Genomic DNA, 71866 nt, shown 5'->3' with positions numbered 1-71866 from the left:
GAGGATGGATTGGAATTATATTTCTTCCAAAAATGGTCCACTTAAATGGAAAAATGGAGAGTGCATTGAAGATGCCCTTAGCAGGGGTTTCGTTCCGCGTAGGAGTCCCCAATGCAGGATCCAAATTAAGAACAGAAAATACCATTTGCATGTAAGCCTCTGAAATCCAGACTTCAGATTAGTTGACTGCATATACATAAATAGTGTATACACGTCTAATGCATATATATGTAGCGATATTGTAGCATAGTAACTTTCAATATCACTATTTTGACAACAAATTAAATATTGTCACTAAATAATGTTAAAATTTTTCATTGGAATATTTTAGTGCAAATTTTTTGTTTTCACAAATATATCACTTAAAGTTAGGGTTGGTAATGGGACGGGTAGGGGTGGATACAATTGTCCCCATCCCAAATCCCCAAACCTAAATCCATCCCCATCCCCTCCCCGATCTCCAGCAGGGAATAATTTTTACCCTTCATCTCACAGGAAATCGGGGATCCAAACTGAAAAAAGAAAAAAAAACATTAATGACAAATGATACGCAAGTAACACAATCGACAAATGAGTTACTATAACACAAATTATCCTCGAATATCAGTCATTACAAGCCAAATGGAACATAATTAGTTCATTACAACTGCTCATAACAAATTTAACCATCAAAATTAAAATAAGAACAGTCAACACAACAAATTTAACTTATTTATGTATATATAATAGGCAGTAGCGTAAATAAATGAAACCTTAACTTCTTATGTATATATATATAATGGGGATTTGGGGCTGGGCGGGTAGGGGCAGGGACTGACTCATACCACCCCCAACCCGTTCTCCACTTTTTTTAAAAAACTATCCGCTGCCCTACCCGATCCCCAAATAATTCCCATCCCCTATCTATTTGGGACTGGGAACAAATCGGGTTGGGTTGGACCGGCCCATCTCTATGTAAAGTGAGTACTTTATATATTGAGGCCCCACTCCTCAGCATTTTACTGTTTCTTTTTTCTTTTTAGAAGAATTTGTTTACAATTTTTACAATAAATAAACATATTCCCCAGAGAAAGAAACAGACCCAGGTGGTGGTCACGGCTGGAGCAGTGTTGAAGTCTCCGGTCCGCCGGCGAGCACCCGTCGTCTTCTCCGTCAGCCCCTCCGAGCCCTCTCCCACTTCAGTAATTTGGTCTCTCTCGCCGCCGGTAACCTCTCCCGACTTCTCCTTCATCTCCTTCATCTCTCTCTCTCTCTGTGTAGGATTTCCTGAAAATGAAGGCGTGACTGATGGGGAAGAGCAGTGCATCAAAGTTAAGCTGAACTCCTAAAGGAATATCACGACATTTTCGCTTGGTCGTATGAGATATGCACAGATATTGTAGAACACTACCTTCCCCTCAAGCCCGAATGCAAGCCAGTTAAGTTTTTAAGAAAGTTGAAGAGCTTTGCAGGTCAAAGATGAAGTACTGAAGCAATGGGACGCAGGTTTCTTGAAAGTTGTCCCCTTTTACAGCTTACAGCAATTACAGAACCAGGACCCTGGTGAGGGGGTGAAAACTGAGACCGTCTAGGTGAATAAGCCTTAAATTTCAAGGGAGCTACCGAGTACAAGCAACAACCATAAGTGAAAAAAAAATATGCAGGGTTACATTGTTCTAGCGGATCTAGCAAGTGATGAAGGGAGGGATTTGATGAGTTGTTTTGCGAATCCACACAGATGTTTTTGCACATACATTTTTTGGGGTCCATATCGGGGTCCCACAAAATAATCCGATCCGCTCATCTTTTTTAAAATATTTTTTGGAGGGTTCTTGTAAAAAATCAGCTCCAAGCCTCCAACAGATATCGATCAAGGCTTTTTTAGAATTCGCCCTACGATTTCTGAGAAAGTCCTTACCGATATCCGTTGGAACTGATTTTTTAACCCTCCAAAAAATATTTTAAAAAAGATAAGCGGATCGGATCATTTTATGAAATGCCGATATAGGTCCCACAAAAATGTATTTGCAAAAACATCTGGTGGTCAATGTACAAATTAAAAAGAAAAAATAGAGAATATTGGGACCGGTCCACTCTCTGTCTCAAGCCTTATGTAGTAGTATCAAAACTGATACGTTCATTATGGAGACACTCAAGTTCGGAAAAAAACAGCAGAATATCTCTCTTCCCGATTTCTCAGGGTGCCTGTCTCTTTTGATCCTAGGAATTAATGTCTTTGTCTGTTGTTTTGAAGCGGAATACGTCTTGCCTCTCCATTAGTTTGCCGAAAAAGGTAAAGGGAACGAAGAGAAGCATACCGATGCGGGGTAAAGGTGGGCCCACTCCAAATCTTGCACAGATGATCGGCCAAATCGTTCAATAATTTTTTTTTTAGAAAAAACCGAGTGGATCAACGAAAAATCAGATCAATCTAATGTGCGTAAGTGCTCGATCCAATCTTTCATTTTTTCATTCAAATTTCAGGACCACCCAGAGTGGGCCCCGCGTGCCCGTCGATATGATTCTCGTCTGATTATAGACGGGTTGTTAGTTTGGGGTGACTGCAAGACCAAGATTTGAAAAAGGGGCCCGGGGGTGTTCACCAATTGAATTCATGAAAGACACTACATCCCGCTTTCTTACGGGCGGCATAAATTCAAACATGTAAGAGTGGGATCCTATGCATCCCGCTTTCTCTCTTGGTGACCAGTGTCACAAAATAAAGACAAGTAGCTCCAATATGAAGATCTGTTGCATCCCATTTTCTCTCTTGGCTGGTGACCGTAACAAAATAAAAAATTGACAAGAAGCTCTAATAGCGGGAGCTATCGCATTCCATTTTCTCCCCTAGCAAACATTACAAAAAAAGAGAGGACAAGTTTGAGGAGATTTTGGACGAGGAGATGGGGCATCCCTCTTGCGCCGTAAGAGTAGAAAAAGAGGTAATCCGTGTGGCATAAACAAAGTCGGTTCTTCTCATATTAGTAGTACTAGGTAATGGAGTAATAATAGGGCAACATTAACATGCAATACTGCGACCACGATGCTATCCACAAACATGCAGGACGACTACTTGTGAATATCACCTTTAATTTGTACTCCTTCTGTAAAAAAAAATTTGGACTTTTTCGATATTTACGTCTTTCTTTAAACTCTTATATTTATCAATTTATGATATTTTTTTATAATTTTAAAATTTTTGTATTATAAATCTAATCAATAACTATCAAACAAGATTTATATTTCATATTTTTTGATATTCATATTGAAATATATAGGAGTTCAAAAAACGACACATATCAAAAAAAATCCAAAGATTTTGAGACCGAAGAAGTAATTTTAACTATCGAAGTTAAAGGCAACCAAAAAAAAAAAAATACTATTCATACTACTCCAGTATACGAGGATAAAATAGCACTCTCATAAGTCAAAGACCAGGTGGCATGCATCTTTTCTGCCTCTTACGTACGGTTTGTAAATCACAACAGCCAAACAATTTGATGAATCAATTAATGCATGATTGTGAAGTTCAGATGTGTGAACTGTGTGTGGAGGCTTTCTACTCTACACTCTTGCCTTTGTCAAGTGAACCCACCAACCAATTAAGCATTCCCAAAATTTACTATTTTTTCTTCCCCGATCCATTTTTTAGACGTACCACTAAACTATTGAACTCATCCATTTTGGTAATTGACTTTTGCACCCCATTTTTTGATAAACACACTTTCCTACATATTTTTTTAGTGTTCAAAAGACACATGGCAAGAATAGTAGTACTAATTAAGAGACAAATATTTTAGAGTGCGGTTCCACATGATCACTACAAATGTAAAATCTACCGCTAGTAGAACAAGCCTACAGAAGCTACTCATCGGTGTCCGAACCAGCTCACGCACAGATCAAAATTCCCATTTCTAATGATAAATTAGATTTTATTACTAATTGAAAAGTGCAGATTCATTTGTCTATGCGGTAGATATGTTATGGCTTTACTTCAAAACTATTTAACGACATCACTTAATTATCAAAATTCATGGAGTTGCCACCGGGATTAATTGCATGTATTTATAACTTTTACACAAGTCCCTTTTTTTTTTTGAACGGCAAAAACATAATTTTATTAATATTTGAACTTGTTATAAAGATTAACAGGACCATAAGAAAACAATGTTACAACAAAAAGAATGCATCCCGACTATGTTGACACTAGCTAGGCACCCAAACCCTTGATAAGGACGGATCCACCTTGAACCTAAAATGATCACGTGGTTTGATTGCTTGTCTTGGTTTTGCTTATTCTAGTGCTGGAAGAGTTTCTTTGAGGGTGCAAAGCATGGTTCTAGGTTCTGAGAAATCCATTTGGTTTGATAGCTTTTGGAGCTCTGTTTTAGGTTTCTCACATCTTTCAACGATTTTCTTCTTTCGGCCTATGTTTGCCTCATGTACCAACATTATGAGGCTTGTGTTGGTACCTTTTTCTTTTATGTTTCACTCAATGTACCATTGTCGAATTATCAAAAAAAAAAAAAAATTGCCGATCAAATTATTTTTTTTTAGTCATTTCTTTCCTTCGTTTTTCCCTTTTTAGTATATTTTCCTCTTTTGTCTTATTCAAGCTAGTCTTTGATATTGTTAATTATTTTGTTTATTTCCTTCAAAAAAAAAGAGATTAGAACTTAATAAAGAAAAGGAAATTTAAATGAAATCCAGAGAAAAAATCATTTTGTTTATTTCCTTCCTTTAATTTTTTTCTCTGGATTTCATTTAAATTTCTTTTTCTTTATTAAGTTCTAATCTTTTTTTTTTGTCATTCATATTCTTCAGTATTTTGTGAAATCAACAAAATCTTTGATGCCTTTATTCCTAAATATTCTTATATTTAATAGGTTTAGAGAATGACTTCGGTCTTCGGGTATTTATTTCGAATTAACTGATTTCATACACATTATAATTGTTTTCTATTCTTGATCACTTTCCACTACGTTAAATGCGGGGGAAAAAAAGGACGAAAGAAACAATGAAACAAAAAATGAATTATTAGTTTCAAAAGATGTGAGACAGAACTTGAGTGTTACCTACGCTTAGAAAAATAACTTTTTATATAACTATTCCTTCCATATGATTTCACTATTCTATGAAAGATTATATATATATTTTAGCCTTATTTATTCACCATTATATAAAAGTATAACTTTATATATTCAAACATCCTACTTGTGCTATGCCACATAGAAGAGAGAATTATGGTGAGAGCTTGATTTTATTTTTCAAAACTAAATTTGCTTAGTATATAGTATAGATAGATAGATAGAATTATTCCTTCCATTTTGTATTTAGTTTACACTATTTTTCCTACTTTTTACGGGGCGAGATGGGTTAAACCAGTTCCTCATCTGGGCAGGAACGGACCGGGGTTTGAGGCTGGGCCATATTGTACTTTTGGGTCAGGATCGTAGTACAACAAAACCCGCGCGCCTAGCCCCATTGGAACCCCGACTTCTACCACAATGAATTACACATCCACAAATGAGGAAAAAAAAAAGGCATTTCCAAAAGTAGTATTACGTAATATTGATTCACACGTCAAAAGGACAAAAACATGTGCTGATTGTGATTGGGTAACATGGTAACACAAGATGAGTTGAACAAAGTTCAGTTATGGAATTCAGATTATTATTATTATTATTATTTTGTAAATGATTTGGAGAGTTTTTACAAAGGTTCTGAAAACGGGACTCACAGTATGAAAATTAAAGATCACTTCTGAAAAATAATAAGGGGCGGATCGACCTAAATTAATTGTGTTTAAAGAGGGGGAAATATTATTATAGTGTGTACGAATTTTTCGTAGTCGATCCGTCGCCAAAATACTTGGGATTAGCTGTCTTTTTTTAATGAAACGCTTAGAATAGACTAACAAAATGACAATAGATCAAACTGCATTTCAAAAAATATATTTCAAAATTTTGTGAGTAGATACATAAAATTGGTTAGCCCACCCAAAACTGTTCTAAATTCATAATTTAGGGAATTTCAAAAAGAAACTCTGCATTTCCGATGAATACACTCCTGATTTCCTATTCTCTTCCAATTCAACAGTTATATACGTGGAAAAAGTAATCGATAATACTTATACCAACAGTGGACGTAGTGTGGGTGTGTATTAGTATACATAGTAAATGAAAAATAATTTTTTGTTTTTTTTTTTACCATTCAAAAGATCTCAATAAAATCTATCAAATAAAATTCATATTGCTAAAAAAATTATTTACGTAAACACATTATTTTTTAGCTTGAAATTACCTTCTTAAAAAATAAGTACTTATTTTGAATTTTGGAACGGCGGTGTGTACATACATGCATATAATGGATTGGTAATAGAAAGATAAACTTATTCACAGAGACTCCGTGGTGCAATCTCAGCCATCCATTCGCGCAAGGCGGGTTTTGGTGTAGGGTTACAGCGGGTGGTTGGAGGTGGGGGGTTCGGCTGGTTTGGGTGAGGAGGGGCCGTGGGGTTTGGGTGGGGGGGTTTGGTGGCTCAGTGGTGGTGGGTTGTTTTTCGGTGGGTTTTTCTTCTCTTGTTTTCAGCTCCTGGGTTGACGCTGGTAGAATTACTAGGTGCTTCCGATTTCTGGGCCTAACGGCATAGACGATCTAGACGTGGCTCCCGCCGGTTCTACATTGTTGGGCGTATCCGGTTTCTAGCCTAACGGATAAGGTGGAGTCACGCGTCTGATCTCTGGGACTTTCCCTTTCGGCATCTCGGTCGATTCTCGGTTGTCGTTGTTGGATCCAGGATCTAGCCTAAACCTAATGGAGGCTTCTCTTGCAGGTTTTGTTGGTGCGTAGTTTCGTCCAGCGGTGTCGATTGGTGATGGTGGCGGGCGGCAGGGTGGGGTGGAGCGGTGCTTGAGGCTATTTTTTAGGCGGGCTTTCTTGATGTTAGTTACTTCCAAGTGGTTTGTGTAGGTTGTATTGCTTTGTGGTTGGCTCTTAGGATAGTTAGCGGCATAGGATTATCGGACGGATTGAGTGTCAATTGAGATACGTTTTGTTCGTTGTGATGCCTTACCTTCCTATCCTTTTAATCTCTATAACGTTACTTATTGTAAATTTTCAGTCATTAATAAAACTTTCTTTGCCTTTCAAAAAAATATATTCGTTTTCAATTATGATCGATCACAATTAATTGTTACCTGTCATAATTGATTTTCAATCCGAACCATCCAAAAACACTTTTGATATGCATGATTGACCTCCGTAAAACCTTCTTTACATAATCTTTCTGTGAATAAGATTTTTTGTGATAACAGGCTGACCCCTGGGTGGGCCAGCAAGCCCTCGATCTTGGGCAACTCCCGGGCATACGCAACCAAAAAATATATATATATTTAAGTAAGATATATATACAGTGCACGTTTCCCTTGTTTTCATTGGAAAATGATCCTGAGTTTCTCGGGCATATGAAACTTTGGTGCATCATTCACTTCTTTTTGTTTTCCTTCCAATACATAATATTGCGAAAATAAATTACTTTGTTGAAAATTTTGGATTTCACAAATACAACAGTAATTTATGAGTGATATGTTCTTATATTTAATTTAAAAAGTCGTAACTAAAACAAATCGAGCAACCTAACACGGTTTTTATTTTTACTTTCAAACTACCATTTCGCAAGAGAGATTAAAGAAATTAGTTATGATCTCAATTGAAAATGTAAAGAGTTACGCTTTTCAAAACAGGTCATTCTCTTCATACTGTATATATCAACTAAAAAGCCTAAAAATCAAAAGTTAGCGGAACGGATTCCGAGTACTTGGATAAGTAAAGTACGATAATTCAATTGAAAATTTTGCTTCAAAAAATGTAAGAAAATTTTATTTTCTTTAAATTGGATCGTGGTAATCATAAAATACTATATACAGGGTTTACATTTTGATGTTATTCAATCTAAAATAACAATCTAATTTTGATTTTTTTGGTCCTTGAAATTTTTTTTTTTGTATGACTTAATTATAATTAGGCAAAAAGCATAAAATTGGGTTAAAGACAATTGAAATACAGCTCTGCTAACAGCAGAGACAATTCGCAGAGAACCACGCAGAGACAAACGCGTTTGGCCCCATTTCGGGTCCCAAAAAAATTTAGAAAAATATCCATAAATTTTTGAATATTATTTTATGGGGCCCTGTAAAAAATCAGTTCCAGTGGATATCGGTAAGTATTATTTTTTGATTCGTAGGGGCGAAACTGCTCAGTTCGCCCTTACGAATCAAAAAGTAATACTTATCGATATCCACTGAAGCTGATTTTTTACAGGGCCCCATAAAATAATATTCAAAAATTTATGAATATTTTTTTAGATTTTTTTGAGACCCGAAATAGGGCCAAACACATTTGCCTCTGCATGATTCTCTACGAATTGTCTCTGCTCATAGTTTTTTTGATTCAAATATTAGGACCGGCACTGTGCGGTAATGGGTCCAACTTAAAAGAAAAAATTCAAGTTTCAACCAATCCCATAGTAGAGTTTTTTACGCGTGTGAAGTGGGCTCCACTATCTTGTTTCGTTCGTTGAATCCACTGGGGTCCGCAGAGGATGTTTGCTCCCAAAACGGTAGTAATCATGCTCTATCTGTACTCTCTGCGGCAGCGACTTCTCAAGCTCTCTCTGTACTCTCTGCAGCAGCTACTTCCAGCAGGAATTTTCAGATTAATAATTTCCCCTGCATGTTGTTGCTGTCAAGTTCCGTTCCACTTTTGAAAAAAGTGGCTTTTTCCAGGTCAATAAGAAGGCCTGTTCCAGATATGGAGCCTTCCCTTTTTTTAAAAAATATTCGGCCAAAACGACGTCGTTTTGGTTGAAGGTCACCACAGTCCCTGAGTGAAATGACAATACTGCCCTTGCCCCATCTTTATCCCTTAGGGCTTCCACTGTACGGCACAACACCTCCTCATCTCATCTCATCTCCGTAGCCCTCCTCCTTCTCCTTTTCCAGAAGTCGCCGTCCCTCTCCCATTTCCAGACTTCTGAACCTTTGAACCTTCCTTTTTTTTTAATAATGTGGAGTCGCCAGCGAGCAATGAGTACGGCGGGGTTCGGGCGCCGATGAGTGAGGTTCAGGCGGGGTATTTGGGGTTTCGAGACGTGGGTTGGCTATCGATTTGAACGAGCCGCCGCCATTGTCGCTGTCATGATGGAATCGCTCTAGGCGTCGTCGTTTCCCTTCGGAATGTAATCTGTTTTTCCAATGGTTTTCTCGTTTTTGTTTAGCTTTGTCTGAATATATGCTTCTTTATGTAACTGATGAAGATTGAAGAGAGAGAGACACGGTCTTCTCTGATCTGTGCGCGGAAGAAGGGGAAAGGAGAAAGCCAGGTGTCTGGGAAATTGGAATAAGTCTAAGGGGCAATATGGTCATTTTGACAATAATCCTTTTAAAAAAGAAGAAGTTTTGAAGGGAAAATGGAACGGACCTTCTGTTCTTGTACTGTTCATGACACAAAAAAGAACTTTTGCAAACAGAATGCAATCTGGAACGGCCAGTGATCACCTTTAATTGACGATCCACCCCGCCGGCCCACACCCCCCCCCCCCACAAAATAAAATAAAATAAAATAAAATAAAATTACTCCGTTCTGATCACCGTTGAGATTGCATTTGGTTCTGTTTTTTAAAGTACGAGTTCCTTTTGATTATTGAAGCTGAAGAAGGGGGAAGGGAGAGGGGGGCAGAAACAGGGTTTTTATGGATATGACTTGAATCATATTTGACCCATTCACATTTACATTGCCTTATGTTAATCCATACTGAATTCATGGCCCATTTCAATTCGTCCGTTTGCTACCTTTAATATATGTGTATGTATATGCTAATAAATATTAAAGAATGTTTGTTAAGGAATTAAGGAGCACTTTTTAACTGTATTTTTACGACTTAACCCGTGCAAAGTGCAAACCTTAATCACATAATCCTTTAAAATCTTTTAAAATGTCCTGCACTTCCTCTCTCAATCTTCGCGTTGCGCTCAAGCTTTCAATTCTCGCACTCACAAATTTTAATAATTTGGATGTGATTTAAAATCGCTTTCAAAGTCGCACATGAAAATTATATAACTTATGTGCAAACCAACACGGAAAGGAATTAATGATTCGTTAATGAATTAGGAATCCATTCTATGCTAAAGAATGGGAAATGATATTGTCACTTCCCTTTTAACCGATGGCACTCCTCTTTTTACAAAAAATAAAAAATAAAAATTCATGTATTTGGTGAAAGTTTATTGCATTAAGGGGCAAATTAGTAAATTCACCCAAATAAAAGACAAAAGGAGAGTGCCATTGATAAAAATGGGAGTGGCTCATTTTCCTAAAGAATTTTTTACAGTTGAATGCGTAAACTAAGGCCTCGTTCAGTTGCACAGAAAAAATAGGAAATGAAAAGGAAAATCAACTTTCCTGTAATTTTCTTTGTATTCAGTTACGTTACTTACGTAGGACTTATACAGTTTCAACTTTCTCATTGGGAATCATTTTCCTACAAAATCAGTCTTACCAAAATGAAGAGATTTAAGTTTTCCTGTAACATTTCTTGTCAAGAGAACACAAACATGAAAATAAATTTCATTTTTCTTTTAAACATCACTTCACCTTTTTTAGGAATCTATTTCCCATACAAGATTCCCGACACATGACTGAAGCCTAAGGAACATCTATATTACATTACAATTTACAAATATATCACAAAGGTACGTAATTGGTATTCACACCCCTTTTTTATAACTCTTTTTTTTTTTGGGTATAACAACACTATTGTGATATGAATCTATGAAATTAACCGTTTATTTGTAGTCACTCAAAAATAAAAAGTTTATTTGTATATTCTTTTACACTTTGAAGGACAATATTGTAAATTTACATCACGACAAGAAAAAAAGAGAATGTGGTTATCAAAAAAGAGAAATTGAAAATCACCACCATATTGCAAATTATACATAGCGGTTTTGCAAAATGTTTTCCTCATAATTGTCCTCCGTGGCATGCATATTGGAGGTCTGTGATTGAAGCATTTTTCTAATCCCAGTGCCAACTGAACGGTTGAATTCGTGTCAGCGATGAACGTGTTGGATTTACATTAGTCGATTAGCCTAGTTTAAAAAAAATACACATAAACTGCAGGGCATGGAATCTACTCTACTCACAGATAATCCTTTCTTATGTAACCAAAAAAAGAAAAAAGAAAAAAAAAAGTGCATGTAGAAACCAAGTTACGACTTTAAGTTGCTTATGATTGCCACCGAAACCAATGAAATAACAGAGGAACTGGGCAAATCAGAGGAGCTGGACTTTTTCATGGCTGAACACATAATACATTAACTCAAAACAATGTACACATTCTCAACGACAAAAATTTTAAAAAAAAATAGAGAGAGAGAGAGAAAAGTTTATATTGGTATTGGTATTGGTATCATGATCTGACTTCTCTTTGAATGTCAATCAACTCTATATCTTCAAAAACAAAAGCATATATACGTCCAAAAAAATCCATGTGAAGATCATGCATTCACCTTGCAATTTCCTACAAAACCTGTTAGTGTATTTATGCGCGGGTATAATTTTGCTCGGCTCAAAGTATAAAAATTCGTCTAGGAGAATTGTCACATCTAATGTATTTTTTTTTATTTTTGGTCGTATTATTTATACTAATATATAAAATTTTGTGTGTATATGACTGGTTAATAGAGCAAGTAAAGCTGAATAATTCTTAAACACTGATAAAAAAAATTCCTGAAGAGTAATCAGATTTTTTAAAAAAAAACAAAGATTCACAGTATCACATGAAGATAAAACACAATTAAAAATGAAACAAGAAATGAATCAATACACAGCGTGAATTATAATCCCCGTGATCGATGAACCTTTTGCTGCACAAATCACGAAGGGGAAAGCAATCACCACCGTGAGATTAAAATTCATCGGCTTATCTACTATTTTGATCCCTACAAAATACACCTAATTTCATTTTCGTCCCTACAAAATATTTCGTATCAATTTTATCCTTATAGTTTCTAATGAATTTCAATGTTGCCCTTCTGTCAACTTAATGACAGAAAATGCTTACGTGGCTAACGGTTCGTTGATGTGGATACTTAAGCGAGATGCTGCATACGCTACATTGTTTCACTATATAGTTACACTACATTTCATGTGGGACCCATTCCGTAAATGTAAAAATATTATTTTATGGGGCTCTGTAAATAATCAGTTTCAACGAATGTCGGTAAATATTATTTCTGAATTTGTAGGGGTGAAATTGCGTAGTTGAGTAGTTTTGCCCATACGAATCGAAAAATATTACTTCCTGAAATTCGTTGAAGTTGATTTTTTACATGGCCTCATAAAATAATATTTTAAAATTAATGGGCATTTTTTTGAATTTTTGTGGGACTCAGAGTGAACCTCACATGACTCCATGACAAATGTTATGCTAATGCAGACCTCCCCTTTGACCAAAAAAGAAAAAAAAAAAACCCTTCCGTCAAAATAGTAAATTAAGGATGCTAATGGTAACATTTAGGATAATTATAGTAATTTTTTTTTCTGTCCATAATATATTGGGGACGATTCCATGGACACAACGAATTACACGATATTTTGTTGTGGGTTTTACTATGATGATCCAAACCGTTTTACTTTGTTTAAATTGATAACTAGAAGACTTCGCAAAAATTTAGCTTAATCAGATATCGGTAAGTGCTTGATTCAAAAAGTTCTGCAGAAAGCTTGATAGGAACTCGTGTTAGCTTAATCGGATATCCTACTGTTCCTTGCTTTATAATCAGACGATTTGTTGGTCTTCTAAAGTCGAACAGTTGCCCTAAGTTCCATGCTTACACAATCGAACAAATGGCTTCGTGCGGCTCTGGACAATTGAATGACGGCGATGATGGGTATTCGAACAAAGGCGATGGGTTATTCAAACAAATGCATTTTTCAGGTTATCTTCTTCTTTTTTAAGATCTTCTCTGTATCTATCTATTTATCTATCTATATATTAAGCAAATGTGTTTTCCCTTCAAAAGCATCCAAATTTCTAATTCTAATTTTCTAGATTTTTGAATTTCTTTTGTTTATAAAAATAGAGGGGAGAGAGGTGTGGGAAGAGGATGTAATATAAAGAAAAAATTATTCTACGCACATGGAGCACCATCATGTTGTGCCATAAACTCATTCTCCACCACACATTAGTACATAAAACGGGAATACTGCTAGCATGCATCGAACCGGAATGGAAAAAAAATTAACCTATATTTTTTATCAACTAGCATTATGGGCGCTCGATTCACATGACCGAAAAACACTAATGTGATTTTTTTGTTCCGTGCATCGAACGGGCACAAACGTTTGTTGATATGAATATTTCTACAAACATATTTCACATACTTTTTGAAAACAGTTTTATTGTTTCGATTTAGCAAAATGCCGGAATTGTGTGGGTGAACAAAGAGTGAAATTAAACTTGTGATTAATTTTGTTTGTTGTTTTACACTTGATTGTTCGGCGGAGAAAATGAGTAATGAGGAGCTTCCACGGACGGTGGAGGAAATGGTTTGGGGTTGACGGCGAGGTTGGTGGGGACTTTGGTAGTGAGTGAGCAGCGTGATCAATTTGGGTTTACATATAAAAACCGTGAGGTGGTGCCATGAGAGATCCACGTCAGTCAACCGTTTGCCGTACAAAAGCATTTTCGGTCATTAAGCTGACGGAAGGCCAAAATTGAAATTCATTAGAAACCATGAGGGTATAATTGGCACGAAAATTTTTATGAGGACGAAAATGAAACTTGGTGTATTTTATAAGGACCGAAAAGCAGATAAGCCAAATTCATCCACCCATTCATCAAGCACAGGAATGCAGCCATTCAATTTGTACTGGGATTAGAAAAGTGTTTCAATCACAAACCTCCAGTCTGCCACGGAAGTCATTTATAAGATAAGACATTTTGCAAAACAGCTACGTATTATAACAAAGATTGAGGTGGTAATGAGATTTCAATTTTTAGGATTAGTTGTTAGTGTATAAAACAGCACGTGAATGAATAAAAAGGAGTCAGAATGTTTGTAGACACTAAAATTTTTGCATGATTTAATTAATTTATTTTTTCTTAATTAATTGAGAGAACAAAATAATTTCAATTAATTAAAATCAAAATTGGTCAAAGCATGCAAATAAATATTGGGCTCACCAAAGTATGCGTTCAATCATATTAGTTGATTGGGTGGGCCATGAAATTGGGTCATCCCTATTATGACTTTTATACAAAGTAAAAAAATTATAATTTTTATACAAGTGTTTTGATAATACCCAAGAATAGTTCAAAAACTGACTTTTTGAACTTTTATTTGGATATTTTCCAAAACACTTGCGTAAATCTCATAATTTTTTAGTTTTCTGATTCCCCTTATCAAAACGTACCATATCACATAAAAGTTTTGCATAAAATTAAAAAACGCAAAAAAAAAAATGAATAAGGACAAAATTAAAAAATTATTTTCCATAAGTTAATTATTAGCGTAAAAATCCGGAAAAATCACTCATCGTACATGGGTATACCAATATATTTCTGCCAACAGTTGTTGCCATCCATCAACAGCTGCCACGCATCACCGCCTTGCTGGTTTTTGTCAACGCAAAGATGGAATGATTCGTGGTAAGCGCACAACTCCTGAATCACCCAATATTCGTGAAGCTACTCAACAAATAGGCTCAAGAGTATGGGTACGAGTACGGATATGAGTGCTTCACATACCTTGCCATGTCCTCGTTTTTGAACGCTCTCCTCACTAAAACAAGATTGAAGGAAAGATTTACTTTTTTGCCTTTTTGCCCTGATTTATGTCCTCATTGATTAATTGATTAATGAAAGATTTATGAGTGTTTTAGGTGATGACATCACAGTTGAGAGATTTTGAGAGATTCATGAGCTAGTGAATCACGTTCATGATTTTGATAAGATTCACGTTCATGATTAATGATTCATGAGTGATTTTCATGATGGATGTTCATGAAATTTGACCAATGAATGTTTTATTTCGTATATTTTTCATGGAAAATTATTTGTACCGTTTACCATGAAATTTGCGTGTTCGGATTTGCCATGAACCCAACAACCTCTATAAAAACTCATTTGCGTGGTCATGATAAAACATGGTGAATTAGTCATAGAAATGGTTGTCGTCGTAGTTTGATTATCAATTGTCATGATTCATGAAAAAATAAATCATGAAAAAATGGCCAACTCGCAAACATTGAATAATTTGTATAAATTATCCACGAAAACATGGCCGGTCTAAAAAACATGGTCGATTTGTGCAAAATCAGTGTGCATATTGAATGGAAAAGGATTTTAGCTAGTTTTGGAAACAAGATAATAACGATTTGAATTTTTCTTTTTAAAATCATCAATCACGTCCACTTAATTAGGAAACTATATTTACCTAGGAGTATATCCTAATTACATGCCACCTAATTAGGCAATAATATTTATGCATATTTATATGTATCATTAAATAAGGGTAGAGAAGGTAATTTACACACTAAAATGATGAAAACATAAGTATAAAAAAAGGACGGAATGATTTCTTACATGGCATGGATAAAGAAAATGAATATTTAAATATTTCTTACTTATTTGTCTTTGTGTGCTTTGAAAATCGTAGTTAATTTTATGCACATAAAGATGAAATTTGTCTTGTCAAAAAAAAAAAGATGAAATTTGAAGTAAGTTTAAAAGGAAAGGCTGCTGATTTTACCACTCCATTTTTTGTTAACGCCACCCCCTGCAAGTTTATTTTTGGTGTCACTTCTTTTTTTGTTAACTTCACTCACATGCAAGTGTATTTTTGGTGCAAAAATACACTTGCAAGGAAGTGACGTTAACAAAAAAGGGAGTGGCAAAATCATTTTCCAAAAGAAATGATGTTTTAAAAAACAAAAATGGTGGACAAAAACCATTGGCCATATTATTTTATTTACTTGCTTATTTCTTTTCTTTTATTTGGTTATAAAAAAGAGAGAATGTAGGGGTACCGGACTTGACGACCTGCCTCTAAGAGTAACATAGGCCCTCCAAACCAACAGTGGGGAAAATTAAAACAAAAATGCTCTAAATTTTGAAGCAAAGTTGGATGATTCGTAAACACCCTTCCCGATATCGGATTGAGGTGATTTTTCTCAGGGAGCTTAAACGACGTATTTTGAACAAAATGAGCGGCTCCGATCATCTTTTCGGGACCCGAAACGAGCGCAAAAAGGATCTGTACGCAACTGCTGTACAGCAGCTGCTGCTGTACCAGTAGCACTACTCAAATTAAAAACCAAAAGTGTCCGCTGCCCCCACTTGGTGTCAAAGCGATCCGCGGGGGAGTCAATGGGTCCGAAACCCGTGTCGTGAGGCCATTGCCCCTGATTCAAGGAATCGTAGATAGCATGCCTTGAACCCGCATTGCTTTGCTGATCCCACCGAATAACATGTGGATCAAATTAGGGCTGCAAACGAACCGAGCCGCGGCTCGCAGCTCGACTCGTTAGTAGCTCGTTCAAGCTCGGCTCGGAAGTTAAACGAACGAGTTCGAGCCGATTTTTTCAGCTCGTTTCGTAAACGAGCCGAGCTCAAGCTAAGATAAGCTCGCTCGAGTTGGCTCGCGAACCGGGGTATATATACTTAAGTTTAGGATTTTTATTGTTATTTCATAATTTATTCTTTTCGTTTTCACTTTCTAGTCATCCAAGGAAAGCAAGAGCACACGCACATCAGTACATCTCCGCTCCATAGGAAAATGAAAGATATATACCTTCACAATCAAAATATTTTTGGTTGTATTAGGTCTATGCGAGGAGAGAGAGATATATATATATATATATATATACAGTCCGTCTCCCGTAAGGACCATCTCATTTTAATAAAATGCGGACCTCCCTTTCCCGATTGAATTTCGATGATCCAGCAGCTCAATGTGTTCAGAACGTGATTTGAAGGGTTCTTGAGAAAAATCAGCAAAAAAAATGACCGGGAAGGGCTTCATCCGAGCAGTTTTTGTTTGTTTTTTATCGAACGGTTCAAACAAAAATTGCTCGGATGAAGCCATTCCCGGTCATTTTTTTTGCCGATTTCTAGAGGGTACCTTTAAAATCACGTTCTGAACACATTGAGCAGCTCGGATCATCGAAATTCGATCGAAAAATGGGAGAAATGAGGAGGTCCGCATTTTAACTAAAATAAGGACTCCCTCATTTGAGACCGACTGTATATGTGTGTGTGTCTATATATATATATATATATATATATATATATATATATATATATCGTTGGTTCGTTAAGGCTCGTGAACAAGCTCGAGCTCGAGTAAAGTCAAGGTCTGCTCGACTCGAGCTCAACTCGTTAAGCTTTCACTGAGCTCGAGCTCGTATTCGTTAAAAACTTAATATACAAGCTTGAATACCGTAAGGCTTGACTCGGCTCATTTGCCGCCCTAGATCAAACGGCCATCTTCAGTTAAGGCCTACCTCATAAAGCCCAGATCCGTGACCTCACGCTGTGGCCCAAACGAAAACCCAAACCCGAGAGATCCCAACGTGGTTTTCCTATCACCGTCGACGCCCAACATATAATCAGGCGAATCTAATCGCCTTCGTATTTTTGCTTACTCTATTCGTCTTCATCTTGTGACCTTACTAGGTCAATGTCACAAGCTCGTGTTTACACCGACGTCAACGTTCACCGTCCCAGAGAATACTGGGATTACGAGTCTCTCACCGTCCAATGGGGGTAATTTAAAAGCCCTAATTCCTTGTAAACGTTCTGTTTTCCATCTTGTTATGCAATTTATCACCTAACAAGTGCCGTCGATTTGCTTTGTTTCAATTTTGATCGAATTAGATGTATAGCTTTGGCTTTCGTTAGGACTTGATTCCGTTGGATTTGGTGTTTTTGTGATGTTTTTAGAGTTTTTTTTTTTTGTGGTTTGGTGGGTGGGGAGGGGGGCGGGCATTCAGGAGTTATTGGCATATTTCTCGCTGCATGTGTGTGTGCAATGTTCAAAAAATTGCTAGGCGCTAGTCGGCTGGAAAAGGGGTGTCTAGCGACTAGGTGCCGACTAGACAGCTGCCTAATCTAGGCATTGGACCACCGCCTCGCCTCTAGTCAGGGACTTTTAGAACACTGTGTGTATGTATCATGTGTGTTTGGGCATGTAAATGAGATGTGGGTAGTCAACCTAATAGGCAAGAATTTTTGAGTGGGAGAGTCTATCTAATTGCAGCTGAAAAAACGTGAAAGCTGCGCTATTAAGTGGTTGGATCAAGTATGTGTCGGTTTTGAAATACATTTTGCATTGTATGAACAATGTTTCGGTGGTAATTTGGGAAATGATGTAATTGGGAACGGAAAAGACGTATAATTCACTGTGGTTTAAGGTTTTTACTCAAACCAATTAATAAATCCGAAGGACTAGCGCTCAACTCCAGTTTGCAACGTGTTGAATTATCTGATAAGTGTGGCTTGTGGATGGGTGGGGGTTTACCCTTTAGGATTGGGTCCTAAGGGGCTCTGACTTGTAGGCCTCATTACCGAAGGAATCGATAAATAACAGTTTAAAAAGTTTTTAACGTCGAGCTTGCAAGTTTGTTGCAAATCTGGGGCATAGGATTGGAGGTAATATATTTTAAGGGAGTTGTTAGATAATTTGTTGCAGAGGCCTGTTCCCTGACTTCTTGATGATTTTGCGCCTCTTCACTCTTTATTGAATCTGATATTTTCCTCCAGAGAGACATCTGCTTTTCTAAATCTAAGTTTCTGTTGGAATGATACTTCACCTTTTTTTAATTTGGTGTGCGATGTTTCTAATTCTTTTTTCTTGAAATTATACCAACCCAGCGATCAAGATGACTATGAAGTCGTTCGGAAAGTTGGAAGGGGAAAATACAGTGAGGTCTTTGAAGGTATAAATGTCACCAACAATGAAAGATGCATCATCAAGATCCTTAAACCTGTCAAGAAGAAGAAGGTGATTTTTACTTCTTCTTTTTTGTACATGAGGATCAATGCATTTGATCTCATTTCTTATGTGATGTCATGTTTGCTACCTACCTACCTACCACATAGCCTTCCTTAAGTTGAGCGGGTTGAGCATCTTATGTCTTAATTGGTATAAGTTTGCTTGTCCTAATTTCTATTTGGTTCTAAATTTTTAGAACCTATGGTGGACATACATCTGTGGTGTACTTCCAAGGCTGCATTGGAGTTCATTTCAGGGTGGTTCATCTATTTCGCATGTATTTGTTGCTGATACCTATACTTCAAGTCTTTGTTAGCCATGCAAATTTTCTGAAGCACATTTGGAGAAGCTATTGTCCGTTAAATCTTTAAAACCATTGTTTAAAGCTATTTTTCACATTTGTAGTACCAAAATCTAGTTTTTGAAAACATGCATGCAATATTTTTCGGACAGAAAATGGCATACTGACTATGCATTGGAAAACTACTATTGTTATATATTATTGCTAAACAAAATTATAAAGGTCTCTTTGCTTACTACTTTACCTGTCCCTTCTTTCGATCTCTAGGATATTCGATTTTGAGATTTCTTAGTTTTGTATGCTGCTTTGTGGGAGACTAAAATAGCTTTCACTGTGCAATATTTTCATTGCCTCCGTAGTGTTTTCCATGAAGTCCCTGGAGCTGGCCCTATTTAAATATATCTTATACAATGTTTCTTTCCCACTCAACCTAATAAACGACTAAGTATCTTTATCTTCTGGAATTTTGTTTCTGGGGGTATTTTTTAAACTTTCTGACCATTTTTTTTCTTCATGTGTGCAATGTACCATTTCTATTGTCGTTTGTGGTAAATCAGTGGTTATAACATATGGTCTATCCATTTTTTGTTTTAGTTTATGCTAATGAGTAATGACTCTTTACTTGTGCAGATAAAGAGGGAGATAAAGATACTTCAAAATCTCTGTGGAGGTCCAAATGTGGTAAAACTGCTTGATATTGTCAGAGACCAGCACTCGAAAACTCCTAGCTTGATTTTTGAATATGTGAACAGTACAGACTTCAAAGTTTTGTACCCAACATTGACGGATTACGACATCCGATACTACATATATGAGCTTCTCAAGGTTTTCTCCTTATCTGATGTTTTAGAGATGCTGACCTGTGGAATTTCAATTTCATTCTTAGTATTTTTGTTTGAATAAATCTTGGGTTGGGGGAGGTTGGGTATTCTCAAATCTTAAATGGAAATTGGGAAGGTAAGATAAGAAGAAAAATATTGCTTCATTCTGTGACTTCTGTCCTTGAGAAATGATATCTTGCTATATATGTGTGGGCTTCATTGATATTTGCATCCATGAACTGATTTAAAGCTTGACATATGAGCATCAAGTAGTGTTGAATTCTTTATGTAAGAGAAACTGTTACTAGTGGATAATGGATAGGCATTGTATAGATGTTCTCCTTTCATTAGATAGATATTTGATGATTCTAGATTCACAGGGCTCCCTTCTATTGTTCCAAAAATTGGCCTTTTGGGTTGACATCTTTGGTTAAGAGGGAGGCAAGGGCCATTGCTGCAATGGTTTTGAGTCTTTTGACTATTTTACCTGTGCTTTTGGTGTGTTTGTTTTTCTAAGTATCTTGTAGTAGTATGCTACCCCACCCCATAGAAAACATTTAGTGTTGAGTTTATTGATTAAGAGGAGCAATGTTTTGAAAACCAAACCAGTGAGCGAACCAAACCGGATAAGGGAGCGGGCGGATGGGTCACTGGTTTAACCGGGGTTGAACCGAAATCGAATTGTGATGTCATAAATATGTTAAAAATATATATATAAGTAATTAAAACGAGCATGTATGAATATATACGTCATAGAAAGCTTTTGCTCCAACTGAAAAGCGGAGGAATTGTGCGTAGAAAGATTTTGTTCCGATCACCCGTCGGTGGGATTTAGACCTCTCAGTACCTCCTTCGTGTATAAAAAGGTTCTTTTGCATTTATGTCTAGTGGTTGGGTAGCGTGAAGACGTCTCCCGACTGATTCACAATGCGCTGAGCTGATGCATGGGTGTAATGGCTCTAAATAGTAGTTAAAAAATTTCCGGTCTGGGTTGGCCGACCCGTGACCGGTTTTACGGTCAGGCGGTTTATGCTTTGTTTGGATTGCTTTTTGAAAAAAAATTCTCAACTAAAAAAAAACTCATTATCCCTACTTCCAATCATTACTCACCCCTATCTCCAATCATTATTCTCATTTCTCTCTCTATCTCTCTAATCATTACCTCTACTTTCATTCATTACTCTCATTTCTCTCTCCACTCATCCCAACAAAATTTATCAAAAACTCATCCAAACACAGCATTAACCGCTGGTTCGGAATGGTTCTCTCAATTGAAGCCGGTTTTCATATGAAGACAGTTTCTAGGTGTGACTGAACCGGATGAAGGACCGGTTGATGGTCCGACCGGTTGATGGTTCGACCGGTTGATGGTCCGACCGGTTGGACCGGCCAGTCCGGTCCGGTTTTTAAAACATTGAAGAGGAGGCATTTGTTTTGTATAGTTTTGCTAGGGGACGAAGTACAATCTTGTGTTTGGCCTCCTCTCTTCTTCACAATCTTCCCAACCAACTCTCCTCTCTCTGATTTGGTTGCTTTAATTGCACGGCTCCTCTGGGTAAAAGTCTGTTCAACCTTTCAAAGAAAAGGTAAAAGTCAATCACCTTGTTGGGTTTACATTTTAGAAAGTTATTTTTGAGAGTTGAGTGGTAATGAGTGGAGAGAGATAGAGAGAAAGATTTATTGAAAACTGTGCCGAGAGTTAAAAGTTACTCTCAAAAAGTTAAACCAAGTGGAGTGAATGTAGTGCTATTTGCTGGAATCTAATGGAGTTTACCTTGAACCTTGTTTTTGAATGGGGCATGATTGGATTATTAGACAGCATTAGAGATGTTCTCTTGTTCCTCAAAGTTGCTAATTTGGTTTGACTTCATTCATTGTAAGAGTGCATTGACATATTGATTTTGACTATTCTCACTTAGGGATGTGTTTTCAGTTGTCACATTTGTTTTTACAATTCTACACTAAGGGATGCATGCATTGTCACACTGATTTTTTTTTACTGTTCTCACTAAGGGATTCATTCTCAGAATGAATTATCCACAGATTGTTGGGTCAAGCATTCTACTTGTCCAACATGGAATACTGGCATATTGTAATGCATGCTTTTTCAAAATTGCAGGCATTAGACTACTGCCATTCACAAGGCATAATGCACAGGGATGTGAAGCCTCATAATGTTATGATTGACCATGAGCTACGGAAACTTCGCTTGATTGATTGGGGCCTTGCTGAATTCTACCATCCTGGAAAAGAATACAATGTCCGAGTTGCTTCAAGGTGCTTCAAAAAAACAAAGAAATGTTAACTACTTTTTCTATTTGTTTATTTCTGATCACCCCTTCTTAAAGCTCAACCTGTTTTATGGTTGTAACCATTTTTCTTAAATGCTGAGGTAGAGTAGGCCTAGCAGGGAAGTTGGAAATTCTCCAGAATTCTGCTTTCTTTGTGACTTGGGCTCTGTGTTTTTGTTCTACACTCATTTTCCACATAGTAATTTTAATTTTTTGGAATTCTATCTTTCAAATTCTTCACCTAGTTTTACATGATGTACAAAATTTCTTTTCGGATTATTTAGGTACTTTAAGGGCCCTGAACTCCTTGTGGATTTGCAAGATTATGACTATTCTTTGGACATGTGGAGCCTGGGTTGTATGTTTGCAGGAATGGTGAGTCGTGCTAGATTTTATGTCTACCTTTTTGCCATTACAGCAACACTGAAGAGTTCTAATGTTCACGTAACTTGCAGATCTTTCGCAAGGAGCCATTTTTTTATGGCCATGACAACCACGATCAGCTTGTCAAAATTGCCAAGGTAATATCTATGCTCTTTCTGACTTTGGATAATTATTTTTGATGATTGGTATTCATAGAATACAATAAAAAAACGGCTGGGTATCACTCTGGCGCATTTTTCTTTTTCTTTTTTTTTTTCGGTCGAACGGAATGGTGCTGGCACATTTTTCTGCTGTGGCCCATGGTCCCTAAAATCCAATACTCTGTTGGGCATCTGGCTCATTGCTCTAAAGTGAGCTGAATAATGAGAGGCCCTTTTTGAATCTTTCCCTGGTGATTTGGTTGTGACTTGTCCATAGTCCCTTATTCCCTTCCTACCAATCTTGGATCACCCAACGATAAGATTCCAATGAAAATAGTATTGGTTCCCTTTTTCCCTCCCTTTCTCTCTTCCTCTTCTTTTCTTTTTCTGTTGAGCTATTGGGGGTTGAGATAGGGGCCTTTTCTGATGGGTAAAATCTCTCTCTCTCTCTCTCTCTCTCTCTCTCTCTGTTGAGTGATTGGGGGTTGAGATAGGGGCCTTTTCTGATGGTAAAATCTCTCTCTCTCTCTCTCTCTCTCTCTCGCATTCATTACATTGCTATTTGGCTATTTTGTCGTGGCTAGTTGAGATTTGGGAGTTGTGTGGACTTGCTCAGTTGTGTGGAGTTTGGCCTTAAATCTATATCTTGACGTTCTCGTGGTGTTTTGCAATTTTTATATTTTAAAATGGTTTAAAGAATTGATTACTTTTTTTTCCGTCTTGGTCCATTGTTTTGAAAGCAATGGCTGTTTTGGTGATTGGTGTACCCTTCAAATTTAAGGGTGGCATGTAGCAATGTGTATCAACTCTCATGAACTTGAGCTCTATGGATTGCAAGCTCTTTTTTAATTTAATGTAATTGTTTTGTTTTATCCGTTAAAGCATCCAACTCAAAACGAATTGGCAATGAGTGGAGAGGCCGCTGTGACTCATATACTTCCGCACGTGTGACCCCCAACTCGCACATGGAGAGGTCAAGAAAGGATCCGGAACATACGGATCACAACGAAACAAAGTGCAACTATGGCACAAACGAAGGGGAAAAGCCTCTGAAAAGCTAGCTCTGATACTAGGTTAAAGCATTCAACTCAAACCAATTGGCAATGAGTGGAGAGACTGCCCAGACTCATATAGTTGTTTTCGAGGTGATAATTAACCAATGTGGGACAATTCTAACACTAGTTATTTAGCCTTCAGGTGCTAAAGAATTTGTAGGTTGTATATGATAAGCGTTGAGTGATATACTTGAAGATTGAATTTGGTTTTTACTTGTCAAAAAAAGAGGATTGAAGTTGAGTTTCCCTTTGATACGCAATTTATTTAAGGCTGGGAAGGAGTCCTTTGTATTAGGAATTCCTCATGCTTTACTCTTTTTCTCACATCCAAAAATGAAAAGAATTGAATGCAGATAGAATATAGTAAATCCACAAGAAGGATTTCATTGCAGTGTCGCATCTTTCCTTGTATATACTCTTATGTAATTTACAGTATTAGCATACCTCTTTATGATATATGTTTTTTTCCCTATCCATGTCCATTTCTTGTGTTTATATAACAAAGCAAGATGCTTAATTGCGGGATTAGATTTGCAGTGATGGCCAATAGGCTTAGCGTGAGGATCACACTTGCACCCTTTCCAGTTATGTTTGGCTTACTGGGTTCAAGGAGCTTGAATGTTGTGGTTGGGCATTCCAATCTCACAAGGCATTTATGTTTCAGGTCCTTGGCACAGACGAGTTAAATGCGTATCTGAACAAGTATCATCTAGAGCTTGATCCTCAACTCGATGCACTTGTTGGAAGGTATTTGTTTCAAATGATTATTTTCTATTAGCTTGCAAGCCAACTTGAAAGAAAAATTACTACTTGTGGCCTTTGTAGCAAGAAGATATATTATTGCAAACAGTGAGGGAGGGAGGGAGGTTGTTTTCATAAGAAACACCTCTCTTTGACGAGCAAAAAGTGAGGGAGGGAGTAGAACCCTCACAGTTCTTTGTTCGGAAAACTGTCCTGGTTTTCAAGGCAGGGGCTATCAACCACTCAGCATCTCTATGAATGACAATATCTATTTGATTGCTCCAAATAGAACCTAACATATAAGTGAATACCTCCACTACCGGTGGAAAGATGACAGGTGTGATAATTTTTCCTTTGAAAGTTAGAAAGAGGCTACTATTAGTCATGATTTCTATTCCAGCTTGCAGCTCAATTAAAAAGAAAAGCTACTATTTGTGGCCTCTGTATCATGAACTTGTGCAGCTCTTCATGCTCTTGAAAACTTGTCTTCTGTTTCACTAGCCAACATTTGAAACGTAATGGAAGAGCAGATAAGGAAAAGAAGAAGATAAATATGCAACTCCCTGAGAGCATACTTTTAGGTTTTAGTAATCACTTTCTTTAAATCTCGTGCAGGCACAGCAGGAAGCCATGGTCGAGATTTATTAATGCAGATAACCAGCATTTAGTTTCCCCCGAGGTCACGTACTGAATAACTACTTTTGAAAACACCTCGTGTTATTTTCCGCTTGACCAAAAAAAAGAAAACACCTTGTGTCACTTCTTTTTATGCATGCATATTTGCTGATTCATACTGCGCTTGTCCATTTCATATGCAGTCCATTGATTTCCTTGATAAGCTTCTTCGTTATGATCATCAAGATAGACTTACAGCAAAAGAAGCAATGGTATGACTTGATAGTCACTTGATTGCATCTATCTTTTGCGTCTCGCCATATACTTTTGTTTAGCTGCCTGTGCTAGTTCATTTTCTTCTTTGGAGGTTATCATCCATTCTAAAAAGTAAGCAGTACAGTGTCATCTGAGAATACACTTTATCCCATAAGGTGATGGAAGCCGTGAAAGATTATTCTATTTGTCTTTCAGTTTGTAACTGCTAGCAGTGCTTGGCTTTTAGATCATAATGTACCAATCTGGAGTTGCACCTTCCAATGTGTAGTCTAGCTTCGGATTTCTAACAAACCAAAGAGATTCGAATCACCGAGCTGTCCAAGATCTTTATGCTTGATGTTTGAGGATGTTGTTTCTAGTTCTACCCGTTCCGATACTTCTTAGAGCTATGTAAATGCTCAACGCATGTACTTGTGAAAAGAAACAAAAAAGAATAAAATAAAACAAATTGGTCAATGCGTGACTTAACATTTTTGTTTATCCTCTCTAAAGTTTCTCTCACCCACTTAACTTTTTGAGCTTTTTGGCCTACAAGCATATCTTTTGTTATTGTGATACTAATTTCTTAGTTAAAATTAGAACTCACCATTAAGAATTTTGTGATTTATTAATCACAACTGTATGGGTGGTCGGTCTATTTGTTTGTTAATGAGAGTTGATAACTGAGACCCAATTTTTCCATTTTCAGGCTCATCCTTACTTCCATCAGGTGAGGGCTGCCGAGAATAGTAGGATGCGGACGTAGTGATATGTTGTCGTGCCTGTTTGCAGAAGTGAACTCTTCATGTTGTTATAAAGTGTTATATTGTTCATGAATACGAGTCTACATTGCATACTCGCTTTGTGTAGGCAATTGGTTCGATTAAGAATCCTTTTTCTAATGCCATTCTTCAACTTTCGCTTGTTATCCAAAGGTTGTGAGGTCGGATTTCATCATAGCGACTCTTCAAATGGGATCAGTTCAAAGTCTTGATACTTTTGTTTATCGAAGTATTCTATATGGTAGTATCCATCATGAAGACTTTTCGCCGGGGCAGAAATTGCTCCTTGTATGCTTTGTATATTTCTGTACTAATGTATTAGAATGTCATTGCATTAAAATTGCCCAACGTATGCTGTGTTATTTATGTGCTGAATCTGCTGATTACTTCGACACCGCACTGCTTAGAATCATTTGATATCATCTGTATCGTAAGCATGGAGAGATTATGTTGCCAGCTTGGCCTTCATATGGTAATCTGCTTTCAAATAGTTTGCCTCGCCCTAGGTTTTTGCCTCCATGTCTTGCATTAGCTCATCAACCCTTAGCTCACAACCCCGTGCATTGGCTCGGAAACTTGCATCATTTTTTGGTCTTTGGTAAATTTGTATTCTGATTGCATTTTAATTGTCTAATTTTTATATTTTTTGAGAAAGCGAAACATACCAAAGATGAATAAAGCCAAGTACAGCACGCGCTCAAGTGACTCATTTTGTCGAGACAAGTAAATAACTTCAAAAAATTTGACGTAAAAGTATTAAAATCTATATAGTGTAACAACCCACTTTTTCGATAATAAAACTCCAAAATATACTGAATTTTACTCACTTCTGGGCCCTACTTTCATCAAAGTACAATTCCTCAAAATGCAACGTAGGCCTATGTTAGCTCCAAGAAGCGATGTTATTACCTTCTTTATCGAGTTGAATCTTTTTTAATATTTTCTAAGTAGAGTGAGTTTGTATAGGATTAGAGTGGAAGGAATCATAATTTGTAATTGAGAGTGAGTGTTCTTTTGAGCGGATTGATCGGCCTATCAACTCGCATCCATTGGGACCCACTAATCAAGTGTGGCAGTCGAATGAAATAAAAGCAGATGGAGTGACGGATCGATTCCCCGATCAATCGGAAGGCTATGATTATAAAAAGGGGCTTTTCTTTTTCAGCTAGGGTAACCGAGAATAAGAAGCAGCAGCAATACGAAAGAGCAAACGTAAGTCTCTGTTCAAAGGATGAAAGGATATTTCTACCTTTGATTTCTCGGAGTTCTCATTAGTTTCCGAGACCACAGTCAACCTCCAAGAGATGTTCTCGATTTTCTTTCAACAAACATAGGTTCGTTGTTCGGTGGATTTCCGAAGGGTTATTTGGAAGGCTTGAGGATTTGAGGCGGCGGCAATCAAGCACGGGGTACGGTGAACGAGGATTCGACTATCGTTCTTGAGTCAATTGTGAGGATTCTCAATTGTGTAGTAAGTTCGATTGTAACCGTACAATGTTTTTCTATAGTGCTTGACTCCTTCCCGTGGTTTTTACCCGTTTGGGGTTTTCCACGTATATCTGGTGTTCATCGTTTATTCTTCGTTCCTATTATTTCTTGATTATTGGATTGGTAGGAAAATAGGAATTTCAGCCTAAAATCCTCAAAACATATACACAGCAATAATTTCTTCAAAATATCTCTAGACCAAATAATTCTTAATTACTCCTATTCGATCTCCACTAATTCGGCTTCACACCTGAAAAATGAAATATCTGGTAAGTATACGACACAGAGAAGATTAACAATGCTAATATTGAAGTGGAATCAATAAATGATGACTAATAAGCCGAAGTGAACAATCAAAAGAGCCATCATACTCGGCTTTCCTTAGCATACATGATCAGTGACCACTCTCACCAAGCCTACCTGCCTAGTGTATTTGGCAACCTACCCTCTCCTCCATCCAAGAGGCAGAGGGTGTCTAAGTACCTTACTCCCGAATTCACAAGTACTTATTTCTTGATTCAATCAAGTGGTAACTCCAATTTCTATTTACAATTTCTTGTGGATATATACCCTAAACTACCATGTCCTAATTTGATCCCACTCAAAATTTATACTTCCAATTTAAGCGTCATATACTGGTAGTTAAGTGTGCTCCATAGGAATGTCAAGGACTAGCCGTAAAATGAAGAGAAAACAGAAGCACCGAAGGATCACAAGTTACACACCAAAAATTGTGTAGTCGATAATCACCAAAACATCTAATGCCTGTAAAATTGTAGGGCCTCAATATACAACTGAAATTAAATATAAGTTATTATGGATATTTTAATTTAAGATCATCTATCAAAACCAGTAAACACGAACATAAACTTTGTAAATGGGGTTTGCTTGTCGTACTTTACCCCGGTTATCAAATCATCAAACCCTTCAGAAATACGAAATCGTTTCCAAAGATGCATGGACATCATATAGGCTCAATCACTTGCAAAACTACAGCACAAGGAGCTCTCCCATGCTATTATATACGGGATCAATGGATTGCAATTGTTGCAGGGCAATGCTTTGCAAAGTGAAACCCCTTCGTGTCGCCTTTTTCTTTTTCCAGAAACTTTTGACCAATGGATCAGCTTTAACTGCCAGACATAAGGAAAAAAAAAAATCAATCACCTATGTCGTACCCCATTAAAATTATCAGATGCTATACTAGAGCAAATGCTAGACATGAAATTTTTTCTCTCTCAAACCCCATTAATTTGGCACAAGATAGTAAATAGCCTAGTGCCCTAGTCTCATTGAAAACGAATTTACCTACACATGATGAATGTAGCACATTTTTCATGCATGAGAGTAAACATCACACACTCGTCAGTCATCAGTAAAAGGAAAAGCCAATTAGTATCCACATTGTGAGTTCTTGAACCAGGCTTTTGTCCTGGTAAGGAGAGAGTTTATTAAAGTAGGTCCCAAGGAGGCACTAAAACTACCACCCTCAAACAACACACACACACACATATGGGTGTCTATATACACATACATTCCTGACTCAGGTCCTAGCCTATGCCCTAGCTTCAACCTCTGTAACTCCTGCTCCTTTCTCGCAAAAGTTGTCCCACGTTCCTTACAACAACTTGCCTTTTGGGCCACTGCGAGCCATCTCTTACCAATATCCGCCAAGAAGTTCTCTGCTTTAACCTTGTGCTCTCCATATGTGAGCCCCAATAGACTGCCACCGAAACATCCCTCTCCTTATTAACTGTCGATGAGATGAGCTTCGTCCTCCCGTTTCTCTGTCCTTTAACAAAAAAGGGAGGACAAATCAGAGCACCTCTCCTCAAACGCTGATACAGCTCCCAAACTAATCCAAACACGTCCCTTCACTTCCAATTCACCTTGACAAATCTCCTACACCTTGCCTCCAACCCCTGAAACCTCCCCCCGTCACAGAATCTGTGTTACAACAACAACAATAATAGCAGAACCCATCTAGTCCCCAACCATTGGGGGTATGGGCGGAGGAGGATTGGAGACAAACCAAATCTTAGGCAATATATGCACAAAGTGACTGCTTTCAGAATACCACTGAAACAGTGGCCCCCCTGTACCTCCAAGAACTGAGGAGCTAAAGGGGTGTTTTGCAACGGAAGCATGCCCCCAAATCAAAACTGAAAGACATCAGAGAGGGCAGGCCTGGAGACCCAAATCAATTTTTGCGCACATTACCATGCTTCCTTCATAGTCAGATAGTCTAGAGCATCGGAAAGCACAATACAAAATCCATGTTACATCGGGATAAATTTGAACAGGCTTTCTTTCCGTCTAGTAACTTACTTAAGGGAATAATCAGTTTAAGTAGCCACTTCACTGCTGGAAACTAGTTTTACAGACTCCAGTTCAGCATGGAGGGCTTCATTTAGACTCGTTATATTTGGTTGGATATAGTTACAGCAATGGCAAGATTACTAACGCACACAATAGATTCTGCGCTGGATTGAGAATAGCGAAATGAAGTTTTAATTCGTCTCTAGGTAGTCAAAAAAAGGCAAAGGCAGTTACACATTCTACATTAGGTGGTGTCATCTTGAGGAGGTTTCAGTTGTCAGCACCCCTAACTTCCTCCACCCCAACTGGTGCAACTAGGCACTTCTAAAACCATGTTATACCCGTAACAGGTACCAGTACTTCTGCATGCATAGCAGTACTCAAACGTGTACCTTACCTTTGGCATAAACTGCCTTTTCTATATTGCATTCAGCTAAACCATTAAACTGATACTTTGACTTAATTTTCACAATTACTCCGTATTAAATATCATTTCTTTAATAATCCACAAGAATAAAATATCCTTCTATCCTTCAAATGATAAAAACCTATTTTCTTCCAGTCTTATCTGCACCTGTATCCTACTTTTTTAGGATTGTACACGGACATGCCCATCATAGGCCCTGAAAAAACGGTAAACAAGCTACTAAGAATCCATAGGGGACAAGGATGGTAGTGTTCATGCTAGGGAGGTAGGGAAGAAGCAGTTGGTGTCAATCTTCTTTGTCTTAAATTAATGACCAGCAAGATCATTAGTTGGAACGAGAGGGGTTCAAATGCTGGAAAGAAGAAGGCGAAGCGAAGGCGTCTTAAAAAGTGGAAGGCGGATGTGATTTGTTTGCAAGATACAAGATGCCACAGTCCCAACGGAGATGGGAGGAGGGTTGGGGTAGATGGGTGGAGTAGATTCTTTTTGGATGCGCAAGGGTCGGCGAGGAGTGTTAGTTATGCAGGATACAAGGGTGGTAGGATGCGGAGAGTGAGGTTGGTGGGTATTCGGCCTCTTGTCTTTTAAGATTGGTGGAGCATGGTTTTATGTGGGCTTTCTCGGGGGTGTATGGTCCAATAAGTCATAATACAAGAGGGTATTTTTGGGAGGAGATGGAAATGGTGGCACCCCTTTAGTGTTTCCGGAGGAAAGATTGGGTTGTGTTGCTATTAGTGGGCCATGAGGAAGTTCTCTAATTTTGTGTCAGATTTCGAGTTGGAGGACTTACCTTTGATTGGCGTTTGTTTACCAGTGTGGATCTCAAGCGGAGCCTTCTATGCTGTTTTATATCTCCTGAGTGGAAGGAGAATTTCCACAATGTTGCCCAGATTCTATTGCCGACGTGTATCAGATCATGCTCTGATTCTGTTGGAGAGTGGTGGTATGAGGCGAAGCTCAGTCCTTTCAGATTCGAACACATGAGGTTATCAGATGAGGGCTTCAAGGATTGAGTTGGGGAATGTTGGAGAAGTTATACTTTCCTTGGCTCACCTAATTTTGTTCTTGTGAAGAAATTGAAGTGTTTGAAGGACGATCTCAGAAAAAGGTACAAAGAAGTTATTGGGCAGCTGGATCTTCCTAAAGCTAGGGCACTTTCAAATTCAAGGGTACATGTTTGATCTAGTTAATATGAGAGCTCTAGTATTCATCCACTCCATCTGGCATGACCTGATCCCTTTCTCATAAAGTTTAAGCAAATGTGCTTTAATTCTATACTAGAAATCATGTGCTCATTCTTTTAGATATTAAAATATCCCTTTCTCATGAAGTTTAAGCAAATGTGCCTTAATTCTATACTAGAAATCAAGCCATGGGTGCGTGTTGCCCATTTGAGACGTAATGCGTCCTTTCGTTCTTTTAGATATTAAAATATCTTGCACAGTTTCCAGAACCTTCAATACCCCATAAATTGGTGAAACACCCAAGACAGATGCGAGGTCCTGACTTTGACGTCCTTCGGCCAATGAAAATCCTATTGACTTAACCCATGGCTTGAGGCTTATATCACTAACCGACTAATTTAATACTAGAATATGTCAATTCGTTTACAAGCAAGAGCATGAGGACAACACAGACCCTTCAATTTGATATCCATTTGAAGTCGTCAGATGGGTCATCTCAAGATTCGCCACCTAATGTCATCATCCACCAGTAAGGGCTAACGACAGGAAACAACATTTTATCTGCGAATTAAAATGACAAATATCCTGTACCAATCTCACAGCTCTCCAAGGAGATAGAAAGTAAGGGCAAAACAACAGATCTGGATCGTTTGGTCAACTTTTGAGGGCGATTTGGGCGACTTGGGCGAAAGGGCTCGTTAGGGTTCTCTCGTTGATTTCTGCTACATCATTCTTCACATCTCGAACTCCTCCATCCCGATGGCTGGTAAGAATTTCGATGCTCTTTTTCCTCCGTTAGGGCTGTCTTCTTCTACCTCTGCTTCGAAGTTCGGGTTTCCTGGTCCTCATAAACCGGTTTCGTTGCTTTCAAATAATTCTTTACATTGTGGTTCTGTTCCTATTTTGGTTAATGGTTCTGGTACTAGTGTTGATAATCACGGGGTTTCTAGCTCTGTGGGTTGCGTTAATTTGCTTGATTTTCTGGAATCTGTCTCTGATCATCTTGAGATTCAAGTGGACGACACTCCTACAGTTAAACAGATTAAGGGGCTGACTAAGGGCTTTAGTGCACTAAGGGCTGAACTTGATTTGAAGAATAAGTTGGGTATTGCTTTATCTGGGGGTGTGGAGATGGGACCTTCATGGAAAGATAAAGTTGCCCCTCCTGGTGGTAGCAGTATTAGAATGAATTTTCAATATTTTCCTCCTACGATGGAGGGCGAGAGGATTACAGTATCCCCACCCTAGGGGCTGTGAAATGGAAGGATTGTCTGGTTGGGCATTTTGTGGATAAGAAGATTCCCTTCCTAGCTGTTCGATCTGTTGCTTTCAAGAAGTGGGCTGATTATGGTCTAGTTGATGTTCTTTCTAATGACAAGGGTTTCTACTTCTTTCAATTTGGGTCAGAAGGTGCTTGTCAACAAATTGTTGAATCAGGACCATAGCACTTTAGTGGTCGATTGATGGTTTTTCAGATTTGGCATTCTGATATTGAGTATGAGAAAGAGGGATTGGCAAAGTTACCTATCTGGATTCAGCTTTATAATGTTCCTCTCCAGTTTTGGACTGCAGAGGGCTTGAGCTACATTGCCAGCTCTGTTGGTAAACCCCTTTATGCAGATGAAATGACTGAAACTGCTAAGAAAATTAGCTATGCTAAGATTTGTGTTGAAGTTGATGTCACTGCTTCTCTACCTCATTCAGTGGACCTTCTTAATGCATCTGGGAAGAAGGTTTCCATTGCTATTAAGCATCCTTGGAGGCCTATAAAATGTGACTCTTGTGGGGTGTTTGGCCATTCTGAGTACAACCAAAAGGTGGTACAGCCTCCTGTGAGTGCAGTTGACATCCCTGCTAAGGGACTGAATGCTCCTAGGGGGAAAGTTTGGGTTGTGAAACCGGGAGGGGGAGACTCTGCCCCAACCCCATTGGAGGGTTTTGAGCCTGCTGTAATCATGCCAGCTTCTACTATCAGGGAGCTTCCATGTTCTAATCAATTTGAAGCTTTACAGTTGGGGGACTCTACTGTTGACACTTCTGCAGGGGTTATGGGTTTAGAGGTTGCTGAGGTGAGTTTGGGTTCCGGTGATTCAGTTATTCAGGACTCCTTGGTTGGTGCTCCTAATGGGTCTGATCCCAGTTCAAGCAAGGGTATGGAGATGGTTCAGGATGGTACTCTACCTGATGTTCTTGGGGTGGGTATGGCAGATCCTGATGCTTTGTTCCAGGCTTTGACTTCTAAGGAAATGGAGAACCTTCACAAGCCTAATGAAGGGAAGAACCCTGGGGCAGCTAAGAGGGGAAGGAAACCTAAGAAGCAATAATCAAGTTCTCTTCCTGGAATGTTAGGGGTCTAAACAACCCCACTAAACAAGGTGAGGTTAGGAAGTTTATTCATTCCAATAGATTGTCTTTGCTGGGAATTGTTGAATCGAAAATTAGACAGGAAAATATGGCAGGTGCCATGAAGAAGTGTCTGCCTGATGGATTGGATTTTGTTCACAACATTGGGACAGGTTCTGTTGCTAGGATAATTGTGGTGTGGGACACTCAGGGTCCAAAGGTCAGTGTGTTAGCTTCCTCTGATCAGATGGTGTTACTTTCTGTTCGGGTGGATACTAGAATTTTTGCTTTCTCTGTTGTGTATGGGTTTAATCAAGTTGGTCCTAGATGGTTTTGCTTTTCTATTGGTGACCAACCTTGGATTGTTATGGGGGATTTCAATGTAGTTAGATGGCAGAATGAGAAGTCTAACTCTAGCCACTTTGATGCTAATGCTACGGGGGAGTTTAATAGCTGTATAGAGGATATTGAAATGGAGGAACTTACTTCAAAAGGTCTGTGGTTTACTTGGTCAAATAAGCAAGTGGGTGTGGGGCATTGTAGTTGTAGGCTGGACAGAGCTCTTGTTAATTCACTATGGCAGTCTGAGTTCACTGAATCTGAAGTTGCAGTCCTTGCTCCTAATGTATCCGATCATTGCCCACTTCTAGTGACAGTGCTACCCTACAAGGGAGGAAGGAAACCTTTTAAGTTCTTTAACTTCTGGATGAATCATAAGCAAGTTGGGTCACCTATGTATATCCTTTATGGGAAGCTTAGAAGACTAAAGCCTCGTTTGAAGAATTTTAATGAGTTTTACAGTGATATTCAGAATAGGGTGAAGGTGGCTAGGGAGGAGCTTAGTAACATTCTGACTTCTCGTGCTCAGTTACCTGGGGACCCCATTCGGATGGAATATGAACGACTTTGCCTTCTGAATTTCAATGATCCATGTGTAGCTGAGGAGGCTTGGTGTAGGCAGAAATCTAGGGTTCGTTGGCTACAATTGGGGGATAATAATACTAGGTTTTTCCATAAAAAGGTTGCTAGTCATAGAATGAGGAACAAGATATTATCCATTTGTGATAAGAATGGTCAGCGTTTGGAAGATATTAAGGAAGTTAAAGGGGAGATTCTTAGGTTCTATCAGAAATTGTTGGGTACCAAGTTTGATCAGAAACAACCTTCAGAGGAAAGACTTTACTTTGCTAATACAGTTCCTGTCTCATTTCACGAAGGCCTTACCTCTCCTATCACTCCTGAAGAAATCAAAGGGGCTCTTTTTTCCTTTGATGATGATAAATCCCCAGGTCCAGATGGCTTTAATGCCAGTTTTTTCCAAAAGAATTGGGCAGTGGTTGGCAAAGAGGTAATAGATGCTGTCCTTTCCTTCTTTCACTCTGGTTCTTTACTCAGAGATGTTAATTCAACTGCTCTAGTATTAATTCCAAAGACCAGCTGTCCTTAATCTATGAAAGAGAATCGTCCAATTGCTTGTTGCAATGTAATCTATAAGACTATTACTAAGTTGTTGGCTCGAAGATTGCAACCAGTCCTCCCCTTTGTCATTAACAAAGCTCAGGCTGCCTTTGTTAAGGGCAGATCTATATCTGATAGTATTCCCTTCTTTGTTTATTTCTTGGGTCAGGTCATGCATCACCTCTGCTATGTTCTCTGTTGTGGTTAATGGTGCACTTGAAGGTTTCTTTAAAGGGGAGAAAGGGCTTAGGCAAGCAGACTCAATCTCTCCCTATCTCTTTCTTTTGGTCATGGAGGGGCTGTACTCTATTCTTCAAAGGAGGATCTCTCAGGGGCCTTTCACTTTCCATCCAAAGTGCAGTCTGCATTCCATTTCTTTCCTTGCTTTTACTGATGATCTCTTTCTTTTGGCTGGAGCTGACCCATCATCCATTCGTATCATTAACGATGCTTTGGAGGAATTCTTTCACTCCTCTGGTTTGAAACCTAATCTCGACAAGAGCCAATTCTTTTTTGCTGGGGTAAATTCTATGGTTAAAGAGGAAATCCTGAATATTCTTCCTATCCCAAAAGGGTCATTACCAGTTAAATACTTAGGGGTGCCCTCATTTCAACAAGGCTAAGGTATGAGGACTGTGTGCAATTAAAGGAGAGAACTCAACAACGTATTGAGAGCTGGACAAATCGGTCTCTCACTTATGCTGGTGGAGCTTTACTTATTCAATCAGTTCTTTTCAGTATGTAGACTTATTGGTGTTCTCTTTTCATTCTACCACAGAAGATTATAAAAGAGGTGGAGGCTATGCTTCGATCTTTTTTTGGGTCTGGGCTTAACCTTACAAAAGTGGGTGAAAAAGTTAGCTGGTTTGCTGTTTGCACTCCAAAAGCTGAAGGGGGTTTAGGTTTGAAATCCTTGCGCCATTTGTGGGCTTTGTGTAAAAGAGAGAACAATTTGTGGGTGAAATGGATCCACAGTTACTTCATTAAGGATCAAAATTTTTGGGTTATGAAACTGCCACAGGATTGCTCTTGGACTATGAGGAAACTGATGAAGTTGAGAGGGTTGTGTCAGAGTTGGGTAAAGCATGTTATTGGCAATGGACAGCGGACCTTTTTATGGTTTGATAATTGGCACCCTAGTGGTCCTTTATACAAGCTTTTTAGTGATCATGCCTTTGCTAACCTGGGAAGGTCAAGTTCAGCAAAAGTAAGTTCTGTCATTTGGAATGGGGAATAGAATTGGCCACGTCCAAGATCCTCTTTGATTCATCAAATTCGTAGGTTAATTCCTAACTCACTTCAGCCCTTTATGGATAGAGAAGATGAAGTTATTTGGGCTATTTCATCTACTGGTCATTATAATACCAAGCATACTTGGGAGGCTCTTAGAAATAGAGGAGAGAAAGTCCAGTGGGCTTCTCTAGTGTGGTTCTCCAGAAGTGTTTCTAAGTGGTCGTTCATATTGTGGCTTGCTTGTTTAAGGAGGTTATCTACAAAGGAGAGACTACGTCACAGGGGGCTGACCATTGATTCAGTATGCGTGTTATGCTCTCAAAGGGATGAGACATTGCAACATTTGTTTTTTGCTTGTAGTTATTTCAGAAGTATTTGGATGGTTATTCTTCAAAGATTCCTGGTTCAGAGGGATCCGGAAGAATGGGATAGTGAACTTAGGTGGGCCATCGATCATTGTAGAGGTAAAAGCTTCAGGTCATTCTTGCTCAAATTGGTTTTGGCAGCTGGAGTTTACTACATTTGGTTGGAAAGGAATTCTCGTGTTTTTGGAGGGAATCATAGAGGAGTTGCTCAGGTATTGGCGAGTATTGAAGATAATGTGCGACTTCTAGTTTGCACTCGAGAGCATTTTCCAAACTCTCTTGAAAATGAAAGACTATGCTGTAGCTGGAATATTTCAAGTAGAGTTCTTGGCACGTAAATATGTGTAGTGCTGGTAGTTTGTATGAGGCTTTCCTTTGTATAGGTTCTTGTATGCGGGTTTAACTCCCCTTGTTATTGTGTTGGTTGGTTATAAAATGAGCAAGTTACCAAAAAAAAAACAGATCTGCTAAGTTTTTTATCACGGCTTATAATAACCCTTAGAAAAGCAAAAGCAAATATGTTTCACCAATTTATGCAGAATAAATACAATTGTTAGGAATCCTTTACCTCTTGCCCGAAACTGTTTAAGCACTAGGACTGGAAGAAACATCAGTAACTTTTCCCACTGCTACTGTTTTACCTGTATAATGTGATAATCCTTAATAACGCAGTAATTTGAAACACAAGTTAACACTTGCAAAAAAACAAAATACAACAAATGTGCATCATCAAAAAGAGAGCGGCAATAACAGTTTGTCACCTTCGGTACGAAGAGTGAATCTTCCAAGCTGTGCAAAATCAGAGAACTTCTCAATGCATATCACATTATTCACCTGGAAAACAAATTTTCAACAGGAGAAAAAATCAAGAACTAGATGGGAAGAATCACAAAGCATAAGAAATTGCAATTCCAAAATGTTTTCTTTTCTCAAGAAATCAAAGAAATTATGTAGAAAGCATGGTAAAAATGTACTGAGTCTACTGACTGCATATTCCAAACAATGTGTAAACCATCCCAATAGGAAAAATGCCGTTTTTCTGTGAGTGGAAAACAGAAAAGATGCTGCTGTAATTCAAGAATGCCAAAACAAAAACAAAACTGGAGTGATTAGTCTAACACTAACAGTGAGAAAACCTGGATACTTATGAACAATTCTCATGTTCCTGAATTATACCAAAACTTCTTTAATCAAACATGCAGCAGGGGCAAACAGCACCTACAAGATTAGTAATCTCTCTTCATGTCAGGAATAGAACTAACCTGGATGCGACAAACAACTACAGCACCATTCTTCACGAAGAGAACTTTCTTCTTCATAGGTTTTTTTGTCTTTGGATCAATCTGCTGCATCAGCTCAACAATCTCGCATTCCTCGACAACAGCATGAATGTGCAAGACAGCCTTGTAGCCAGCAGTAAAAATGGCCTGAAATAGCAGCAATGTTCCCTTGAATTAAATGGGAAGTAAACACAACAAATGTTGAAATATATGGCTGACGAAGTGGAACCAAGCATCACCATACATTGTCCAGCAACTCGAGGATCTGTAACTGGGCACCAAACTCAGATACTGAAGCTATTGGCCTCACTGAATGAAAGAAAGCACATCAAAACCACAGAAAGAAAATTTATAAAAGCACAAAATGGAACAGTTAAAAAACATTTCCCAGTGTTTTGCAGCGATGCATGCAGGGTGGTATAGGATGGGATTACAGCTCATCAAGTAACACTCTAAGGAAAATACGGTGTTTGTTTCAGGAAAATACCAATGACATGGCCCCAGACTGAGAATACCTAATCACACCAACGCATTAGAATGAAAAATAATATAAAGGAAATGGGAAGGATCAAAATTGCTTTTGATGTGTTGTATCAGCAACTTTGAAAGATAAAGCATTTACTTTTCAGAAACATGCGGAAAACACAACAATTTTTGAAAAGACAAATAATGAAATAATTATAAGGGAAAAATTAGAAATTCAAAATGTCAATTAGACCACTAATGGAAGCGAGAGAAATTTCAATAACGCAAAATTTTCACAACAGCAGAATCTATAACAATAATAGTCAAAATCATTATATCTCTATATTTATATCTATGAATACACAGTTGTTCTAAGTTCTCGACAGTACTCACATACATTTCACAATTAATGCACAATAAGAATCATGCCATGCAAAATATTCTAGCCGATGATGATCCATAGAACTTACCAACACTACACAAGACAAAACCGGATAGTATATCCTCTTCTTCAATCCCAGATAATCTAATCCTTAGATTCTCACCAGGTCCAGCACACCTTACTTTATCTTCATCAATGTATATCGCTAGAACTTTCACTTGAGCCTGCAGATAAATGTGTAAAGTCCTCAAATCTCACAATGCAAAATTTACATGTTTGGAAAATATTTACAGAATAAGTACCGTAGAGGCAAATAAAAAAGGAAACAAAGGATAAAAGGAATCACCTTATTTGGCATGACTAACAAGCTATCGCCCTCAGACACACTACCGGACTCGACTTTTCCCATGACGACAGTGCCCATGTCCTTAAATTTGTCAATAATTGGCAATCTACAAAGTCAAAACTTTGACCATTAGATGAAATGAAATAAGCAATAAAATTAAACTTGTCCTGAAAGTTGTCAATGGTAGGAGCCGCGCAACCGAAAGTCCGAAGGTTTAACAATTACATATGAAATTGAAAAAGGACAATTGATTAGAGTAATTAGATAAATAACACAAAAATTAAGTCAAACAGTAGAAAGAATTTAATTCCAGAAACACCAGTTCTATTCCTAATTCTCTCTCGAGAGAGAATTCATCATCGACAAAAGGTCCCACTACGACTAACTACAGAACAAAATTATACCGTAAATACGTCTACTCTGCCGGACGAAACTGCACTGATTTTTTTTTAACAAAGTACAAAAATGCTTCCAAAGTACCATTAAGTATTCTAAAACATAGGGAATGAGGAAAAAAAATTTCAAGGCAATATAGGCAGATTTAAAGGATTTCTGTAGCATGTTCAATATCTTGTTCATAACTCAACCAAATAGAGAAGGAAAAACTATAGCGAAAAACTATCATCCCATTCATAGCAAAAGACACAAGCCAAAAATATGTCAAGCCAATTGACAAAGAGGGGGTGGGAGCATAAGAACTAATACAAAGCATGATGGGATGAAGCTTTTATCATACCTGAACGGACCTTTAGGATCACGTAGAGGTACTTCAACAGCATCAAGGGCTTCAAAAAGGCATGGACCATTCCACCATGAACAAACTCTTTTGTCCACCCTTGTTATCAAATTTGAACCAATGAGCCCAGAAATAGGAAGAAACTGAACATCTGCAAGTTGAAACAACCCCAATAACAATGAATGAGAACAATCTCATACAAATTGATGTCAGTGTCCAAGAAAACATGAACTCATAATCCTAAAGCAGAGTAATTAAAGAATTGCAAACTAGTTTTGTAAGAGAAGTGCCAAAAAATTGAAAACTTTTGCCATTAAATCTGTGAATGCAATCAACCAAGAGGGCAACTCTCAAATACAAATGTATCAAAGAAGCTCCGGATGTGTGTATGGTAGTGTTCAAGGAATAGTGTCAAAGGGGTCGGCAGACCACCACAAGTACGAAGGGCCAAGACAGTTCCTTTTATACGAACTTGACACCACACTCGGAGTATGGAGCTAACGATAAATAGAGAAATAACTGCTCAAAATGGCAAGGCATCCACGGAAATTCTTTTGAGCCATTACCAATTATGTTAATAAATTCCTAAAAGAACTTTCATACAGTAAAAAGAAGCCTGAACAGCCACAATATGCACAAGCCAGTGTATGCAGATCAAGGTCAATACTATTTTATAAACCCAAATGGCCACACAAGAAGCAACATTCTCTAAAAGACAATTTCTTAAGCATAATTATCATTTACCTTTCTTCACATTGTAACCTGATGATTTTAGGAATGGTGTCATCTTTGATTCAATTTCATCATACCTGGGAAAAAAACACACATTAACTTTTTTAACAAATGAAATATGGAGAGTCCCAGACAAATAAAAATAGGCAAGGCACCTGTCTTTTGACCAATTAACAGTAGGATCATCCATCTTATTTACGACAACAAGCAGTTTCGACACACCCAACGTCTTTGCAAGTTGAACATGTTCGCGAGTCTGTCCACCTTTTTCATATCCAGTTTCAAATTCACCTTTTCGAGCAGATATAACCTGACATAGATAAATAGAACAAGATGAATATAAGTTTATACACACACACACACATTGACAGAGATACGAAACTTGCTGCAAAGGATTAGAAAAGCATTTTACGAATAACTTACCAGTACACCGATGTCTGCTTGAGATGCCCCACTGATCATATTTGGAACATAACTTTTGTGACCCTAAAAGAAAAACAAAAATATAAGGCAACTGAAAAATGGCATGTGCCTTAAAAATTGAAAAATAATGCATTATCGTGATGAACAGCTAAGACACTGAATGTTATTTGTCCCACGCTAGGAAAATACTAAAGAACATCACAGCAGAACTATCTGGACAATCATAAATGCCTTCTGGAGATGGAGTTGGTCATATCAGAAACGTTGTTCAACACTCTCAACCATGGCAATTATTGACTTTTCCCGATGCGAAATCTCACATACGACCTAGTCACCTGGAGCGCATATCTTTCATTACAAGGAATGGAAATGCTGATGTAGTATGCCACATTCTCAAAATTATGGTACCGTAAAAATAGGCTTCTATACATTCAGTTACATTAGAAATGTCCTTATTGCAAAAGATCAACACCCAACAAAACAGAATATTTGTACATCCAAATTTTTCATATAAAACTCATTTTTAGAAGTATTATGACAAAATTTTCTTATTGTTTATCTTCTAAAGCTCTAATCTCTCTAGGTTATGCAGAAAAAACTTTGGATAACTAAATTCCCTATTTTGAAATATAGGTATACCAGATTTCGGAAAGTGAGTTCCAAAATGCAATTAGCTATGGTATTAGCATTTTATGGTAACATAGCATAAGACTAAAGAGGGAAACTGCATCATATTGATTTAACAAGGCAACAACCTTGATGTTAATTCTTAAAGCTATCAGTTCTTAATATGTGTCTACCAATATGGATATGGACACTAGACACAAATATGACACAACACGGACACACTGACATGGCATTCTCCAAAAAATTAGGCGCTAATCCATTAAAAAACTGCAAATTGTTTCACATCACTAATATTTTGGTAATGTACAATTACTATTTTGATAATATAAAATCTCGGTCAATTTTGAGGGTCATTCAAGCCTAAGGATTTAGTATGGGTGCATAGAGTAAATCAGTTCTCTGAATGGAAAGGCATGCCCGAGGACAAGAAGGTTAAGTTTATTAGCCTTAAGCTCAAAGGCCATGTCCTTGTTTGGTGGAAACAGATCCAAAGTAATAGAGCTAATGAGGGCAAAGATAAGATTATGACTTGCGATCGTATGAAAGCGAATCTTCAATGAAAGTTCTTCTGCCTGGTTACCATCAGACCCTTTTCAAGACAATTTGAGACAAAATATTAAGTCCATGGAGGAATAGATTACTTGCTCCAAACTAGAAATGATTTAAACAAAGAGGAGGAGCAAATTGCAGCCCATTATGTAGCGGGATTGGGCCATATTCAAGACTGGGTAGTTCTTGACGACTAACGACGGGTAGATGAGGCATACCATCTGACACTTAAGGTGGAGAGTCAAGATGGGAGAACCTTGTGGGTTTGTTAAGGGCGACAGCCACATATCTCTTCCCCTTCCTTATGATCGTCCACCCTTCTACTGGTTGATTCAAGCCTTCCTGGTCAATCTAGTGTTTAATTTCTCTCTCTTTCTCCTTGGTTTAAAGCCCCATAGAGACTCTTGGCCTCTAGGATGTTTCTAATTTCATCTTTTCTCTCCCCTTCAATCATCTATTGCGTGAATGTGATAGGAAATAAAGGAACTGCAGTTTGATTTATTTTTTGTTTGAATTTTCAACAAGCATCACTAACAGAGAGCAAAAGTACAACTTCCATCCTTGACATCTCTAACAGTATTGACGTAGTCTGGAGGCAGGCAACAACTCCCATAACCTTTAGTGGAGAAAGGACATGCTAGGCAATGGAGCACTAGCAGTCTAGCACCGCCACACATTTTTTGTTTGAATTTTCAACAAGCATCAGTGCATCACTAACAAAGAGCAAAAGTACAACTTCCATCCTTGACATCTCTAACAGTATTGACCCGACATTAGCTAAACGTAGTCACATATCCCTGGAAGCAACTACTTCCATAACCTTTAGTTGAGAAAGAACATGCTAGACAATGGAGCACTAGCAGTCTAGCACATTCGACAAAGCCGCATAAACAAGTCCAAAAACTTCATCCTTGTGTTGAAATAAAAAAATCCAAATCTGTAAAAGACAAATGGTTTGTGGTTCGCTTCCTTGAACTAATCCATCTTGATTCTGGGTATTTTAATTGCACTTCCATGAACAGAAGGGTAAGGTGAAACATTATGTATATGTATCATGGTAGAGGCCAGGTTACCGGTGCATCCAGAATTGTAAATCTTGTTGTCTCTGTCTCGAAATGTGCTCTTCCAACTTCAACTGTTATTCCCTAAGTCAACATCAGACAACAAAACATGGATATATAAGACATCAGAAACTTTTGTTTGAAAGTAAATTAATGGAGTACAATTTGAACCGCTGAACTAGAAATTTGATGGCATAAACTTGACAAAAGACAATTACCTTAACCCTCTCCTCCTCATTAGTGTCCATAATATATGCCATATACCTAGCACACACAAAAACCCCAGTCAAAAGGGGCAATTATATAAAGCATCAGAACTTCCCATGATATAATTATCACATATTCAAGAGCTTAGAGCGGCATTCTGAAGAACGATATCCATGCATCCAAAAATACACTAAAAAAGTAACAAGAAAAAACATTACGTATCTAGAGCTGAGTAATATTCTTAACCAGTACCAAGTGCCACTGTGCCAATCAGCAATAAACCAGATCTTGCAGATTCTTCACATTAAATTAGGGATGTAGCTGGAAAATATTAAAAGGAAATGAAAACTACAGAAATTAATCAGACAAAATCCCTTCTGCATGAACACAAAAACGGCAGTGCAAGGTTATTATAAAACTAAATTAACTGAAAACTAGACGAGTTGGCATGCCTAGTGCTTGTTAAGCATTTAGAAACTGTTAAAGCATCCAAATCAAAACCAATTGGCAATGAGTGGAGAGGCCGCCCAGGCTTATATACTAGTTTTGGAGGTTATAATTTTCCAATGTGGAACAGGGTCTAACCCTACCCTGCATGTGTAACCCCCGACCCGCACTTGGAGAGGTAAACAACAGATCCATAACATAGTGATAACAATGAACAACAAAATAAGGTGCGCTTAAGGCACAAACAACAGGGTAATAAATCAAGAGAGTCTTGTCCAAAAGCCTAGCTTGATACCATGTTAAAGCATCCAACTCAAACAATTAATTGGCAATGAGTGGAGAGGCCGCCCAGGCTCATATACTAGTTTTGAGGTTATAATTAACCAATGTGGGACAAGCTCTAACAGAAACAAAAAGGGCAGTGAATGTGAAACCACGCATCTTATCTTACTATTTCTAACTCTTTCGAAATAAAATATAGTCTTAGGTAAGTTATAGTTGACAGTTCGCCCCAGTGAAATACGGAGTAAAGTACAGGAGATAAAATCAAGGCTCACAAGTAGGCCACGTGGAATGTTACGGATCCTCAGTGACGTAAATGGACAGATGCTTACTTGACATCAGGAAACTATGTACAGCACCAAGATGAAAGTGCTCCGGATAATTAAAAACAATTAAACACAGATTGCTACTGCTCTATGGGAATTTGTTAACTATACGAGCTTCCAACTATACAAAACATAAGACTAAGATCATCCACCATGTCAGTCTTCACACACTCTTAACCAGAGAACAACATAACTCAGACAAGCCCATATGTGGCAAATGCAATGGGTTGGGTGTTTATAATGCAGTGTGTTGCACAGTTATTTTTGGTAATTGTACGAAATTTCTACTAACATTCTCCGCAAGCAAGAGGCTTGGGGAGCGAATGAATAACCAACTTTCTGCTATCAATTACAGAAAATAAAGTGAACCATCTAAATATATTAATATAAACCCCAAAAGGAACAAGGAAGAGATAGTAAACTTGGGAACCCACGTCATGAACTTAGGAAACTATGTCAAATCACAAACAATTGAGTCAATAATTATGGCCTAAGATATTCTATTTGTGCCATGAATATGTAGCAAAACTATCAAAACAACATCCAAATGCTTACAGCAAAGCTAACAATTATCAAGGTCTGGATGAACTACACATTTACAACCAAATTACTTAAGGTGCAGCAACTCAAATATCAGTTGTCAATTTTCATATGCCCTCCAATAATAGATCTATTCAAAAAGTATTAGAATTCTAACACCATGGAAAACAAAAAAAGGTCTAACCAGCTTTCTCGATTTTTATCCTTTGCTTCTTTCTCATATTTTTGAATCGTGCGATCGTCAACCTGCCCACTAAGGAAAAGTATCTGCCCACCGATAGTGGACTTCCCTGCATCTGCCGCCCAAAAGAAATACTTGTGACTTGTGAGAAGCAATTAAGTGGAGAAGCATAAGCATCAACCAAACACCCATTCAGAGTAAACTACTGAATCGCTGGTGCAAATGTACAAGACTACAAGTTCACAAAAACAAAATTACGGTGTCCAGGTCGAATGTAACCACAAATACTTACAAATAGAAAAGAAGAAGAAGAAGAAGAAGAAGGTGATACCACAAATGAAATGGGCAAAATGCAGGAAGGGAAGGGAATGAAAGCAGAAGCAAATGTTTGCAGCAGATTCAGGAAACACGCACAGCAAAAGGAGGGGGGGAAATTACAACAAATGCTGGAATTTTGCTTGGCCTTGCATATAAATCATAACAAAGATCAGTTCACATCTTAATAGCTTGACATGGTCTAAACTGGAAGCAGTGGCAAAAAAATCTCCTCAGAATGATAGCCACAGTCAAATAAGTTTCTTTTCTTTTGATAAAAACAGCTTCTCTCCAATAGTCCACTTAAGAAACTTCCAAATTGACCTTTCACTCGAATCACACGGAAACCTATTGAGTATTGGACTATTGGAAAGGGGCAGTCAGTAGTTGCTCAGATTTCTTTAGGGTAATAACTTCTATTCACTTTCCAATATGGCATCCACTCTTCAAATGTGGATATCCCTAATGTTTGATGATCCCTATTCACTCATCGGCATGTATGAAGCTTTTCTAGTTAGAATGTTACAACGGAAAAGAGAACACAAACGACTTCAAAATGACTCCCATGTAAGTTTTTCAATCCACTGTGTATGTATCAAGATTCAAGGCTTTCCAAGCGTCCAAGGATACATGATAGAATGTAATCGCCAACACCCTACCAATATTTTTCTCTCTTTTTTGTTTTTATATCTCTGTGAGAAGTATACTAAGTTCCAAGTTATTGTGTTTACTGAAGAGTTCAATTTCTCCGGAATACATATGATAGAACCCAACAAACCAAGCAGATACAGCAGAAGCAGAAGCCAAATGTATATCCATTTAGAACTCTGAAACATATCTCTTCAAGAAAATTGCTTCCAAACTTGCTTAACAGACATCAGCTGACAACACTGTCTGACAAAACCTACTTCATTTTGCAATTTGACTTTACAAAACAAAACTAACAGTTACAATTTTCCAACTCATTAGATCTCTAAAATAAAATCCCAGATTTGAACAGTTTAGCATCAAACCAGTGTCAAGATAGTTTTCAGATTGAAGGCCTAAGAAGTTCAGCATTTACTTCTACGTAGGATGTCAACAACATATCTTAAAAAAAAAAATCCTTTCGTTTTTCCTTTCTTTGTTTTAGTGAGGTTGAGCGCATAATTGCCAACCTGATTTTATGTGCCTCCAATGTTTTAACGAGAGAGGTTAAATCAAGAAAGAGAAGATTTGATATCTGATCAGCAAACAAGTGAATACTTCATGTGAAACAAAATGCCTAGGAAGATTTATTGTGGTGTACACATGACATGAAGAAGCGTCCGATTGATTCGACTTTCAATAACATGACATTCCCTAGGGATGCAATCTTCCCAACTTGTCGGACAAGCAAATGTGCTTGTGTTGTGCAAAGATCTAAGAAGCTCAAATAAACTGGGGGAATTTCTCAGATACTGCCTTCATATTGACTAAACAATGGCTACAAACACAAGCATGAGCATTAATAATCATTATCATACTGCTTATGGCTAAAAACATAAGCAAGCGCAAGCATGCACATATCCTCGCACGGGCGTAGAAGCAGAGGGAGAGGGGTTTATTAACAAAGCTGGGAAACAAAAAAAGTAAAAATTCGACCAAAAGCAATGATTTGGAAATTCAATTGACCCCTTAGGGCAACAAGTCAATGATATATAAGTACGGATAAACTCTAACAAAATCAATAGTCATTAGCTACAAAAACAGATATTGGGCAAGTAATTAACAAACAAACTAATCATTGACCAGATGTCGTGGCGAAAATTGGGCCTGTTAAAGAAGATCAACCTACCAACGTGGCCAATAAATACGGCATTCAAGTGCCGCTTTTTGACCTCCTCCTTCTCATCTTTAATATCTTTGGTAGCGGAGATATCCTGACATTTAACTGTAAATATGATAATTTAAAAAGCATAAGTAACCAGTTAAAATGAAGCCAATAGAAGCTCCCTCAAAATTTCAGACACTAGAAAAACCCCCAAAAAAAACAAAAATCTTCTCAATTCCATAGCAAGTGTAGCATCCAGAAGTGCAGTGCTTAAAGAAAGAACTTCAAATATGTGAAACATTGGAAGCCTCCAACCATCCCCATGAAAACAACACATATGCACAAACACGGACAACTATAGTAACAAACCATCCACGGTGCCTCTTGGCTCCACCTGCGCTGGTTGAGAGTTTACATTCACCTCACAGTCCTCATCCCTCCAATCTGAAACCACCCCTAGAGAAAAACTACTTTTCATCAGTTCCACAGAAAATATTAAATCTTAACCCACTCTGGCAAACACATGGGTTATATGGCCCTTGAACGCAGTAGGAAAAAAGTATTCATGTAGCCTACTGGGGTCGGCAGATAGGGTTAGTTTGGTTTGGTAGCAAACCAGTTTCACGCTTGTGAAAATGGGTCTTTGACTACAAGCTAGCATGAACATAAATCTTCAACCCACATGCATTCATCTACTACATGTAAGGCTTCCTTCCCATGAATGGCAACCGTCATTTCAGTCCTGTTTTCTATACCATTCAGAGTCTGTTGGAATAAAGTAGAAGTAATTGCAAAGCTACAGAAATAGTTCAATGAACTTTTTTATCCTGCACATGCATCTGTTCCAATTTGCTTCACTCATTGTCACACAGAACACTTCAACAACTCTGTTATCCTCACAACTCATGGGGAATCCTTAAATTAATAGTCCAGCTCGGAGGCCCACAAGCACAACCACAAGGAGGGGCAACTAAAATAGAAAAAAGCCGATAATTGGGCTGCTCTAAATCAAAGGGAATATGAAGACACTCCTCTATACATATTAGCTACTATCTTCCAAATTGCCAAAGGTAAGGCAATGCATAAGAAACACTAAAATATGAAGCTAAATTTCAAGTTTCTAACCAGTAATAAATGCAATAATTTCAAAAGGTTCAAGATGAAAGAATCAACTACGTACAGAAAACAGGATAAGATACGTAGAGCATAATGACATCAAAGTAAATAGAAAGGCATGTTTCCTTTTAAAAAGGAAATAAACAAAGCTCAATAGCAATCACGCAGCTAGAACAATTTTTTTATTCCACCCGATACCTACCTTCTTCCATCTTATCAGGTTTTCCAACTTCCTCAGGCTTCAGAACTTCTGCGCTTGCTGTAGCATCGTTGTCTTCTGCATACATTATATCCAAATACATAAATCATGAAGGAAGCAAATCCAGAAGAAGGAAAAATAGAGAAGCATACCAATGAAATAAACTAACTACACCAAAAAGCACTCATAGGAAGAATGGCAGGAACAATGGAATCATGCCAAAAACGATTCCAAGTGCATTTGGTTCTCCCTTTGCTTATTGAAATAAAAAGCAATAAGCTCATTTGGTTCCCCAGTTCTTACTTATTTCTTGTTGCTTCCGGTAAATAACCAGACAAACAGTAAGCCAAATAATAAGCAAGTGTAGGCGTAACCAAACAATTTCTCTTCTCAAGGATTTTGATTACCACTTATTTACCAACAACCAAAGGACCAAACGGCCCATCAAATGTAGACGTATAATACTTGTCTTCTTAAGTGCAACAATGGCAACTACAACCATGATGATTCTCATACCTGATGAATCAAGCTGCAGTGCTCGGATCTCCTCCTCCATATCTGGAATAAGAAACAATTTAAACATGTCATCCAAAGAATCTATACAAGTTCAACCTCAGCCTCGGCCGAAACACTAACCAACCATGCTTGGAGGAAGATATACATAATACATAAGTAAATATAAGAATTGCACAACAAGCTGTAAAACTGACAAACATATCAACGAGCTCTAAAGAGGGAAATAGATTATTCAGATAGACGTGTGAAACATATCAACAAGCTCTAAAGAGGGAAATAAATTATTCAGATAGACGTGTGAAACATATCTACAAGCTCTAAAGAGGGAAATAGATTATTCAGATAGACGTGTGAAGCTAAGTAGATAAGGAGAACACGAGAGGAAAGAGAAGGATTCGAAGCATACCCATCGATTGAGGCTCTCAGACACTGCACGGGCACTAGGATTTCTGCTGTGGAGAGAGAGAGAGAGAGATGTAAAGGGCGAATATACTGTACAAAATAAAAATGGAGCACGTGTTTGATTCGAATTGCTTCGTCGACAATAGTTAGAGACTCATAAATTTGTCAATGCCACATCTAGCAAGCATTGCTCAGTTATTTTTGCACAGTCTAACCCTAGGGAGGCGATGAAAGGAGAAAGACGAAGATGAGAAATTTTTTGCACGTTGGGGCATTTTTGTCTTTATGGATTGGGTATTTTTGTCTTGCATTTTTTGATTTTAAATGGGTTGTATGGAAAAGATTGTTGGTTGCAAATAGCGCCCACCAAATTCGTGTCCGGAAAATTTCATAAAAAGGTCCCTGAATTTGTCACAGATTCTCATAAAAATACCTGAACTTTAACTAATGATTAAAAAAGAATATATGAATTTGTTATTCCGTCAACAATTAGGTCTCCGCTGTCTCATTCCATCAATTTGTATCGGATGGAGCTAACAGAAGGCGTTAACCTTCCTTGTAAAAAATATTTTGAAACAACTTTTAAGGGTCCTTATTTTTATTAGCTCAATTGGATAACGGTTAAGGCTTGATTGATTATTTGCTCAATTTCCTATTAACGAATTGGGCGTAGAATATCGATATCCGACTAAGCTTCTTTTTTTTTCCCACAGAAATTCCTAAAAAAGTGTTTTAAACAAACAGAGCAGTTCTAATCGTTTGTGTGAGACTCCAAAATAAGTCACATAAACGTGTACATTTGGTGAGTGTACACCATTACTGGTAGTTCTATGATTTTCTTTCCTTCACACACATACACATACTTAAAGGGAATGGTTTTAACACTCCATTCTATCTATTGACACTTTTTTTTTTTTTTTCAGTTTTTAGTCACACGAAAGTTTTAGATTTCCCCTCATATAAAAAAAAATGACTCAAGAGATACAGATAATTTAGTAATTTCACATAAAGAAAAAGACAAAAACTTGCCAATAAATAAAAAAGGAGTGTTAAAATTTCCCTTTCAGAAAAATCAAAAAATAAAGTTATCGAATTTGTTTTCTTACATCTATCAGAAAGCTGTATGTGCGAAGAATTGCTCATTTATCTCCAATCCTTTAATTCAAATCGGAGATGTCAAACTTTTTTTGAATGCTTATGTGACATTTTTGCATATTTAATTTGATATCAAAACTTTCTCTCCAACCTTTATGCCAAATTATATGTATTTATCATCATGTTATCCCTCTCCAATCCTTAATGTCAACCCTCATGTCAAACTTAATGGGTGTTCGGACAAATAAGCCAAAGTGGCTTATTTTTTGTTATTATTCAAATTTTTTTCGTATCACTTGGCTTATTCTCATTTTTTTTGGAGATTATTGCATCTTCATGACGAGAGGAATCTAAAAAATATAAAATTTTGATCGAAATCCAATATTTTTTGAATAAAGACGAAAAAAATGGTTTATTCGCTTATTTTTGTTTTTATGTGGGTTTGTTTGACTTATTTTTGGCCGGAAAGCCAATGGCTTTTTTGTCCGAACAAGCCCTTAAAAGGAGAAAAAAATCAAACGACACTCTTTTGAAATTCAAATGGTTAGATTTTTGAAAATTGACATGTCACTATGTTGATGTCAAAATTGACATGCTTGAAGCTATCTTCAATTTCACATAAAATTGACATATGGAAAGACAACATGGTTGGAAGGCTTGAAGTTGTCAAAAATAGATGTTGCATTGTCCGTGTCATATTTGACGTCTCTCGTCCACTTGCCTGTTCTGCACACATTCGTCAAGTGGCAAGAACACTTTGGCGTGGCTCTGCTATTTTTGTAGTAAGATTTACTCGTACTTGGTAACATTCGGGCTTTTGATGTTCTGCACTAGAGAGATTATCCCATGATGATTGGTGGCTTGTTAACATTATCCAATCAATCTAGTCTTCAGATCAATCCCTTTCCCTTTCTCTCTCTCTCTCAGAAGACGCTTGTCTGTATAAATATCCATTTCTATGAATCGATCACCACACTGATTCCCAATGGCGGCTCTGCACGCATCTCTCAGATCCTCTTCATCATCATCATCGTCATCTTTCTTTCACTTCGAGGCTCCTGTTGCTCCTCACAGTCCTCCCGCTGGCCCTCGCCACCTTCACATTCGTCCTCCAATGGTGCGGCGCCCTCACCGACCCGACCACCCGCTGGTCGCATGAACTGATGTTTCCGGGCATGGATACGTCCGGACCGGTCCACTCCTTGGCGGTGTCCTACAGTTGCGTGGGTCTTCTGGTCGGAGCCGTTGCCCTTCGTTTCCGCACTGTGAGGACTGGAAGTTCAGTTATGGGTCTGATCTGAGACCCAAGGTAAGTTTTGTTTTCCTTGGTTTTGTTTGAATATATATAGGGGGACGACTATTCGTAGTCCCGTATTTTCTCCTTTAGTCCGTTAAAAATTTTCAATTATATTCGACAGTTAGTTACCGAAATCAAGATACATTTTCAGCATATAATTACCGAAATATAATATTTTTTTCAACAGTTATTTACCGAAAATGTATGTTCGGCAGTTGTTTATCGAAGGTTGAACATATTTTTGACCAGAAATGATAGAGGTACCGATTTTGGGGGAGGGATTTCGTACCTACGGCCACCGGCGGGCCGTCTCCGGCCACCGGACGGCCGATCCGAGCCGTCCAAAAATTCTAAAAAAAAAAACCGAGGGGACTCCCGCGGGAATCAATGGCATCCGAGGTGTGTAGGGTGCTTGATCCGAGCACCCCTTTTCGTGTGTATATGTATATACGAGTATATACATGAAAAAAGGATGCTTGGATCAAGCACCCTACACACCTCGGATGCCATTGATTCTCGCGTAAAGCCCTTCGGTTTTGTTTTTTAGAATTTTTGGACGGTTCGGATCGGCTGTCCGGTGGCCGGAGACGGCCCACCGGCGGCCGTCGGTACGAAATCCCTCCCTCCAATCGGTACATATAGCAACACTCATTTTTGACATGTAGTTACCGAAATATAATATTGTTTTTAACTGTTATTTAGCGAAATGTTATGTATGATTTTCAACAACTATTTATCGAAATGTAGTGGATTAATGGAGAAAATACGGGACTGCGAATAGTCACCTCCTAAGAGCCCTTTTGATGAGAAATCCCTATTGAAAAATGGCTCACACTTTTGAAGCCTAAAATACCCTAAAGTTTAAACTGTCAACCTGCATAAGAGCAAGTTCAATGAGGGGATGGATGATTATTTTAGTGTCAAAAAGTAGTTACAAGTTAGTTAAATGGATACAGGACTCTCTCATCCCAAATGGAGGAAGAAAAATGAAGGAATGAATAGTTTTTATGATAGAAAAATTGGTTAACTAATTTTTTTTCTCCATCTTGTTTTCTCCCAAATTAATTCAACTACTTCTTTTGTTAAAAAATAATATGAATTAAAAAATAATAGTAATTTTTTAAAACTTCCGTACAATGCATACCATCTTTACTAGTTGACTGGTATTCTGCAAATTACCCAAAGATATATTTGTGCCATTTGCCGGTTTCAGAAACCTTCCTAAAAAATAAGCAGTTTATTTCATATTTTTAAACTCAAAAACAAAGTAAATAAAAAATAATTTTTCAATTTTTTTTTGCATTGTATAAAAGATCTCGATTTTCAAATAAAATTCATATTACATATTTTTAAATTTGAATAAGCTCATAATTTTTTAATTTAAAATTGCTTTTTTAAAAACATAAATGCTTATTTTTTGTTCTGAAACGAAGCCTAATTACTCAAACTTCACTCTTTCTTTATTTTTTCCGAACCTAAAAAAAACGGTAAAAGCAAACTTTACTCTTTCTTCTCTCTCTTTACTCCAACGGGCAGAAGAAACCCTCCTCCTCCTCCATCTTCTCTCTATCTCTTACCCCCACGCCCCCCCCCCCCCGTGAACACACACACGATGAAACCCTTTCAGCAGGGGTTCAAGCTACACACGATGAAACCCAGCTTTGGTTCAAACCCAGCTGTGGTTCAAGCTACAACCTTTTCCGGATTCCAGCTGGGGTTCAAACACATGATGAAACCCAGATTTTGAGAATTCCAGACTCCGGCAACCTTTTCCAGCGTCGCAGGTATACTCCGGCTGTCCATTTTTCTGGTAAATCAGTTTCTTTGCTGAGGTGTCTCGGGATGGAAAGAGATGCATCGATGGATATATTCATCCAGAAAAGCTACGTGCACAGCACAGCAGCTGTGCACAGACCCCGTTTTCTCCTGTCTCGGGTCGCGCAAAGATGATCGGAGCCGCTCATTTTGTTCAAAATATGTCGTTTAAGGTCTTTGTAAAAAATGAGTTTCGTTCGATATCGTTAGAGGCGTTAACAAAACACCCAAAATCACTTCAGAATTTAGGTCTGAAGTGATTTTGGGTGTTTTGTTAACGCCTCTAACGATATCGAACGAAGCTCATTTTTTAGAATTTAGGTCTGAAGTGATTTTGGGTGTTTTGTTAACGCCTCTAACGATATCGAACGAAGCTCATTTTTTACAGAGACCTTAAACGACATATTTTGAACAAAATGAGCGGCTCCGATCATCTTTGCGCAACCCGAGACAGGAGAAAACGGGGTCTGTGCACAGCTGCTGTGTAGCAACTGCTGTGCACGTAGCACTGCTCATATTCATCCCCATATAACTCAAAGCTATTTTACATCCCCTTATCCATCCCCCATTGGAGACCAGATTTCTGATTTTGGCTGGAAAATGACTATGACTACCCCCATTGGACTTGCTCTAATCATTAAGAAAATGAGTAGTGTAGGTAAGGACATGATCTTCATGTTTCACTGCTTTTTAAAAACACTCAACTGCCCCTCAACGTAACTGCTTCCCACGCCTCCCTGAGTTATGGCCCCCAAGTCCAACCACAGGTGAAACAAAAGTGACTATGGAACGAGAAATAGAAAGAAAGTGATTATCGAAGGAGAATTATAGGGCAAGAGGAAACCATCCATTTTGTAAGTTAACATATTCAAAGTGATTATCACAGTAACGTATTTTATTACAATAGTGATTTTGGAGGAAATCTAAGTCCAACTCAATACTCTAAAATTCTACCTCTATTTCTTTAAAAACTCACTCCAATTTTCAAACTTCACCAATTTCCCTCCAAAATTGAAATTCTCATTTTTCTAACTTTATAAAAAACATACTCAATATTCGTCTTATTTTGAAGATATTATTGTAAATATCTTTTGATTGCTACCTCTGTATATATATATATACCATGAGGGGGGCGGAAGTAGGGACACAGAGGGAAGAACACGAGTTATCAGAGTAGTTGGGTTCTTTGACTAAGAGGTATCATTTACTTAAAGGGAAAGACAGTCAATCAAGCACAGCAGCAACAATTATTTGGAGTAGTAAGTATGAAACATAAATAGTAAAAGCTGAAATGATTTTAATCATGAACAGTAATTGATTCTAATTATAAATAGTAAGTGAATAGTAAAATTCGTGAGTGAATAGTGAATGAATAGTACTACGAATAGTAATTGAATAGTACGTTAAATAGTACTAAGAAATGAATAGTACGTAGAGTTTACTGGTAACATTACAAAGGTAAGCTGAACAAACTCAGACTTACAGTGAATACAGAAGCAGAACTTCTAACTTGACTGATTATGGGTATTCTCTTTCTGAAACCCAAACTCTCTTTCAATCTCTTACTAAAATTTTGACTAGACTTCTCACTAGAACTTATTCTCTCTTAAAACTTCTTTTTTTACTTCCTACTCTCGGATCCTTTTATAGAAGGGAAAATTACCGGCAGGTGGAGGGCCATGGCTTTATTTACCACTTTAATGGTCTCCACTCTCCAAATCACCAATACATGGTATCCCCTATTTTTATCCCCAATACATGGTAAGCATAACTTGAGAAGACTCATTTGCCCTTCCTTCCCACCCTAAAAGATCTCTCACCTGATAAGAGGAAAAGAGAACCCACACCAGAAAAAACATGGCGTTAATTCCTTAATTCCTTGCCCTCCATCAAATAATTCTCATCTCCAGAACACTCACTCCCTCTCTCTCTCTCTCTTAAAGGTTACCTGAAATTGAAGAGTTCGGAGTTGATGGCTACCTAAGTCGTAGAGTTTTTCGAAATCGAATCATGGAGTTCATTGTCTGTCCACAAATCGAATCACGATATACCTGAATCTCATGTTTTAAGGTCAAAGAACGGTAAATTCGAATCTTTCTTTGATTCTGTCAATTTATCTTTTAAGCCCTAATTGTGAGAGTTTTTTTGTTTTATTCTGTTGATTTCTCTTCTCAGCCCTAATTTTGATCGTGCTTTCGATTTTGTTGACTTCTCTTGCATGCCCTAATTTCGAGTTCTATCTCTCTTTGCTAGACAGTTAAATTTATCGTTTTGTTCTGTTCACTTTTCATAATTTAGTTTAGTAATCAAACGAAGGGTTTAGGTAATTGTGTGATGTTGTTATCAGATTAGGAAAACCAAACAGAATGATGAAACTGTCAGCAGTATACTTTGGAGAGTAAATATTCGATGTTTGGCATTGCTTCGAATTAAAATATTGACTGAAAATATTTACTCGATTTTCAGTCTTTGGTTCAACATGAAGTGAGGATTCTTTTTTCTTTTTTTTTTTTGGGTCGAAGATTCTCTTGTTTTTAATGAACATTGTTTATGACTTGTGATTAAAACTTCAATAGGGTAATTTTGGGTGAGGTTTTGTTTTAGCCATGGAGGTGAAATCCATAGGTTGTGCTGAGCATAGAATGCCCTTAAGCAATTGTGGATCTATTTTGGATGTAATATCAACATTCCTTTAGCCCAATTCTCCTCGCCAATAATTTTTGGAGTGTGTGAAAAGGTGGGGAGGAACTATATATAGGGATCAGTCCGAGGTGCACGGAAGATGGCCCGAGACACCTTAGCATTACCAAAAGAGAAAAAACATTCCTTCAACCCCATTCAACTTTTAAGTATTTTGAGGATTCAAACCAAATGCCTTGAAGTATATCAAGCAAGTACATTTTTTGGGTGAAATCTTTCACCTGAAAAATATCTTGCACCCGAAAATGTTTTGTCTCGTGATAGAACAAGCCTAAGGTTTTGTTTTTTTGTCTTACAAGTATCATAGATACACAATTACGAAAAGGTTTCATGACAAGACATAGCTATGTATGTTGTCTTTCTTTCTTTTTTCCTCTTCCAAAGTCCCAGGTTTGCTTTGAATTGTCTTCTGCAATTAATGAATCATGTTCCTTTGCTTCCGTTTTGTTGATTGGGTATGAAACTTTTGGTTGTTCAATACTATGTGGGAGTTTTATCGAGACTCGATCTTTGTAGTCGTCAAGAAACATGAAAGTCAAGGAACCCAAGGAGGAGATGTTACTCTTGGTCCTAGTGTATGAGATGGCGAGAATGTTTTCGGTGTTGCCCATATCTTTCCCTCTTTAATGGCACATTCATCCTAAGTACAGTTCCATTTTTTCCCCCTGTGTTATAAAGTTCACTTCTGTTTCATGTTATTAAGCTTCAAGTTTCTATGGGTTGGTTTGGGATTTATAGGAGGTGGATCCAAATGTGGAGCATGAAGAGGCACCTGGTTCAAATGGAATGGATGGTTTTGTGTCTGATCTGCCATTGATGAGATTCTGAGCTTTGTTGAAATGCTTAAGTAAGCTTCATGTTGGATGTTAATATATGACACGGTAGTTATATAAACATACAATATCTTGATTCTTGAGTCACGAGCATTTGATTGATATTGTACGTTGGATTGCGATGGGAAATGCTAGCTCAACCAATTTGTACTCCACAAGCTAAGTTAAATGATTCACTTTATTTAGTGATAACGTATTAAACAATTCTGTGTCCAAAGGAAGAGAAAATATAATGTGAATGGCAGAAAATATAACGTATCAAAGTTTTGGTTCTGTGAGCCTGTTGGTGTATCCGCTTGAATGTGTAATTTTACTCATTTAGTCTGAATGTGTAACTATCATACTCTTCTTTTATGGGGTTTTCATTTTCTTGTAGTTCATCTGCTAATTAAAATCTCTTTATGTTCTATAGTAGAGGGCTTTGCTTCTTGCTCTTCATAAGCTAAAGGTATTGGAAGAGCAACAGAAGTATGCTATTGATTCATTTGAACCTCTTATGGCTTTTGCTCTCAGTTATGGACTGTATTCATTACCTGCGGTAATCATACATATTTTTCGCTTAGTTATGTGTTCGAGGTTGTCTTTCTTTTGCGTTTTGTAAAAGGTTATTAAGTGAACCTCTTATGTAATTAGAAGTCTGGCTAGCCAAAGCTGGGAATGCTTGGCGCGAAGCAAATACTTCTGCCGATTTTCTTGCTCGAGAGGCCATATATGGGCAAAGGCCTTTGGTGGTGGTCCTTCGTCAACCCTCTCTTCAATTTGGAGAACATTGCCTATGACGGATGTAAAAGGACTTGGCTACCAGGGTCATCTCTATACGGATCCACATGCATTGAACAACTCTAAACTCAATGTTTTACAATTGTGCTCTTAGGTGGTTTTACACACATTGGGTACAAAGTTCTCTTAATCTTGTTGTGGGTTTAATATTGTGGTTTTGAGATGTTGGGTACAAAGTTTGTGCAAAGAGACTTTTTAGGATTGATTTGTAGGTTTAAGATATTGAGTACAAAGTTCACTATAGTACCATTTTTTTTTATATAGGTGTACTACATTATTGGAAGTAATCCAATTGAACTACTGTTGTCTAACTTTGGATTTTGTTAAATGTAAGGGACTTATTCTTATTAGGTTTTTATTATACTGGAATGTAATGCATCTGTGATTGAATTGTTGCCATAGTCTATGTGTGACAATTGTAAGAGAGGGACAGGCCAAATGACTTGGACATTGTAATGGGAACATATAATTTGGTTGATGTTTGAGGAATAGATAAAGTGTCATATTTGTTGTATTATATGACCTCTAATATTGTACAAAATGGTAAGGTTCCAACTGGTAAGGACAATTTCCAAGTTATAAAAATAGGACTAAACACTAGTAATAGTAAATTGAGAAGCACGATGGTTAAGAGGTACAACAAGGTTCAATAACTTAACATAACCTCCACCTAACTAGACATGAGTCTTTAAGTTTTCAACCTAAGATAGCACTTGGGTGATGAACCAGTCATACTATGTGTGACTGATAACAACATCGAACCTATTGCCATCATGACAATGAGGCTCCATTTCAAAGCTATAGCTCTTGTATGCGACCAAAACATCTCCATGGCTTTCACCGCCCATGGAGTGAACGTTGGTAAATTGCATGTGACCTAAGGGACCAAACTTCTTGTGGCGCTGTTCAATGTTGGGTAACAATGTTTTGAGTCGTGAACACATATAAATGCACGAATCGTGCGAATGATTTCCTTTACTGTGCACCCACAACAATCCCATACCATTATTTGCATACTTGGATTGTCTGGAATTAATGTCAAGCAAGTTGGCATCATTTCCCCATTGCACCATCGAGCAATAAGCTGTAAGTGTTCAGAGTTAAGTGGAGGTGGTTTCAAGACCAAGTTCATATTGGTAAAAGACTCCACCCTATGTCTCTATGGACCACATGTTTATTTTATAAAGAGCACGTCATATTTTTGGGCAAGTAGCAAGCGTGAAAAGTTGGTGGTTCTTTCAAAACCAAGACCAAGTCTCTATTGCTAAAAGACTACACCCTATGTCTGTATAGACCATATGTTTATTGTATAAAGAGATTTTTTGCCAAGTGGTAAGCATTCAAAGTTAGGTGGAGGTGGTTTCAAGACCAAGTCCATATTGGTAAAAGACTACACCTTATGTTTCTATGGACCACATGTTTATTGTATAAAAGAGCACGTCATATTTTTGGGCAAGTGGCAAGCGTGGAAAGTTGGTGGTTATGTTGCAAACTTGTCATCGCTCTTCCTTTTCACCCTTTACATGTCCTCTTTTTTCAAGGTAGTTATGTTGCAAACTTCACATTATTTTGTGGTGCGAGTACAGTATGAGGGCACTTCACCCAACTACTTTCTTTACCACTATGTTTGGATCATGGACTTAGAGAGAGAATTATGTGGTAAAAAGAAACAATAAAACTATGATTGCACCATTTAACAGTAGCTACCTTCTTATCGATAGTTTGTAACACCATGGAGTCAAGAACTTCAATTCGCTTATCAACCATGTTAACAACAATACAATACCAATGCTCAATATCAATCAGCAAAATCGGTAGAAACAGCTGCATGCACAATACCAATGCTCAGCCTGTTCTTTTTTCTTGACATTCAGAAGTGTGGGAAGTTAGGTGATTAAGGCCATGTCTCGATAATTTGGACACTTCACACCATGAAAGTGGTGATTAAGGCCATGCCCCTCATCTTTTCGATAATTTTCCCAAAGAAAAAGGAAAAAAGGAATAAAATACATTCAACAAGAAATTGAAAGAGTCCATTAGGAGATAACAGTAATTCCAAGCACTGTCATAAAGCTTAAGAATCAGCACTTTTGAGAGTTAAAAATCTAGGTGATTGGTAATATTCTTCGTTCCAAGAATCTAATGGGAATCCAATAATAAAGTAGCACCACCACAAGAGCAAATGGGAAGGCTTCAAGAGTTGAATGTAGCTTTGGAGGTAGGATAGCACAAAAAAGTATCACTCCTAATCAGCAATAGACAACACAACAGCATCGAGGGACCAAGGGCAGTAGGTAATGACATTACATAACAGCAACAAGCTCATTTGAACTTGATTTTTAGCAGCACCAGCAATCATGGGGAGCAAGGGAAACACCAACAATCAGTAGCGGTATCATAGCAGTAACAAATAGCAGCAATACACCAATTGATGCATGATAGAAAAAATCAGCAGAATAAAGAAACCAACTATCTGCATCAGCAAGGGTATTTGCAGCATCGAGAACAACATTTCAAATGATAACACCAGCAAGCAAAAATTTGTATCATCAAAGACAAGCAACAGCAACAAACAAATGATTCACCAGTATCAAAAGCATCTTCGATATTAGGCATCAGCAGCAACCAGGACAGACCAAATGTTATGGTCCAACCATGATTACAGGAGGCTCAGGACAAGATTGAAACTCAAATTAATGAAGGACTAGGACGCGACACACAAACAAGAAAAACCACAAAAATTGCATCAAAAGGTCCTAGTATTTTTTGAAAAGAACTCTATACATGTGATTAAAAAAAAACCTATTAATATTACAGAACAAAAAAATATTACATGTGCTCCCCACTGCCCTGAACAAACAATCCTCATGACAGTCTTCAAAATTTCGTGAATATGCAGCTTGCAACATTTGATGATGGATTGCAATCCTCTTAATATTCTTCAACTTCAAAGGCGAGCAGAACTTGGATATAAGCAGAAAAAGTTTAAAGTAGTATCAAAGAAAAAGCATTCTCATCATCTACTGTTTAAAACACAACAAAGAACCTGCCAAGGAGCAAGGCAGCTAACACTAGCAAATGGAAAACAGAATAGGAAAGGACCATGACACAATCGATCTATTCCAGATCGACCGAATTGGTACATAGTCATTTCTTCCCCCGATCCCTGCGGTCAGCTCTTGTATTTTCTTATCTTTTCATCCTACATAAATTGCATCATAAACATTAGTGAGTATTTATTTGGACTTGTCTATACTAACAGAATCTAGAAGCAACATAGGCACAAAAATTAGCGATCTAAAAACAATGCCATTTGAAAAAAAAAAATTAGATGCACCATTTTTTCCCTATCCATTTCCTTTCTTTTGAAACTAAACTACTATAATCCATGAATACATGAGCTGTTACCACATAATATTTTCTATTCCGAGACAACATATGGCCATACAAGTCATTCATGAATCAAACACTACAATTTAGTAAGACTGTAAGAGAATGAAACCATTTACCCAACAATTCAGTCAGTGGCAAGTTATCTGTGGGTGCAGAGCAACAAAAAAATGGGTACAGACCAAGTCATTTTAACAGAAGGATCAAATAATACCCTCAGAAAATATCCTTGGCATAGGGTCAACACAATCTTGCAACACTCAGGTGTACTTGTTTCAGTGTTATCAAAACTCATTTTGTTATGGGCCTTCCATAATTCCCAAAGAACAACAATAAACACTTGGTTCCAAGAGTGTGTTGTGTCCTTATAGGGGTATACAACTTTGGCATTAGAACGAATCCAATCCAAAATATTCTTGTTAAGGCTCAAACTCATCCAATTAGGAGTGCGCAAATGGTCCCACACATCCTTCGCTTTGGAACAGCCCCTGAAAAGACGTTGTATATCTTTAGGACTTTCAATGAAGCGTGGAGAAAAACTCATGGGAACAATACCCCTCTGAGCTCTCAGCTCGTTAGTAGGAAGACTATTATAAAAATAAGCCATAGAAAATAATACAATTTAGCTAGTATTTTAAGCCTCCAAATCTAATCCCAACCTGGAAAAACATTATCATTTTGTACGCCGCAGCAGAGGTAAAGTTTCAATTGGGGGATCCCACCCAAGTGGGATGATCAGGGATGTTAACAGAAAAGGAAAGATTTATATATTAGAGATAATATTAATGGGATGACAATTGATGATATGGGAAATAGAATCAAGATTCCACACTAAATTGTTGGTGATGATGCTATTAACCTTAACATTAGAGAAACCATGGAGACCAGGGAATTGAGCAATAAGGGGACCATCCCCACACCAAATTTTTTTTATTTTCTATATCCCCCCTAAAGAAAGTTACGATTTATCGTGTCAAGTCTATCACACACTCCAATGGGAAGCTCCATAGTCTGCAAAGTATAGCTAGGGATAGCGGAAAAAACATATTTAACCACGGTGGCCCGACCAGCCAAATTTAAAGTGTTATTGATCCTGCCAGAAAGTTTACCTTGCACTTTATCCACAATGTTATTAAAATGAGCTGTACGCACTCTACGTACAATGCATGAGAGGAATACAAAGATATTTTCCCAAATCCAAAGTGCGTTGAATGCCGATAATGGAACAAAGTCTATTAGCTCTTCTTCTTGGGACATTAGGAGAGAAAATTTTTGGATTTGTTAAAATTGATTCTTTGACCCGACATATCACAAATCAATCATAGCATGGCAAGTAGAGAAATTATCCACACCAATAACCCATAACTTGAGCAAGCAAAATCCTTGCCTCAACAAAAGCTTTGTACCATCAATACTATGACCAAACAAACGAAACAGAACAAAATAAACAATTAATGAGACAGTAGAGCACAAACCCAAACATAGCAACCCACTAACCTATGAAAATAGAGATAGAAATAGAGAGAGGAGGAGAAACATACACAAAAAGAGGTAAACCAAGGTTAATTACCCAACAATTGAAACCAAACATAGTGAGTAGTGACAAATAGATAACTTATTAACTTGAGCAAGCACAAACCTTGCTTCACAGAAGCTTTAAACCCGTTATTAGAGATTAAAAAAATAAAAATAAAATCTGGATAAAAAAAAAAGGGATTGTATTGGTTTCATAAAAGGGAGACAGTGACCAACTAATGAAATCAAACGAAAAGTAATCAATTAACCCAAAAAATATCCCATGCCCATTGAAAAAATTAGCAATGCAATTACAGATGGAAAGAGACAATGAGATATAGAGAGAGGAAAAGAAATTCATAGAGGGATAGAGCTTACCGATTCTTCAGAGATGATGCAGAGTTCAACATGAGAGACACCTCTCCCAGTGAATTCAAGAACGGCGTAACCAATTGCAACCCCTCCCCCTAGTATCACGTACGAGAGAGAGAGAGAGAGAGAGAGAGAGAGAGAGAGAGAGAGAGAGACCTGGTGTGGTGAGAAGAGGTAAACGATTGGGAGAGATTTGGGGGCTAGGGCTTTTTCTTGACATATATACGAAGGTTAAAATTGTAAACGCAATTTGTTCTACCATGTGTTGGTCAATACTTTTAGAAATGCCATGATGGTGGTAATTTTGAGAGTGGAGATCATGTATTGGTAATATGACTTAGTCCACTCCTCTTTTCGGTAATTCTCCCCTTTTTCTACTCTTACGGTGCAAGAGGGATGCCCCATTAGGCCATCCACAGTGGTATAATTAAAAAAAGATAACCAAAAGTTAACACATCAGCTTTTGATTATTCACTTAAGAGGTTGTTAAGCTTAACAATGTTGAGCTTCACAATGGTCACCTCTGGTTCATAACTAAAATAAGAGTCCACTACAATTCCACTCTCTCTCCCCCTCTGTTTCCTGTCATTCACTTCCCTCAATTTACATTTTTTTTTGGGCAAAAATATATAGATTGCCTCTCTTAATTTTGGGGAAAAATCGGTGACTTTCTTCCCTCCTATTATGATTTTTTTTGAGGGAAAAAATAAAAATGGGAAATAAGAGTGAAATACCTTAATCTGGCGATGATGGGTTGAATTGTAGATGATCGAGAGATATGAGCTTCACTTTTTGAGGGAAAGAAAGAGAAATAGTTTGTGGGTAAAGTGAAGAAGATATAAAGTAGGCGAAGGAGAGAAGAAAAAAATACCAATTGAAACACGCGTGCATACAAATTTTGGAACTAGTTAACTTATGTGATGTGGAGTCCACATATTTTGATTATTGAAAAAGATTGTTAGTTTTGGTTATCCAAAACCCAAAATTTGATTATTTCTAAGAATGCTGCTAAGTTTAATTATACCATTGTGAGCCATCTTTTGTACAAACATTGTTAACTTTAAAAACAATTGACTCTTGATTATACCACTGTGGATGGCCTTACCTCATCCAAAATCTCCTCAAACTTGTCAATTTTTTTTTTTTTTTTTTGTGTGATGTTTGCTAAGGAAATGTTTACACCATTTATTAACACTAATCCAGATCATGACAAGTGTCAATGATTAGTGTTTATTTTGAGATGTAGCGGTTTAGCCTTAGTTTAAAGGTAGTTACATGTGAAATTAGTTAATTGGAGTAGATTAACTAGTCGACTGCACACTTACCTGTTTTACGCGTGGCAGTCGACTGTGAAGTACATTTGGATTGCAAGAAGACGCAGAGCAAGTAGTTAGATTAACTGCCCTATCCAGAATTTGAAGAGGGGAACTACTCAAATTTGAATCAAAGAAGAATTGAAGAAGTTCATAGGAACACCCAATCGCCCAACAGCTTATTTTTTCTTATCTGTATTTGTATTTTCTTTCTTAGGAGTAGTTGTAACTTGTAATCGTTCACCTAATTGTCTTAGTCGATTGTACTTCTACTTTGAAGATTAATAAAGTTCATTTGTTATTCTTCTTCCATAACACACTCACTTCATTCAGTTTGCTTATAAAGAAGTCTTGAAAACGGCAAGAAACCAAACTCCACCTTTCCATATCCACATTCCATCACTCATTTCAATCATCTCCGTTGATTTTGATCAATTGAGAAATTTAGTAAACAGGGAGAAAATGGAATGCGATAGCTCCCGCTATTAAAGCTTCTTGTCAATTTTATTTTGTGACGGTCACCAAGAGAGAAAACGGGATGCAATGGATCTTCATATTGGAGCTACTTGTCTTTATTTTGTGATACTGGTCACCAAGAGAGAAAGCAGGACGTAGAGGATCCCCCTCTTAGATGTTTGAATTTATGCCACTTGTAAAGGAAGAAAGCGGGATGTAGCGGCTTCCATGAATTCAATTGGTGAACACCCCCGGGCCCCTTTTTCAAATCTTGGTTTTGCAGTCACCCCAAACTAACTACCCGTCTATAATCAGATGAGAATCATACCGACTGGCACGCGGGGTCCACTCTGAGTGATCCTGAAATCTGAATGAAAAAACGAAAGATTGGATCGAGCACCTACGCACATCGGATTGATCTGATTTTTCGTCAGTCCACTCAATTTAAAAATAAAATAATTATTAAACGGCTTGGCCGATCATCCGTGCAGGACCCGGAGCAGACCCGTCGTTACCCCCGCATCTATATGCTTCTCGTCGTTCCCTTTACCTTTTTCGGCAAACTAATGGAGAGGTAGGTAGAATGATAATTACAAGTACAACGACCGAACAACTCCGAACCTAGGCAAGACACATTCCGCTTCAGAACAACAAACAAAGACATCAATTCCTAGGATCAAAAGAGGCATGCACCCTGAGAAATCGGGAAGAGAGATATTCTGCTATTTTTTCTGGACTTGAGTGTCTCCATAATGAACGTATCAGTTTTGATACAACCATAAGGCTTGAGATAGAGAGTAGAGTGGTCCCATTCTCTATTTTTCTTTTTAATTTGTACATTGACCAAACCCCATACACACTGCATGCAACCGTGCTACTTGCACAGATGTTTTTACACATCCCTTTTACTGGGGCCAATATTAGGATCCCACAAAATGATCAGAATTGCTCATCTTTTTTAAATTTTTTTTGGAGGGTTTCTGTAAAAATCAACTCCAACAGATATCGGTAAGGGATTTCTTAGAATTCGTAGGGCAAAACAGAATGATTCGCCCTATGATTTCTGAAAATGCCGTTATTGATATCCATTGGAGCTGATTTTTTACAAGACCCTCCAAAAATTATTTTAAAAAAGATAAGCGGTTCAGATAATTTTGTAGGACCTCGATATGGGCCCCACAAATATGTATGTGCAAAAACATCTGTGTGGATTCATTACTGTAAAACAACTCATCAAATAACTCCCTTGATCACCTGTTAGACCCGCCAGAACAACGTAACCCTGCATACTTTTTTCCACTTATGATTGTTGCTTGTACTCAGTAGCTCCCTTGAAATTTAAGGCCTTATTCACCCAAACGGCCAGACCCCAAGCCTACAAAAGCACCCCAAGACTTCACATTGCACAGGACCACATTTCGGGATCTTTGGCCCTGCCGTCGAGCTCTCTACAATAATTTCATGTTCTTCTGATTTCTTCTGATCGAACTTGGCTCTGGTCGAGAAACTTCTCTTGTTGAACAAGTGCTCCTTCTTGTAAAAGAGGAGGGCTTCAACTAGGGCCGGCCTAGACTTGGTTTTTTTGAAGGCCTTCTACTTGTAATCCCCTAGCAACACCACCACCTCTTCGTTAGAAACTAATGCGCGCGACGTAGAAATCTGAACACGGCTCTAGACCACCAGAAAATTTAGCCGAGCTTAAGTCCAGTAAATTTCTACTTGGTCACCGTCTACCTCAAAAGTCTTGTTCCCCTTTTGCACCAGAACTGCGATCCACGCCTTTGTTTCTTCGTAAGGAACTTCAAACCCTCTCCCTCCGCTGCCACTGTTGACGTCTTTCACGGCCACCAGGTTTCTAGACCGGTGTTTCCTCTACTGCCAGAGACTCTTGCCTGGTAAAGATATCTACATGTACAAGTAAGCCCATTACCCACCACTATGTCTTATTTATTTTCGAAACAAAACTTATTTTTATTTGTTTTCTATACTTTCGAGAATCATTTTGCTCCATGAATACAGTAACTGTTTTTGAGGCTTGAAAAATATTCTTTGTATTTTTTTTTCCTTTGAACAGAAAGAAATATCCTTTGCATAGTGTACTGTAAAATTGATTTTGAAAAACTAGAGCCAAAGCCAAACCAAACTGATGTTTCATAATCAATGTTTTCAAATCGGGATACGTATCGTGTGTCATTTTTTCACTTGTATAGTTCGTATTGAGATATGTATCGTGTATCTTGAGATACGTTTGCTGAAAGAGTAGGAGTTTCTATTGTGTAATTGGGCAATATTTTTGGAAGAGGGAGAATATTAAAGACAAGAGTGGGGAATGAGAGTATTTTTTTTTTTTTTTGGCTTGATACAAAAAATGGTTAGAACCCATCTCTATTTGTCCTACTCCATGGAAGACTCTAGTACATACAGGATTTTGAGGTAATTCTAAAATTACACATGAGACTAATTCTCACAAAAATACTATAGATATTTCACAAGGATATTTTAGAGTTTCTAAAAACTAGATATTTATGTCCTTTTCGATAATATCTATCATATTTGGGTTTTGTCAAAATACGGAGTACTAAATTTATTTTATGTTTCAACAATGCTAATCATAATTAAAATATAATTAAGAAGTAGATACACCTAATAACACCAACAAATTATGCTTACATTTAAAAAAAATTTAAGATGCAAAATTTCAAGTCTATCAACTGGGGCTTATTACATTAAGGCTTTATGTTCCCTTTGTTAGGAAAAGAAAAGTAAGACAAAATACAATCGAAGTATGGTTCTTTCTTTTATACAAGACCTACACTGAGGTTGAATTTCTATTAAAGCGTTTGAAAGATGCCATAATTAGATCAAACGGCTTAGATTAATACATTTGGGGTTTCGTTTCTTGAAATAAGGTCCGACTTATTTCGAATAAGCAATCGTAGGATATGTACAGAATTAAGATACGCGTATAAATTGTAGGATATGCAGTTATGTCGTAGGAATTTTTATACAAAAAGGATACATGATGGGATATGTATCGTTCTCCGAAGGAGACGATACAAATCGTAAGATACGTAACTTGTATCGTAAGTTTTTAACAACTATGTTCATAACTGAAGCGTAACCTTTTGAAGGTAGCAATGAGACTATAGACCTCTTAACTCATATTTTTGTATTTTGATTACCAAAATGCAAATAAAAAAATTGCTTTGAGCTCTCAAATATTTTCCGAAAATATGGCTTTAAATGTCGTGCCGTGTTCATTATTAGCTCAATTGGTCATGTACCGGCACTTGTGTTTTGAGAGGTTATGAATTCGAGCTAATGGAATAGCATTGATCGATAGCCCTTGTAGTAATCCAAATTAACTAAGGTACACTAACATTTTACGAGAAATTTTTGGGTGCGAGTGGGTACCACGAGTCAGTAACCATAGAACAGCAAAGGCCCAAACTCCAAAGTGTAGTCACTTTTCAGGAAATCCACAACTTAATTTTCAGGAAATCCCAGAGAGAGAGAGAGAGAGATGAAGGAGAAGTTGGGAGAGGTTACTCCATCGTGATACGACAACCGAGAAGTAGCGGCAAGCTATGAGACGACAGTTACCGGTGGCAAGAGGGACGAAATTACCAAAGTGGGAGAGGGTTCGGAGGGGCTGACGGAGAAGACGTAAGAGAGGGCCAAGGAGACAGGAACTCACTAGCGGACCGAAGACTTCAATACCGCACCAACCGTGACCACCACTTGGGTCTGTTTTTCTCTATGGGGAATATGTTTACTTATGTTTCTTTACTGTACAAACAGTAAACGAATTCTTTGGACTCTATGGAGAATGTGTTTACGTATGTTTCTTTATTGTACAAACAGTAAACGAATTCTTCTCCAAAAAAAAAAAAACTGTAAAATGCTCGAGGAGTGGGGCCTCAATATATTAAGTACTCACACTTTAAGCAACATATTTTTGAAAACAAAAAATTTGCATTAAAATATTCCAATGACAAATTTTTAACATTATTTAGTGACAATATTTAATTTGTTGTCAAAATAGTGATAGTGAAAGTTACTATGCTACTGTATTGCTACATATATATATATATGCATCAGATGTGTATACATTATTATGTATATGCAGTCAACTAATCTGAAGTCTGGATTTCAGAAGCTTACATACAAATTGTGTTTTATGTTCTTAATTTGGATCCTGCATTGGGGACTCCTACGCGGAACCAAACCCTTGCTAAGAGCATCTTCAATGCACCCTCCATTTCTCCATTTAAGTGGACCATTTTTGGAAGAAATATATTTCCAACCCATCCTGTATTTCCTTCTCCATTTGAGAGGATCAAATTTGGTACTCCATTCCTCCATTTCTCCGTTTCACTCTTCACCCTCCCCAAATCTCATTTTGTCCATCAAATTAGTGTTGATATATATATAAAATTCCAACCCATCCTATATTTATTTATTTATTTTTATAAAATGGTAGCAATCAAAAGATATTTACAATATCTTCAAAATAAGATGAATATTGAGTATGTTTTTTATAAAGTTAGAAAAATGAGAATTTCAATTTTGGAGGGAAAATGGTGAAGTTTTAGAATTGGAGTGACTTTTTAAAGAAATAGAGGTAGAAATATTCAGTATTGAGTTGGAGTTAGATTTCCTCCAAAATCATTGTTGTAATAAAATACATTATTGTGATACTCTCAAACGGAGGAATGGAGGCAAAAATGGAGTATTGGATTGGAAATGCTCTAATGAATGCAAAAGGTTGGGCTCTTAATTATATGATTTTCTGGATGCGCGGCATGTGCCAACTTAGTTGGGATCGATGTCTGTTTTTTATTGTGATGTTGTCTATCCTTGTTCCTTTTCATCTTTGTAATTCTGCAAATCATTCACTCATTAAGTGTATGAATAGAAAGAGAAAATAATTACTTGGTTTTAAGTGTATATATGTATATGTGTATCTATACATGTTTTTCCACATATGACTTGAAAATGGCTATGTTTTTCTTGTAGAATATTATACCTTTGATTTCGTGCTTGAATTTCAAAATACGTGTAAAGAAAACTTAAAAATTTTAATAGCCACGTGAATATGTAGAATTTCATGTTCTAAGTTTTCGTCTCACCTCTGTATGAGTCTTAGCTTCGTCCCCGTCTAGACAAATATGTCATTGGCCAGAGCCAATACAAATTCATTCCACTTGTGAATATGGAATGTTAAATTATAAATTTTGGCATTCCCTTTATGTGAATCCTAGCGCTGTCTTTTTCTAAACCAATAGGTCATTGGTCAGAGACCAAAAAAATTGATTTTTTAGGGCTGGAAAAAGGACATGTTTCCACAAGTTTCCTAATCGTTGGCCATGAAAAAAGAAGAAGGGGAAACTAGATTTTGTAGTGCTGATCAAGCAAGAAACAACCCCTTTTACAGAATTCAAATGGCTTCAAGTATTTAGGAAGTGATTTATTGATGGTCTTTTTTTTTTGATTCAGAAATTCATAACAATTAAACTAGAGGAACAAAGTCAAATGCCCAATAAATATAGATGATACAGACCAGAAGAAAACATACTAAGGAGAGACTTAAGTTCTAAGGTGGCCTACGATTTGAGGCTACTAGGAATCACATACTCCCTAGCCGAGAGAGGTACTTGAGCTGTTACAACAAGGTCTTCCAATTGCTCCCTCCCTGGCTGAGAGGTACTTGAGCTATTACAACAAGGTCTTCCAATTGCTCCCACCAAGACTGGCTAAGTGACAATGTATAGGTGTGGGCGTGGCAAACTACGGAGCTACCTAGTACGTGTCACTAGCATTCTAGCATTTTCAATCAAGAAATGATCAGGATGGTCCATGCTTGGGAGCACTTTCTTGATAAGTTTAACCACTATGCTTGAGTCTGATTCAACTTCGACATTGGTCATTCCTTTTCCAAAATGATGGTCAAGCCTCTGTAGATTGCCCAAATTTCTGCTTCAAAATTAGAGTTGTAGGCCAATTTCCTATAAAAGTCGAGGATCCATGCTCCTGTGCTATCATGAAACACACTTCCAAAGTCTATTTGTTGTCGAAATTGTACCAGCATCCGTCTGAGTTAATCTTTGTTTCACCTGCACCAGGAAAAGGCAAGA

The 71866-nt window shown here is 37.6% G+C and overlaps 4 protein-coding genes, 1 long non-coding RNA gene and 1 other non-coding gene across 7 annotated transcripts; 4 read left to right on the top strand and 2 right to left on the bottom strand.

Annotated features, from left to right (window-relative positions):
• The first annotated feature begins 17516 nt into the window (after positions 1-17516).
• LOC131331319 (casein kinase II subunit alpha-2) lies at positions 17517-26680 on the top strand. Its single transcript, XM_058365204.1, has 10 exons — positions 17517-17809; positions 18917-19046; positions 19969-20163; positions 22279-22436; positions 22735-22825; positions 22906-22971; positions 24694-24776; positions 25386-25449; positions 25589-25657; positions 26350-26680. The coding sequence occupies exons 1-10, from the start codon at positions 17724-17726 to the stop codon at positions 26404-26406; spliced, it is 999 nt and encodes a 332-aa protein (XP_058221187.1). The 5' UTR covers positions 17517-17723; the 3' UTR covers positions 26407-26680.
• Positions 26681-28627: 1947 nt separating this feature from the next.
• LOC131331318 (uncharacterized) lies at positions 28628-50418 on the bottom strand. 2 transcript variants are annotated; one of them, XM_058365202.1, is made up of 19 exons: positions 50168-50418; positions 49762-49803; positions 49249-49323; positions 48300-48386; positions 47955-48050; positions 45827-45938; positions 44059-44104; positions 43853-43924; positions 41604-41666; positions 41336-41490; positions 41193-41257; positions 40449-40599; positions 39713-39818; positions 39455-39590; positions 38764-38828; positions 38502-38666; positions 38001-38073; positions 37808-37880; positions 28628-29043 (listed from the first exon to the last, which is right to left on the bottom strand). In XM_058365202.1, exons 1-18 carry the CDS (start codon positions 50169-50171, stop codon positions 37825-37827), a joined length of 1569 nt encoding a protein of 522 aa, XP_058221185.1. In that variant the 5' UTR covers positions 50172-50418; the 3' UTR covers positions 28628-29043; positions 37808-37824. The 2 variants fall into 2 exon arrangements, with proteins under 2 accessions (XP_058221185.1, XP_058221186.1); XM_058365203.1 differs by having other exon boundaries at positions 48300-48374; positions 50168-50414.
• On the bottom strand, positions 30039-30146 carry LOC131331643 (small nucleolar RNA snoR100). The gene has a single exon (XR_009201451.1). It is a non-coding gene; the product is annotated as a small nucleolar RNA snoR100 (small nucleolar RNA).
• LOC131328342 (uncharacterized) lies at positions 35634-36878 on the top strand. The gene is made up of 3 exons (XM_058361293.1): positions 35634-35778; positions 35864-36162; positions 36420-36878. The coding sequence occupies exons 1-3, from the start codon at positions 35634-35636 to the stop codon at positions 36876-36878; spliced, it is 903 nt and encodes a 300-aa protein (XP_058217276.1).
• On the top strand, positions 36951-37710 carry LOC131328341 (uncharacterized). The gene is made up of 2 exons (XM_058361292.1): positions 36951-37573; positions 37623-37710. Exons 1-2 carry the CDS (start codon positions 36951-36953, stop codon positions 37708-37710), a joined length of 711 nt encoding a protein of 236 aa, XP_058217275.1.
• Positions 50419-56028: 5610 nt separating the features above from the next.
• LOC131331317 (uncharacterized) lies at positions 56029-59029 on the top strand. Its single transcript, XR_009201350.1, has 2 exons — positions 56029-56451; positions 57809-59029. It is a non-coding gene; the product is annotated as an uncharacterized LOC131331317 (long non-coding RNA).
• Positions 59030-71866: the final 12837 nt, after the last annotated feature.

This window comes from Rhododendron vialii, chromosome 6a (assembly GCF_030253575.1).
Source record: "Rhododendron vialii isolate Sample 1 chromosome 6a, ASM3025357v1".
Classification (NCBI taxonomy): domain Eukaryota; kingdom Viridiplantae; phylum Streptophyta; class Magnoliopsida; order Ericales; family Ericaceae; genus Rhododendron; species Rhododendron vialii.
The sequence above is the reverse complement of the archived record's forward strand: the minus strand, read 5'-3'. Positions and strand labels throughout refer to the sequence as shown.

Bases quoted from the DNA above. Each gene is read 5' to 3' on its own strand.
- LOC131328341 (XM_058361292.1), top strand. From the start codon at position 36,951: ATGGATAGAGAAGATGAAGTTATTTGGGCTATTTCATCTACTGGTCAT. The intron at 37,574-37,622 runs GTAAATATGTGT...TCCTTTGTATAG, and splicing joins TCAAGTAGAGTTCTTGGCAC to GTTCTTGTATGCGGGTTTAA.
- LOC131331319 (XM_058365204.1), top strand. From the start codon at position 17,724: ATGTCACAAGCTCGTGTTTACACCGACGTCAACGTTCACCGTCCCAGA. The intron at 17,810-18,916 runs GTAATTTAAAAG...ATACCAACCCAG, and splicing joins TCTCTCACCGTCCAATGGGG to CGATCAAGATGACTATGAAG. The intron at 24,777-25,385 runs GTATTTGTTTCA...AATCTCGTGCAG, and splicing joins CTCGATGCACTTGTTGGAAG to GCACAGCAGGAAGCCATGGT.
- LOC131331318 (XM_058365202.1), bottom strand. The intron at 49,324-49,761 runs GTATGAGAATCA...TAATGTATGCAG, and splicing joins ACTGCAGCTTGATTCATCAG to AAGACAACGATGCTACAGCA. The intron at 37,881-38,000 runs GTGACAAACTGT...CACATTATACAG, and splicing joins ATTCACTCTTCGTACCGAAG to GTAAAACAGTAGCAGTGGGA.
- LOC131328342 (XM_058361293.1), top strand. From the start codon at position 35,634: ATGAAAGAGAATCGTCCAATTGCTTGTTGCAATGTAATCTATAAGACT. The intron at 35,779-35,863 runs GTATTCCCTTCT...GTGCACTTGAAG, and splicing joins GGGCAGATCTATATCTGATA to GTTTCTTTAAAGGGGAGAAA. The intron at 36,163-36,419 runs GTAAATTCTATG...ATTCTACCACAG, and splicing joins GCCAATTCTTTTTTGCTGGG to AAGATTATAAAAGAGGTGGA.